Source organism: Bubalus kerabau, chromosome 4 (assembly GCF_029407905.1).
Source record: "Bubalus kerabau isolate K-KA32 ecotype Philippines breed swamp buffalo chromosome 4, PCC_UOA_SB_1v2, whole genome shotgun sequence".
Classification (NCBI taxonomy): Eukaryota; Metazoa; Chordata; class Mammalia; order Artiodactyla; family Bovidae; genus Bubalus; species Bubalus kerabau.
In genome coordinates, this window is record NC_073627.1 from 44845022 (window position 1) to 44916819 (window position 71798).

Here is a 71798-nt window from a genome sequence, read left to right on the forward strand (position 1 = left end):
ATAGATGTTTTTCTGGAACTCTCTTGCTTTTTCCATGATCCAGCAGATGTTCGCAATTTGATCTCTGGTTCCTCTGCCTTTTCTAAAAACAGCTTGAACATCCGGAAGTTCACAGTTCACGTACTGCTGAAGCCTGGCTTGGAGAATTTTGAGCATCACTTTACTAGCGTGTGAGTAAGTCCTTGAAATCCACTGTATATTCTGCACTAAGCACACAGCTCAGTCTGTACCAGCTACAGTTCAAGTGACCAGAAGTCCCACGCGGCTAGTGGCTAGTAGCTGCTGCATTGGAAAGGCAGTTCCAGAACGTAATTTTTTCAACAGCTTCATTCCTCAGATACGAGCACCTTCAAGGTAGGTGCCTACCTGGTCTGAGACCTTGTATAATTTACATTTTAGAGTGGATGATGTAGTAAACAAGCATACAAACAAACAAGACAATTATTGATTGTGATGAGCAGCTTCCTCATAGTGAGTTGGGAGGGCATTTGAGTGCGGTAGGTGGGGATAAGGTGGTGGGGAGCCTTCTCTCCAGAAGGGATATCTGAACCTGAAGGACAGAAGGAACCACAGTGAAGACGGAGGCAGAGACTTCCAGGTGAGGTGGAGGCAAGAGCAGGGAAGTCCTTGGCTCAGGAGCTGCCGACAGAGCAGCTATGTGTCTGGGCACAAGTGGCTGAACAGCTGAGTTGAGGCAAGGACCAGAGTGCTCTTCAGGGTTTGGGATTTTGTTCTAGAAGAGAGGAGAAACCCCTGACCTGCTTTAAACTGGGGATTGGTGGAGTCTGATCTCAGTTTTAAAAAGATGGTTCTGACGACTTCCCTGATGGTCCAGTGGTTAAGACGCGTGTTTCCAATGCAGGGCATGTGGGTTTGATCCCTGGTCAGGGAACTAAGATCCCACATGCCAAGTGATGTGGTCGGGAAAAAAAAAGACTGGCTAGGATCAAGATAAGTTGGGCCATTAGAGACCCACTTTACTCCCCATACCTAGAAATGCCTTTCATGAAAAACAAACAAACAAAAAAACTATAGTCAATATCCTATAATAACCTATAATGGAAAATAATTTCAAAAATAATATATGTGTGTACGTATAACTGAATCACCTTGCTGTGCACCTGAAACATTGTAAGTCAACTATATTTCAATAAAATATATATTAAGAAAAAAATGACAACAAAATTAAACTGAACTATATATCTGAGTTTGATAGAAAGAGACAAATAACCTTGGATCAGAGACTAAAAGGGAAGTTAAACACAGAACAGGAAGATTTCAAGTGGACTCTGGCTGCTGGGGGTGGGGGATATGGGAGAGGGGCCAAGAGAAAGTTCCAGAATACAAACCCTACTGGATGGTGGCTGGAGTTTTCATGCATGTGCTGGGCAGGAGACAAGCCTTGAGCCCTTTTGAAAAGGGAACTCAGAATGAAACCCCTTCATAAATGCAGGCCTCTGAAAGAGGTTTCCTGGTAGCTTAGCAGTCAAAGAATCCACCTGCAATGCAGGGGATACAGGTTTGATCTCTGAAGATCCCCTGGAAAAGGAAATGGCAACCTGCTCCAGTGTTCTTGCCTGGGAAATCCCATGGACAGAGGAGCTTGGTGGGCCCCAGTCCATGGGGTCACAAAAGAGTCGGACACGACTTAGTGACCAAACAACAACAAAAAGCCTCCACTGAAATGGCTCAAGATACTTTCCCTCATTAGCTCAGGGAAGGAACAAGAATTCGTGTCTTTGTCTTGTGGAAAAAATAATGTCTAAGAAATTAGAACTGCAATCCTGTGCCATGTGACAGGGTAGATTAAAAAAAAAATTACACCATCTGAGTGGTATGTGCTTAGTCTCTCAGTCGTGTCTTACTCTTTGCGACCCTTTGGATTGCAGCCTGCCAAGCCCCTCTGTCCGTGGATTCTTCAGACAAGAATACTGGTGTGGGTTGCCATATCCGTCTCTAGGGGACCTTCCTAACTCAGGGATGGAACTGGTGTCTCCTGCACTGCAGGTGGATTCTTTACCAGCTGAGCCATCAGGGAAGCCCCGGAGTGTTGCTCTTGTTGTTCAGTCGCTCAGTTGTGTCCAACTCTTTGCCACCTTAGTGGTGTGGGAATTGACAAATTGGCCCCAGACCAATGGGTTAGGATGAGGAAAGGGAGACCACGTTAGGAGGCTCTTGTATTATTTTTCTGGGGTTCTTGATCTTTAAAGTACAAATGTGGGACTTATCTGGTGCTCCAGAGGTTGATTCTGAGCTTCCAATTCAGGAGGCTTGGGTTCAATCCCTGGTTGGGGATTTTATTAAAATGTAGATTCTGATTCCCTGGGTCTAGGTGGGGTGTGAGACTCTGCATCTCTAACAAGCTCCTAAGTCATGCTGCTGCCGTGTGTGTATGTGTGTGCTCAGTCATGTTTGACTCTTTGCAACCCTATGGACTGCAGCCCACCAGGCTCCTCTGTCCATGGGATTTTCTAGACAAGAATACTGGAGTGGGTTGCCATTTCCTTCTCCAGGGGATTGAAGCCATGTCTCTTGTATCTCCTGTAATGACAGGTGGATTCTTTATCACTGCACCACCTGGAAAGCCTACTGTAGATGCTGCTGCTCTCCAAACCACTCTCTGAATGGCAAGTCTCTATGTAACAGACAATGGGGGCTTGGACTAGGCTGGTGATGAGAGAGACAGAGGAAGATGGATTCAAAAGATAGGTTGGGGGAGAATTGCTACTGAAGGATAGATGTGAAAGGGAGAGAATTGATACTGAAGGACAGATGTGGACGGAGGGGAAAGGGAATCAGGGGAACCCAGGGCTGGGTTTCTGGCTTTGGTAACTGAGTGATGGTGGTGCCATTTATTGATATAGGGAAGACCAGGGCAAGAACAGGCTTTTTTTTTTTTTTTTTTTTTTTTTTGCGGGGGGAAGGGTACTGTGTTTGGGAGGATCAAAAACTCAAGGCCAGACAACTGCAAATACCATGCCTTATCTGCTTTCTCCGAAAAATGTTACTAGGAGGCATCCAGGATATGAATGATCTGTTTTCCCAGCTTGGGTTGCTGACAACAATCTTTGCTTTGTAGGTCCAATCTGGCAAGTCTTAAAAGCTTAATAAATAGCCAGCTTTGTAAACAAGGTCCAGAAATGACCAGCAAACTCCTCCTATCTGCCCCTCACACCTTCAATACACGCTTCCCTTGCTTAATACTGGCTATGACCAGAACACAAATCAATTGAATTTAGGCTATATCCATGAGGATCTTCCAAACTGCTCCACATGCAGTCAATTTGAATGAGCAGACTGCTTGTGCATTGCACTTTCTAATCAGTGATATAACATGTGCAGGGTTAAGGATTCTTTTTTGGACAAATATTTCTTTAAAAAGGAAAAGAAGTTATCCTTGTGTCAGGCTGTCTGTTAGGTACTTTTACACACATGATCCACTTCAGTTGCTTCAACAGTTTTTCCAGGTAGGTACTGTTATTTCTCTTCTCACAGATGAGGAAAGTTGGAAAAGACCCTGATGCTGGGAAAGATCTGGGGCAAGAGTGGGCAACAGAGGATGACATGGTTGGATGGCACCACTGATTCAATGGACATGAGTTTGAGCAAACTCTGGGACATAGTGAAGGACAGGGAAGCCTGGTGTTCTGCAGTTCATGGGATCACAAAGAGACAGACACGACCGAGCGGCAGAACAACAACTGTTATTCTCCTTTGCACAGATGAGGAAACTGGGCTCAGAGGGACAAGTAACTTGTTCAAGGTCCTACACAGTCAGCGAATGGAAGGGCTGAAGCTCTGCCAGCCTTGGTCCAAAGTCCAAGTTCTTTTTACACTGCTCTGGGCTCCCCAGTTTCCAGGGGAAACTAGTTTAGTTTTCTAGTTGCTAGTTAAATCCCAATTATATAATTAGGCCACCCAAGATGGCTATTCTCTTGCTCTTCCTGCTCGACCAATGCCTGGCTCACCTACACCCTGACTGACTTTCCCTCTTAATCATAGAGCCTAACCAGTAAATGCCTATGTACTTGCCCCCAGCCCCAGCTAGTGATTGTTCTAATCTTTAGATCAGAGCCATCTCCACTATAATAGTTTATCAAAGGGGCAATGAGAGGTGTGCCCCTCTGCTGGTTTCTCTGGCAACCGATGAGCCAATCTGATATTAATTAACCCTATAACTGGTTACCTCCTTTTCCCTCTGGTAGCAAAGACTACTGCCACGTTCTGCCGGCTGTCTGCTGCACACATTGGGGCGTTGCTCCAGGACCTTGCTTCAGTCATGTAAGATCCTCCCTCCATTAAACTATCGATGTCTCTGTTACTGACTCGAGGCTTTAGTCTTGAGGCTGGGCAAGCACAGGGCTTGCAGGCCTGGGAGGTGCAGCCCAACACCAGTGTCTTTGGAGATATTCTTTCAGAGTCAGGGGAGGGAGGCTCAGAAGAGTGTTCTAGAGAAGGCAGCACTTTACACCATGCTTTCAAGAATGGCGAGGACATGGAAAGACAGGGGACCCTCCCAGGTAGCAATTCCAGGTCGTGAGACTAAACGCAAGCCAGGCAAGCTGGCAGCCTCTGCTCACAGGCCTTCTTCCACTCCCATCTTCCCTACCAACATCCATCCAGGTTTTTCCTGGCCCAGGTTAAATGCCTGACACCTTCAGGCTGAAAGAGGTGTCCATTTCCTATTCACTCATGACACCCTGTGATTATTTCTATCACTGCTACTTCCTTATTAAATGATTCTGCATTCAACTATATATAAAATAAGTAAAGAATAAAGACCTACTGTGTAGCACAGGGAACTCTACTCCATACTCTGTAATGGTGCATATGGGAAAAGAATCTAAAAAAGAGTGAGTATATTTATATATATAGCTGATTCACTTTCTGTACACCTGAAATTTACACAAATTATAAAATCAGCTATACTCCAATAAAATTTTTTAAAAAATTAAAAATGATTGTGTTTTGTGTTCCCTTCTTGAGTTCAAGGATTTCATATATTTTTGAAGCCCCAGAGACAAAACAATGCCTAGTACATAATAAGCTCTTGATAAGAAAAAAGTTTTTTGGAAGAATTGAATGTTTTTTCATGATGATTTTCCTTCCCTCTGCACTGTTATGTTAGTTGGTTTGTTCCACTCCACGTTGGTTGGGATACATCAGTGATTTAAACAAGATAATGTACTGCTTCCATGTAAGAGTCAGAGTAGCAGCAGGCCATACTGATAAGGTCCCTTTGTGGTGGGGGGCCGGGGAGGGGTACCCAGGATCCTGCTGGTCAGTAGCTCTGTCATCCCTCAGATGTCGCCTTCATTTATTTGCATGATTGGAGGTGGCTCACCACCCCATCTGGAGAAGGCAATGGCACTCCACTCCAGTACTCTTGCCTGGAAAATCCCATGGATGGAGGACCCTGGTAGGCTGCAGTCCATGGGGTTGCGAAGAGTCAGTCGGACACGACTGAGCGACTTCACTTTTCACTTTCATGCATTGGAGAAGGAAATGGCAACCCACTCCAGTGTTCTTGCCTGGAGAATCCCAGGGACAGAGAAGCCTGATGAGCTGCCTTCTATGGGGTCGCAGAGAGTCAGACACAACTGACATGACTTAGCAGCAGCAGCAGCAGGACTTAGTTGTGGCACTAGAGATTTTTAGTTGCGGCATTCGGGATCTGGGCTTCCCTGGTGGCTCAGAGGTAAAGAATCTGCCTGCCAATGCAGGAGACTCAGGTTTGATCCCTGGGTCGGGAAGATCCCCTGGAGAAGGAAATGGCAACCCACTCCAATATTCTTCCCTGGGAAATCCCGTGGACAGAAGAGCCTGGCAGGCTACTCTACAGCAAGAATCAGACACAACTTAGTGACTAAACCACCACCACGTGGGATATAGTTCCCTGACCAGGCATGGAACTCAGACCCTCTGCATTGGGAGTGTGGAGTCTTAGCCACTGGACCACCGGGAAGTCCTGCTGCTTCCTTTCCAAAGGTGCACCTCTCCCATCTCTTCACATCCCATTTTCAGGACCTGGTCATATGACTGGAGATGGCTACACAGGAGACTGGAAAAGTAGTTTTCATCTGGGCAACCATCTAAGGCTAAAATTTCCATTACCAGAGAAGGAAAGAATAGATATGGGAGTGTGGGGAGGGCAGGAAGAAGTAGCAGTGTCTGTCTGCCACACTTTCTTTTCTTTTTTTAAAAATTTTATTTTATTGAAGTATTATTGATTTACAATGTCGTGTTAGTTTCTGGTGTACACCCAAGTGATTCTCTTATACATATATACAGATTCTTTTTCATTATGGTTTATTACAGGATATTGAATATAGGTCCTTGTGCTATAGAATAGGACCTTGTTGTTTATACTCCATTCTTATACTGCTGCTAAGTCGCTTCAGTCGTGTCCGACTCTGTGCGATCCCATAGATGGCAGGCCGTCAGGCTCCCCCATCCCTGGGATACTCCAGGCAAGAATACTGGAGTGGGTTGCCATTTCCTTCTCCAATGCATGAAAGTGAAAAGTCAAAGTGAAGTCGCTCAGTTGTGTCTGACTCTTAGAGACCCCATGGACCGCAGCCCACCAGGCTCCTCTGTCCATGGGATTCTCCGGGCAAGAGTACTGGAGTGGGGTGCCATTGCCTTCTCCATTCTTATACTGGTGTATTGTAAATATTCAGACAGTTCCATATGATACGCTTGACCTATTTTTTTCTTTCCAGGGTGCATTTTTGATTGAATTACTCACCAATCATGCATAGTCATCTTATGTGTCCTCTGAGAGCATGAAATCTTTCATCTGTATCTTGCACAACCTTGATCTTATAGCATGCCTGGTACCTAGTTACTTAATCAGTAGTTGCTAAATGAATACATGGGTGAAGAAGAGAAGAGCTTTGTCATTCCGCCATAACCTGTTTCTGTGGAGCTGGATTTATCAATCACATTAGGTAAACAGTACAAATAAATCAGTATTATCTGTGTTGAGTTATTACAAAATGTGGAAGCATTGAGGGACATCAATATCGTCTTCCCTGCCCTCTCTGGTGGTGCTCTTGAGCCACAAGAGTCAGACTGGGGACCAGTGACTTTACTCCCAGGACACATGTCATGAGGTCAACTGTACCACTACCATCTTCTCCCCCTTTCCTCTAGCTCTCCTTCAGAAGAAGGACCCCGTCTCCACTCCAGTTCTAGAAACACTTCTTTTAAGTTACAGTGCAAATACCAAGGAGTTGTGTGTGCGTGCTTCGTTGCTCAGTCCAGGGTAAATAAATAATCCTGAGGATTTCCATTTTCTAAAGAGTCCTGATACCGCCCTCTCTGCACGTTTTGATCAGTGGCTTTGGCTTTTTGCCAGGCTTCTCTGTCCATTGACTTCTCCAGGCAAGGATACTGGAGTGGGTAGCCATTCCCTTCTCTAGGCAATCTTTCCAACCCAGGGATGGAACCTGGGTCTCCTGCATTGCAGGCAGATTCTTGACCATCTGAGCCACGAGGGAAACCCCAGCTTTACGAAACCAGATAACATTTTGGCAATGTCAGAGCCAGCTGGCCCCCAAGAGTCTGTTACCATGGCAAACAGTAAGGTCACATAAGGATTACCCACTTGACCCGAGCTTGTTATGTCTAGACACTTATGCTGAGGGCAACATCACCCAGGAAATCAGGGACTTATAGGCCTGCCCTCGTTTCTGGTTTGTCACATTTTCTTCCAGCCTCCTGGAAACTCCAAACAGGATTTCCAGCTCCTTTCAGATTCCTGTCTGGCATTTCCTCGCTCTCTGCTCTCCTGGGGACAGGACTGCTTTTGGCAGACAGACGCTACCCCTCCCTCCCCCAATCCAGGAAGGGCCCTGGCCTCTATGACAGCAAATCCATTGCACCACTTAGGTTTAATTAGAGCACAATGACGGATGATTAGTTTACACATCAAAGCACTGAAACAACTTGACAAATTGGCCCCATCCCAAAGCCCAGCGCGGGAGCTGGCCTTGAACTCAGAGGCTCTGCCCATGGGGGCCGCGGAGGTGGTGATGAAAGCTCGGGAGCCCCAGGCAGGGGCGCACAGAAGGAGTTCTGTTTCTCAAGAGAAGAAATGCATCCCAGCTGTTGCCAGCCCTTATTGTGCCTCTGCATCTCCCTCACCTTGACTTTCCGCCTCCTGGCTCTCCCCCGGCTGCTGCTCAAAGCTCATGTGTGGTAGGCTCTCAGTACTTTGGAGACAGATAATCATGAGTTACCCAAGCCCTTTGCTAGTTCTCTTTTTTTACCCTGTTTACCCTCCAAGTGGGATTTGGACTGTTCAATTAAGAAACCTACCAAGGAAGGAGAGAGAAACAAAATTCATCTTCAAACCAGCCACTTGGTTACCAAGTGATGATTTTTTTGTTGGCAAACTAATGGAGGAAAGAGATAGAAACTATAGACTGCAATGAAGTAAAGGAATTATTTCTAGGTCTCCTTTCTGTACACTCTCTGTGTATGACCTGAAGTCAGGTGAACCCAGGAGAGCACGTGGCATTAGACTGTTTCCGGGGTTTATCACATATTTCAGATCTCTGATTGTCATGCTGGGTCCCAGAGAGGCTGATGGTGTGTTGGAAGCCGCTCAGGTTCTTCTGGCTCAAAAGACCAGTCTGTTCATACTAACAATCACTTAATTCAGCGATTAAACCAACAAAAAAACCCTAAACGTCCACCCAGTAGTTGAACTGAATTCACCCTCTCACTTGGTCTACACTCATAGCCTCATGGAAGAACAATTGGTGTGTCCTGCTTCAGAGTCATCTCATCAAAGCCAATGGCAGAGCCGAGACTTGAATCAAGGTCTTCCTCCGTAGCCCTTATCCCCTCAGGACGACGTGATCTTTCCAGTGGTCGGAAGGATACAGGGCGGAGGTCACATAAACATCTCACGGAGCGCGAAGGCTCAGGCCTCTCTCCTGAACAATTGATGGAGACGCAGTGCATGGTGGGATTCTTGTTTCCTCGCTGTGGGCCTCGGGGGTGAGCGGACATCAGCCTCAGCCCCGTGATGTGGGCAGACAGATGAATGCTGACTGCCTGTAGCACGGGACAGTCAGTGGGCGGGAGCTGGGTTCAGACTGCTGTAAGCGGAGCACTGCAGAAGGAGGATGACACGGCATTATTACCATAAACCAGGAGCCTATTGATCGGGCTGATTAGAAAACCTTCCAAGGCACGGGGGTAATTAGCACAATTTACAGCGTAGCAGTTATCAGCTTCATTGCTTAATTAACAATGTAAATATCTTCCTAAATGACATTTTATAATCATGATCAGACCCTCTAGCGTTTGCCCTGTTCACTGCTTAATTCCTTCCCAGATGTACAGATAGCCAGCCGCCTAACATACCGTTGCTGCATCTTATAAGATAAAACAATTGTTCGCGCCCCGCGTCTCCTCTTTTGGATTTTACTGGGGGGTCTGTTCTGCCTTCCTCTCCCCAGCCTGAAATCTACAGTCTGCCAATTGAATTGCCAATTAAAAGTACTTAATTAGACGTGAAAGGGGAGTTCTGTCATGTTCTGGATTCTGAACTATTTTTTATTTGTGTGCTTAGCAGGATAAGTCATCTTAAATTAGCATCACATTTTTCCCTCTGAAGAGCATGTGAGAAATGAGGCTATTAGGAGGAGAGGTTTAACACAATATTTGTGTACACTAGTCATGGGTGCAGGGAATCATCCCAAGCGCATATGGCGTTTTGGCAAGCAGGGTTACTCTTCATCTTTATTTTATTTCCTTATCATGTCTTGTTGAATTAATGTTTGCAATAGAAATTTTGGCCTTCCTTATCAAACATATGTGCAGACAACTTATTGTTTGATTTTTTTTAAACTTTCAATTCATCTCTTCTTTTGAGTATCAGGGCCATACTGAAAGATTACTGTTCCACGTTTAAGTTCCCAATGCATACAAACAAATTCAAATCTTAATGCAGCCCTGGGGGTGGAAAGTTCAGAGGCTCATAATCCTCCCTGGAAAGAATGCCCCCTAAGCTTTCCATTCCTGGAGGCTTGATGATTTCACCTGGTGAATGATCCACTTCTGATCTTTCTGCTCCTACTCACTCGGTGGTGACCAATACAGTTACATATCTACACAATGTGCAGAAAGGGGGTTTAATACAAACCAGTGCGTAGTATATTGGAAAAATGGTAGGGAAGGCAAAATGTGAATTTTGGAGGAATTTGCTGTGGGTTTTAATTAACCATCTTGCCCTTGTTCCCCATTATCATTGATTTGTGTGATAAGTGCCAATTATACGTGTCATAAGTATACTGCTTTTCGCTGAAGACAAGAGATCTCATGTGTGATGCAAATCAGGACTCTCAGAATGCTAATTTTGTAATGAGCCAATGCATTCTTCAAGGAGTTTATAGTCTAGAGGGGGAATAAAACATGTGCATAAATAATTATAATGCAAAGTAGAGAACTGGTGGGTTATGAGACAGCGAAGAAAGAATTATGGCCAAAAAAGAGGGTGGAGGAATAAATTATAGTTGAGGGATTTAGGAAGGCCTGCTTGAAGGTCGGGGCAAACTGGCTTAAAAGCAGACTGAGAGTATAAGGTGTGGTTTCCAGATGAGGGGGACAGCAGGAAGAAAATACAGAGGTGGGACAGCATGAAATTTAAATGAGGAACAAGATGTTTACTATGGCCTTTACAGGAGGGATGTGAAGGGAAGCAGTGGCGGGAACACTGCAAAGGTAGGTCGGGGCTCCCTGGTGCAGAATCTAGCATCCAAAGCCAAAACATCTGCATTGATTTTTTAAAATACATCTTTATTTATTTGGCTGCGTCGGGTCTTAGGCACCGCACACAGGATTTTCCTTGCGTCGTGGCTCCGTAGGTGCAGTGCCCTGGCTTACTTGCCACTGGAACATGAAATCAGTCAGAGGCAACATGTACATGAATGGGCATCATGATGTTTCAATAAAACTTTACTTATGGACACTGAAATGTGCATTTTCATGTGTTACAATACATTCCTCTTATGATTTGATCAATACTACTCTCCTGTGCTATCGGGGTAGGCAGAGGCATGAAGTTGTGTGTCATGCTAAGTCACTACAGTCGCGTCAGACTCTTTGTGACCCCGTGGACTGTAGCCTGCCAGGCTCCTCTGTCCATGGGCTTCTCCAGGCAAGAATACTGAAGTGGGTTGCCATTTCCTTCTCCAGGGGATCGTCCCAACCCAGGCATCGAACCCGCATCGTTTATGTCTCCTGCACTGGCAGGTTTTTTTTTTTTTTTTTTTTTTTGCCACTAGCAACACCTGGAGAGTCCACTGGGGTAAGGGGTATGAAGCCGTAACCATCTCCTAAGCTCTGAGTTTTTCTTTACTTTTGAATATATTCCCATAATCACAGAGAACCAAGTGCTGATGAGTTTGGATCCAGGGCGGCAGAGAACCACGAGTCAGGGCCTCACGTGATGGTGATGGTACACGCGTGCACCGGGGGCTGCGGTTCTATCGCCCTGTTGGCCGGGACCAAGCTTCAGCATGTAGCACTAGGGCAGCACTCCCAGTGGGCTTAATGGTATTTGGTAGTTAAAAAAGAAATACCTAGGTCAAGAGTTTTGACAATCCCTGTGTGGTAAATGTAATACACAGACCGTCCTCTACTTTTATGAACCCACATGCTGGTACACTATACGCTGACATTCCTAAACCAATTTCCCTGTATTGAATTAGGTCTTTCTGTACATGAGCAGGCTAATAACTTCCATCCATCTCCTGGGTAAGATTCTGTGTGTGTGTCTGTGCTCAGTCCTGTCTGACTCTTAGTGACCCCATGGACTGTAGCCTGCCAGGCTCCTCTGTCCATGGGCTTCTCCTGACCAAGAATGCTGGAGTGGGTTGCCATTTCTTCTTCCAGGGGATCTTCCTGACTCAGAGATGGAAACTGCATCTCCTGCATCTCTTGTATTGGCAGGAGGATTCTTTACCTCTGAGCTACCTGGGAAGCCCCATGATTCTGTAACTTCCAGAAAATAGTTTTCCTCCTCCCCAGTCCCCCTGCCCCAGACTGCACCAACCTGCCCTCCAGGACTGGGATGGGAATTTAGACTGTGGGAAGCCTCCTAGCCCCCTCCAGCTTTCCTTCTCGCCCAGATTCCCTGAGGGTTAACGTAGGGCTCACAGAGGCAGGTACAGAAGGAATGCTGAACCAGGCTTTTCTTTTGTGATCTGGATCAAAGTAGTTGTCTCTCATTTCCGATTACAACTGACATGACATAGAATTTTCTAAAACCATAAAATGTATTTTTTTCTGATTTGCAATTTCATGTTTATGCTTGAATAGAATGTATCTTGTTTATCTCTTTTATCTTATCTGCCCTCTATAACTCAGAAATGTCTTTTTTTTCTAACAAGAACTAATGTTGAACAATATACAGCAAAGAAAAGGTTTATTGTTGCTGCTGCTGCTAAGTTGCTTCAATCGTGTCCGACTCTGTGTGACCCCATAGACGGCAGCCCACCAGGCTCCCCCATCCCTGGGATTCTCCAGGCAAGAACACTGGAGTGGGTTGCCATTTCTTTCTCCAATGCATGAAAGTGAAAAGTGAAAGTAAAGTCACTCAGTCGTGTCCAACTCCTAGCAACCCCATGGACTACAGCCTACCAGGCTCCTCTGTCCATGGGATTTTCCAGGCAAGAGTACTGGAGTGGGTTGCCATTGCCTTCTCCAAAAGGTTAATTAGGTAACTAGCAATGTTTCAAGAAGGAGGGTATGGTCGGCTGACCCAAAGGCTGCCAGGAGCAGAGGAAGGAAGCTAAGGACAGAGTGGAAGGAAGCTTATCATAACGTGGAAGCCACTGAAAACCTTGTTAAGAGCAATTTTGGTGGCATGACGATGGAAGCCACCTATATCCCCGTAAGGGTGAACGGGGGAATGAGTGAAGAAGTGAGATAGCCTGTGTAGACAATTAATGATGGCTTCGTCACTTAGATCTCAGTTTAAATGTCACCTCTTTGGAGTGATCTGAAGTAGCCATTTGATGACTGTCTGTGCTTAGTCACTCAGTCGTGTCTAACTCTTTGCAACCCCATGGACTGTAGCCCACCAGACTCCTCTGTATTCTGAGGATTACAAGATTCTGAGATTACAAGATAAACAAGTCCATGGGATTCTCCAGGCAAGGATACTGGAGTGGGTTGCCATTTCCTTCTCCAAGGGATCGAACCCAGGTCTCCTGCATTGCAGGTGGATTCTTTACGGTCTGGTGACTGTCACAAGGCTATATTTCTCACCAAAGCACTTATCTATGACCCGATAGTGTCTTCTTTCTTTCTTTGCTGTTCTCTGCCACCAGGACACCACGTATGCACAATAATCATATCATGTTTTATTTTTGTATATCTCCAGAACCTAGAAGATTGCTTGGTTCCTGTAGGTATTCTGTAAACATTTGTTGAATGAATGGATACAAGTTTGGCTGTGGTAGAGGGTGGAGCAATATAGCCCAGAGCTTCTCACACTCTAGTGTGCCTGGGGATCTTGTTAAAAGGCAGACTCTGATTCTGTAGGTATGGGTAGGAGATTCTACATTTCTAACAAGCTCCCAAGTGAGGCCAGTGCTTCTGGTCTGTGAATCCCATTTTGAGTAGCGAGTACCCTGGGTTACTTTGGTACATCGCTCAGAGTGAACAGGTGGAGAATAGAAGGGGAAGGCAGAGGGGACAGAATACAGAGACCCAGCTGGAGGAGGGGTTGGTTTTTCAAAGGCAAAAGGAAACTTTTCCCTGTTTAATAGGAAAAAAGCAGAAGAGGTGAGGAGAGGAGGAAATTCTTGACTGAGGGTGCCTAACTTTTCAATGAGGTCATCATCGGAGAAAGAGGGTGGAGGTGGGCTATGGGTGTTCCAGAAACAGTCATTTTTTTCCCAGGTATCTTCCAGTATGACTGAGTTTGCATCAGAAATTTAAAGTGAAATATCAGCTCTCTTGTGTCATTTTCCCAACATTAATCTGTTCGGGTGCAGGCTGGAGAAAGAGAATGGGAGGGTCATCCAGAGAGAGCGTGACAGAGGGCAAGAGGAACCAAGGAGTTGTGGGTGTTGGTAAGGGAGAGTGATTTTAATGATGGAACACAGGAAGTGGGGCAGAGACACTGGGACCCTGAGACACTGCTACTCAGTCCTGCTCTCATGGGGCTCTAGTGGGGAAGACAGCATACATATCTATTGTTGTTGCTATTCAGTCACTAAGTCATGTCTGACTCTTTGTGACCCCATGGACTGCAGCATGCCCGTCTCCTCTGTACTCTCCACTGTCTCCTGGAGTTTGCTTAAATTCATGTCCTCTGAGTTGATGATGCTATCTAACCATCTCATCCTCTGCTGCCCTTCTCCTTTTGCCTTCAATCTTTCCCAGTTTCAAGATCTTTTCCAGTGAGTTGTCTCTTCGCATCAGGTGGTCAAAGTATTGAAGCTTTAGCTTCAGCGTCCATCTTTCGAATGAATATTCAGGGTTGATTTCCTTTAGGTTTGACTGGTTTGATCTCCTTGCAGTCCAAGGGACTCTCAAGAGTCTTCTCCAGCACCACAGTTCGAAAGCATCAATTCTTTGGTATGTATGTATGTAACCAGCAGACCTGTCAATGCCTCACCCATAATTCCTTGAGCCTTCCATCACGTATATCTGGCTGACTTGCAGCTGCCAGCATCTGCATCTCTGCCTGAGAGCATTGCAAGCCAGAAGTAGTACCAGGGGATCAGTGCTGTTGAGAGCATCAGGCAAACAGTAACTAACAGGAACTGATGTATAAATACCCTGGCTCCCACAACCCTCCAGTGGGATAACTGATGTGTGTGTTCTATTTCGGTTCCTCAGCAAGATGAAACTTAGTGCCCTTGGTGATAACTTGCTGAGCAAGATTCTCTTTATGGGTTACCTTCCCTGTCTCACTGCCCATAATGGATATTTTCTAGGCTTATCTCCTTAATAGATTACTTGCTCTTGAATCCTTGTTTCAAAGTTGTCTTCTTCTGGGGGAAGATGAACTAAGGTGTATATAATTATAAACTGTGATGCATACCTGAAGGAAATGGCAACCCACTCCAGTGTTCTTGCCTGGAGAATCCCAGGGACGGCAGAGCCTGGTGGGCTGCCGTCTCTGGGGTCGCAGAGTCGGACACGACTGAAGCGACTTAGCAGCAGTAGCAGCACAGGCTACTATTTGGGAGGAGAAGGGTATCTGCCCCAATGTCTAGTGGGAGTGGGGGCATCAGGGAAGTTGATCTAAAGGAGGTACAGGATGGAAGGAACATGGGGCTTTTGAGGGTCTGAAAGGCCATGATGGGCTCAGCAGGGAACTAGGGACACTAGGTAAAGCCTAAGAAGGAAGATCATGCAGGGTCTTGCTGAATGTGGTAAAGCATCCAGCATATCTATTCAGAGAACGTTGAGAAGCTGTTACAGGAGCTAAAGAGGACAGTGTCAAGATCAGATGTGCTTCTAACAAAAAGAGAAGGATAGGAGAACAGGACTGGGAGAGATGGAGCTCAGAGGCTTCTTCTAAGACCCTGGGCTTTGCATGGAGGAGTCTCAACAAATGTTTGCTGAAGTGGAATTCTCCAGGCAAGAATGCTGGAGTGGATAGCCATTCCCTTCTCCAGGGGATCTTCCTAACTAAGGGATGGAACCCAGGTCTCCTGCCTTGTATGCAGATTTTTCACTGTCTGAGCCCCCAAGGAAGCCCAGCTAATGCTAACCCTATTTGATTGATCAGAATGCCTTACTTCTGGGCCAGAATGAGTGAGTAATGGTTTCCCTTAATTGATGATGCCCTTTTGTTCAGGGCTACTTCACTTAACTTTATCAGGCTTTGGGGGGAGGAAAAGATAAATTCCTTTAATTTTTTCTCATTCTCTACTTCCTTCCTTTTTTTTTTTTTTTTTTAGCCCTTCTCTTCTCTCTCCCACCTTCCTCTCTACACTTTGTCTCTTATCTCCCTCCAAATTATACTTTTAAATAAAGTGGATCATTTCATACAGTCTCCACTTCTATTAACCATGGCATTTAATTCTTCTTTGTGGCCAGCTTAATGCTCTGCAGATGTAGTCAATGGAAACAGGATTACACTTTGTGAACAAGGTGATTTTAAAGCAGATCTTGAGTAAAATGCCATCAACATGATCCTTTGTGAATATCTCCATATACACACCCAGCAGGCACTTACACTTTTTATGGGAAAAATTCCATTCCAAAACTGATGAATACAAAAAATTGCCTGCCTGTGTGCATGTTATTTATAATCTGAAATCATGAGACATTGAGCATATTTTCAAATAGAAAAAGTAAAGACTCCGTATTCAGAGATGACACGCATCTGACCATCAGTGTGGTCTCACGTGTGGCCACTGTAGATATATGACTACAGAACATGCTGAGAATATAGAGTGATTCATACTGGTCAGCAAGTTTAGATTTACAGAGCTGCAGAGAGAAACACAAGACAGAGAGAGGTCCAGAAAGGCTAAAACCCAGGCGGTCAATTACTCTCCTAGTGTAAACAGTCACAGTTGTACCCTTTTTCCTCTTTTACTCTTTTTATGTGTTTTAAATCCTTGCTCATCCCCTTGTGCAACCCAGCAATGAAAGAAAAAAGACACTAGTCCTCTGAGATTTCACATAACCTTTTATACCCAATATTTTCATTGTCTTTAACAAAATCTTTAGTAGTCAGTGAGGGTTGTTTTGCAGCACCCCAGGGTGGAGAAGATCTGTTCCTAGGGCTTTCCGTTGTCACCCTGGTGTCCTCTTTTGGCACATTCACCAGTCACCCCAGGCCCCTCACCCTGTGTTTTGGCAGGATTTGAGACATGCAAATGGAAAACTGGTAAACAGCAACTTTGCATATTTTGAATAGAAGAGAACCTCGGAGTACTACTTTCTGTTCACAGGGAAATCTGAGATAATGGGGAATGAGAACAAGGGCAGACCAAGGGTCCTGAGTGTTTTCTTCAAAGTGTTTATTATGCTTATTAAATCTATTGTACAGTGATGAATGAATTTGAATTATTTACATGGTCAGCTTTTGAGACAATAACCTGATTTCATCAGACGATGCAAATGTATCATGTCTCTTTGAAATCTAAAAACAGGTTTAAACTAGAAGAAGCTTCAGGACTTGTAACTTCTCCCACAAATATGGTTATAAACCTGCAGTTGTCAGGTTAAATGACATATTGTCAGAAGTCGAGAGAATAGAATGATGTATTTCTTAGGAAAGTCGATAAATGCCCCTGGGAGAACATGTCCCCTGGACTGCCAACTCTTAGGTGACAAAGTTCTTAAGTAAAAAGACTTTCAATTCTGTTTGTCTCTAAATATCACTCACGCACTGTCTGACATGAGGATGTTCATCTGCTAAAATGCCAGTGTAATGGAAGATGACATGATAAGAATGGTTGGATTTTCATTAGATTGTGTGCCTCGTATCATTTTAGTGACTGTTTGGACTGTAAGAATTCTTCAGTTTTACTACTGAAGTTGTAAGAACCTAAAGGTTGCTGTCACATTAAAAGTACTATAATCCAATTAGTTCAAAATCTAGGTTTCCATCACCGTTTGGAAAACACTGGACATTATTATCCAAGCCTACTCTACTTTGGATTTTTTTTTTTTTTCTGGATGCTTATAAGGAAATTTTTGTGAAAGGTTAAAATTATTTGTAAAGACAGAAGAGGCACCAATGATTCTGAAGGTGGAGTCTTTCTGAGGTAAAGTGAACAGCTTGCATCTTGAATATTTTATAAGATCTAGGTATTAGAACAATGTTTGTGATGCAGGAACACAGAGATCTAGGAACAAAAGGGAGATAGGGCCAAAGAACAGACTGTAATGTTTCATCAAAATATTAGGCAATCTTAAGACTGAAAACAGGAATGGATGGATGGTGATACTGCAGATTGTTCCTAATAAGAGCTTTAAAAGCTTCATGATGTATCAATTGGATCCACACTGATGTGCCCTTGACTCTGTGTATGTAAATAAAGGACTGATTTAGGAGGGTATAATTGTATCTTTCATATATATTTCAGATATATTTGGTCCAAGTCTACATATTGAAAATAAGTTAAAGGATTGAGGTCATTATCTGACTATTTCAGGGGAGCAACCCCCACCTGATTTGGAGGGAGGCTAGTATATTAGGTGGGATTCGCTGGTGGCTCAGTATATTGGGTGGGCTTCCCTGGTGGCTCAGTATATTAGGTGTAGAGGAACAAAAAAGAAAGAAAAGAAAGGAGGGAAGGAGGGAGGGAGGGAAAAAAAGGAAGGGAAGGAGGAAGGAAGGTAATTTTTCCTAATTACCTCTAAAGGTAATTAGGAAAAAAGAAAAAACTTTAAAACAACACTTCTTTTAAGAAATATCTCCTACTTTTCTCATCCTAAAAGAAGAAAAAGAGATCCCCAGGTGCCATCATGGAGCAATGTTTCCCTTCAAAAATAAAGAAACAAGGAGAAAGAAAAAGAAAAAAAGTTAAAATAAAAGTTGTCTTGTTAAATCAGCTATACATGGAGTCTGCCTGTGTAAGGAAATCAGCCTTTTCATTACAAATAGGTTTAAAAAGCCCTAGAGAAGGGAGATGTGAACAGAAGCAATATTACCCACTAACAACCTAACTCCCTTTTCGGCATCAGCTGAGAGAAGATCAGCAGCATCATTGAACAGCGGGTTTGTCTTAAGATAAAGACTCATCTTTACTTCTTTCAGGATATAAAACTTGTATTTAAATCAATTCAGAGAAGCACTTTAGCTCTAAACATTAGAGAGCAGGGAGAGCCTATTTAATAAAACAGCATTATTTCATTTTCAAAGAAAGATACTGGCAGTCGCTATGAGTTTAAATTCTGTATTCTTTTCCTCAGTTATAATTATAGATGGGACTGTAATTTGATGAAATGACTCAATACGCAGCTTCCCGTCCAAATATAATTCCATCATCAACACGAGTGGCTTAGGAAAAGTCCTCCTGCAAGCCTTTTCGCAGATCTTGAACACTCATATTTTAGCAGTAATTCATATTCAGGAAAATGGGGGGAGCCTTGTCTCTGAGGTGGCAAAAGCCAAAAGGAAGAGTGGGTGTTTCAAGAAGGCTGTTGCTCAGTCAACTCGGTCCTGTCCAACTCTTTGGGACCCCATGGACGGTAGCCCGCCAGGCCCCTCTGTCCATGGGCTCTCCCAGACAAGAATCCTGGAGTGGGTTCCTATTTCCTTCTCCGAGAAGAAGGCTGTTAATTGGACAGTTTTCTTTTTTCACAGGGTGGGCTCGGATCAGGGAAAAGGGCACCCAATACAGTTGCCTCCTTAACAGACGCCAAGTCCCACGCGCGGCCGGAAGAGGGCGCTCGGCGCACAGTCGCCTTGCGGGGGCGGTGCTTCGGCGGCCGGGGGGAGCAGGCGCACTCGTGGCCGCCGCAGCCGAGACGGATGTTCCCCAGCGGAGGCGGGTGAGCCGCTCGGCGCAGGCGGAGGGCGGGAGCGTGGGCGGGCGCGCGGGGACCGGAGACACCTGGGGCGGCAGGGACTGACTGCAGTTGGGAGGCCTCGGGGCGTCCTCGACCTGGCGCGGCCTGTGGAAGACTCAGCGCCGCTCTCTCGACCCTCTGGCCTCCAGAGAGCCGTGTCGTCCGGAGTGCGGGTCCCTGTACACGCCGCAGGCCTCGCGGCAGGGGCTGGCTGAGGGCCGGGGGTCGGGGGAGAAGGCCCCGGACTTCGGGGAGGGGGCTTGGGGGCGCCACGAGGAGCCCAGGGGTCTGCGGGCGCCGGACCTGCTGGTGAAATGTACCTGTCGGGCCTCGGTTTGCCAATTTTTAAAAGCAGTCACGGCCCCTGCGCGGCCCGAGTGCTCGCAGCACCCTGAGCGCGCTTACCTCGAGTCACCTTCATCTACTCTTCTGCCTAACGGAGCGAGTCCGTGGCCGGAACTCCTGAGCCTTTAGGACTTAATCTTTCCTTTTGTTTGTTTTTACACGGCATACAGTTCACCCTCTTAAAGTGCACAGCTCAGTGTCTTTTTAGTTCAGTCACAGGACACAGGCCTCTCTCCCTGCCTTCACCCAGCCACACTCTCCTTGTCCCTCAGATTTAATGTCCCTTTCTCAAGAAACCTTCTCTGACCCTTGACTGGGTGAGGGACCCCGTGTGCCAGTCTCTCGGGACCTGAATTCCACTTTGTGGTCTGCGTGTGTGCGTGCTCAGTCGTGCCCCACTCTTTGCGACCCCATGGACTGTAGCCCACCAGGCAACTCTGTCCATGGAATTCTCCAGGCAAGAGTACTGGAGTGGGTTGCCACTTCCTTCTCCAGGCGGGTCTTCCCATCGCGGAGATCTAAGCCACATCTCTTGAGTCTCCAGCATTGGCAGGGGGATTCTTGACCACTGCACCACCTGAACATGCTCAGCTTCATTCAGTGTTTCCAGTTCTTTGTGACCCTGTGGACTATATCCTGCCAGGCTCCTCTGTCCATGGGATTCTCCAGGCAAGAATAGTGGAGTGGGTTGCCATGCTGTCCTCCAGGGTGTCTTCCCAATCCAGGGATCGAACCTGGATGTCCTGCATTACTGGTAGATTCTTTACTGTCTGAGCCACTGGGGAAGCCTGCACCATCTGTAGTATTTACTAATACTTGGGTTTTTTTTTTTTTTTTTTAATCCTGTTAATATGTAAATTTCTTGGGAGTGAAGGGTCACCTTGATTGTTTCTGTAACTCCAGCATCTAGCACTTTATGAGTGCTTGATGACTGTTTCAACACACACATGTGCCTTCTGTGTGTCAGACACTGTGCTAAGGATACAGCCATGAACAAAATTAACTCCCTGCTCTTGTGGAACTTACGTTCCAGAGGGGGAGTGAATACAAAGAGAAATAAATATATACAGTGGTGAAAAATGCTGTGAAGCAAAGTAGGCGGGACTGTGGTCAGAGAAGGTCTCGAGTGAGACTTGGATACACAGGTGGGTGAGCCACGTGGGTGCCCTGAAAAGTGGTTAGGTATGTGAAGGCCAGCAAGGAGGCCAGAAGGAGGAGGAGCAGGAGAGGAAAATGGTAAACTAGGAGCCTTTGGCTCAAGGGCCCTAGGAGACAAGCCCTGGTGTGTGTAGAAAGAGCTTGGGTTAAGAAGAGAGAGGCCCAGCTGTGGCTCTTACCAGGTTCTTCTGTGTGACCTTGCGCCTCAGTTTAAGTAGCCCCTTTGAAATACCCAGCCCAGTATCTGACATCTGGTGGCTGTGCCAGTTCCCTTCTTTGACCCTCGAACAGACTGTGGTAGCCTGTGTGGGCAAAGCCACTGGCACAAAGCAGTCTGATATCACTAGATTGAGCTCAGGTTGCTGGTTGCTCTGCTCTGCAGCCAGCGTGTGTACCTTTTGGATGATGTTTCTGGTTTGCTTTTGGGGGATGACCTCACCAGGTTCACCTCTAACAGGTGAAGGCCCAGGGTGGTTTGGGCCTACAAATGCGATGTTTGAGATCCTTTGAGATAGCACATGTGATAGAGCTGTGGATTCAGAGCCCGAGGACCTGAGTTTGAGACCTGGCTCTGCCACCTGCTGGCTTCATGTCTTCAGGACAGTCCCCTCCTCCTGCCTTTAGTTCCGCTCTGCTAAGTGAGACACCATTGCTGCTGCTGCTGCTAAGTTGCTGAAGTCGTGTCCGACTCTGTGCGACCCCATAAACGGCAGCCCACCAGGCTCCCGTGTCCCTGGGATTCTCCAGACAAGAACACTGGAGTGGGTTGCCATTTCCTTTTCCAGGGCATGAAAGTGAAAAGTGAAAGTGAAGTCGCTCAGTCGTGTCCGACTCTTAGTGACCCCATGGACTGCAGCCTACCATGCTCCTCCGTCCATGAGATTTTCCAGGCAAGAGTACTGGAGTGGAGTGCCATTGCCTTCTACACATTTATTGAGATTTTGTTTTGTTCCCTGGGCACTGTTGACTATGGAGGGGTAACTAATACAGTAGAGTCTCTGTCCCCCGGAAGCTCACAGACATCTAGGATCACAGGTAGCCGGGTAGAGTAGGAAAGGGTAAGACGTCCAAGTACCCAATGGTGCCAGACCCTGGCCTAGGCACCGTACTGATGTGAGTTTGTGTGATCTTTGCAAACACCTCCCCCACCCCAGCCCCGTGAGATCCATATTCCATTGTCCAAGTTACAGAGGAGGAAGCAGAAGGCCAGAGAAGGTGAGTTTCATGAGAGAAGATGGAAACAGACTTCATCCAACCAGACTTGGATAAAGAACATTCCACAGAGGCCGGTATGTTTTTTGTAGGATGTGTCTGTGGGCGGCACTGTCAGGCCGGACTGGAAGGAGAGAGTCTGATTAGGAGGCATTGTTAAAAAGCTGGAAACAGGTATCTAGGGAGGCTGCAAGGCTCAAGGGTGGGACATGGGGCTGGAGCCTTGACCATGTCAAGAGAGACTGGAGGAGCAAGCGTTGTTCAGTTTCTAACTTAAGAGAATGTGCATGCAAGCGGGAGCCCTGGAGTTGGGGGAGCAGAAGCATTCTGTTCCTGTATTGCGACTTTCCTCACCCCGAAGAATAATTGCATATTTAAACAATGGGCTGTTCAGGCTTAATTTAGCTTCTATCAGTGCTCAGTGGGGTAGAATTTCTGATTATTTTCTGTAGTTCCATTCTTTTTTAATGTATGACTTTTTCCCCCATTTATTTTTAGGTGTCTTTTTGTCAGGGCACAGGTTAGGGAAAGAGACAGTGGGGTTAAATGGGGCCAAAGCCCTATTTCTCAGCATCTCCGATGGTGATACCATGCGGCTCCCAGGAAATTCCCTTTGTGACTTTGTTTTCCTTCTTTTTCTTTATTCTGTCTCATTCTCCTGTATTCTGTCATCCCCTTTTGAAGAGTCCATAAACTCTTCAGAGTTTCCTAGGAGCTTTTTTGTTTGTTTTGTTTTGGTATTTCTCTGGTTACTCCTTTGGTTGTGTAAGTGACATTAGTCTTAGGACTTGTGTTTTCATCTGGATGCAGGGGGAAGCCATAAATGAGGTTCTTGGGTTTCTGAAAAGCATGGAACAAGGGTTTATGGAGAAGATCGAAAAACAGGAACTGGACATAGTATAGTCAAGCACTTCCATGGATGCTGGGACCTGGTCTTGACGAGCCCTGGGGAGAGTTCTCAGTTGGGGTCCTTAGCACTGATCTGGACATTTGTGCATGTCTCAGATATGGACATAGGTGGTGTTAGGAGCAGGTAAGGGCATGGACTTTGGAATAAAATAGGCCTAGGTTTGATTCCTCACCTGACTGTGTACTAGCTGTGTGGCCTCTGGCAAGTTGCTTACCTCTAGAGTTGTAGTTTCCTTGTCTGTAAAATGGGGCTAATGATACCCAGTCCGTAAGACCATTCTGAGGATACATGAGATAACACATGAAGAGCTCTCAGCACCTCCCTGGCACATGCCAATCACTCCCTGAATGGTAGGTGGTAAGACACACCATCAGCTGTGCAGAGGCTTGGGGTAGGAGAGCCAGGTAACCCATCAGGTGCTCACCTCTGTGCTCCTAGGGCTGAGTCCAGCGTCGCACACGGGCTAGATGCTCTGAATGGCCTTGCAGGAGTGGCTGGCAGAGCTTGCTGAAGTTACTGTCTCTTTGTGCCTCGTATGTGATTGCTTCTGTGCTTTTGTTGTGGTGAATTGAACTGAATAACAGACAGGATCTGGTACCCCAGAGATTGGGGCAGATTGTGACTCCGGACTGAATTAATAAAATACAAGACGGGGAAACAGACTTAAGCATAGTTCACGGGAAAAAAGTTCCTTTGAGTTAAACGCCAGGGCCAGATGAGGGCTGGAGCAGAGAAGGCAGTCTGGGTTGCGCTCCTTGGATTCCCAGGTAGAGGAGCTGGGAATTGCCCCATGAGCTCCAGTGCCCACGGAGCTGGTCAGAACACAAGCAAACTGTGGTTTTTCCCTCTGGAGTATGTTTACGAGTGAGATGGATAGTGAGGGGGTGTGTCCAGAGAGAGGAGGGTGGGTGAGATGGGGGTTACAGCACTTTCAGCGTGCTTATCTCAGAAAAGATAAGGCTGGGGGTCGGGGATGACTAACCTTGAATACTGACAGTCCGGACTCAGCAGTAGGTTAGGGAGACTTAGCTCCAAAAGGCAGAGCTCAGAACAGTGAGTAAAATTTTCCAGAGCAGGTCTTAGCTCCGAAGTGAAAGGACTTCAGTGCACTGCTGAGAGGGAAGGAGTTGAGGGAGAAAAACTGGGTGACTCCTCACCAATAAGAAGAGATTTTTTGACACCTGGTGTGCTGAGGTCGCTTTCAGGGCTTTGGCATCCTGGTTTTGAAGGGTGACCTACTTTGCACTATTTCTATTCATTCAAGTTAACACCTTTCCCCATGAGCCTGCAACTTTGGGTGTTTCTGTAAGTTTCTAATTCATTAAAGGCTGCAGGATGAGTAACCAGAACTCACTTCTGATTTGGGAAAAAGCTAAATAAATTTCACCTGATCTGTACTTTGATTTCAAAGGAAAAAAAGGTCTATTTTTTTCTTCCTCTTACTGAGTCGATGAAACCCACAAACGTCTCTTGATCTCAGTTTGCACCAAAGGCTTCCTTTAGCAGGCCATTCCTACTGTGGACATGTGTGCTCAGTCGTGTCCAACTCTTGGCGACCTCATGGACTGTGGCCCACCAGGCTCCTCTTATCCATGGAATTTTTCAGACAAGAAGACTGGAGTGGGTTGCCGTTTCGTCCTCTAGGGGATCTTCCCAGTCCAGGGATTGAACCTGCATCTCTCGTGTCTCCTGTATTGGCAGGCGGGTTCTTTCAGACAGAAGCGTGAAAAGGGCATCTTGACTTACTATTTTTTCTTTTGCTGCTCCTCCAGGGTCAGAGCAGGACCCGGGAGAGGGAGGTCATATCCGTGTGCTGCTGCCGTAAACCAGGCACGCGTGTCTCTTACTTATCCTCACATCAGCCTTGCCATGGTGTCGGGCCCGCATGCTTCACAGTTCTACTCAGTCAGTACTCAGGGGCAGAAAAATGGCCTAACTGTTGTTGGGGAGAGGGAGGATTCAATCTTGAGACCCCTCTGTTGAGTGGCCACTGCATGCCAGGCACTGTGGGAGGGACAGAGGAGGCAGAGCTGGGAAGAGTGGGGAGTGTGGGGATTTGGTTGCAGATGGGGTAGAGATTGGGGGTTGATTGGGGAATGTCTTCAACACCCCGCTCCACCACAAATACACACATACTCGAGACCCTTGGCTTGGTTCTGTGGATGCCATGTAAGGATACCAAGCAATTGGCTCAAAGATGAGAGAGTTTTGTTCTCAGAGGCTCAGTCTGGCTGAGCATAGGGAGGGACTGAAGAGGCAATGGTTGAGAAGGGTGTTGGGTTAATCCAGGGCTAAGGAGTCCTTGGAAAAGGAAAGGCCCCCTTTTCTCCAAGAACTTAGGGAGGTTGGGGCACTGGAATTGGAGCCAGAGCCCACAACCCAGCTCCACCACTCATTGGTTGTGTGTTCGTGGGCACATCAGCCCACTTTTCAGCCTCAGTTTCCACATCTGCCAAGTGGGATAATAATGCTTTTCATCAGAGGGTTATTGTAATACAGCCTGCACTGTGCTTAGCGTCTTGGTTGGCTCTCAGGTGAAGATGGATTTTGTGGTGGAGGGGAGTTAAGGATACTCTGGTCTGAGGGCTTCTCTAGACTCAGTGAAGTAGGAGGCGTTGGTGACCTGCGAGAATTCCTGCAGATGAGCTGGAAGCTGGAAGAAGCCTGGAGTATCTGGGTGGGAAAGTAGGGTGTTTTTGCCAGAGGTGATGCCCAGAAGTACCCAGGCATGGAGGATCGTGTGGAAGGCGGCGGTCCTCACTTTATAGTGGGCAGGAGCACAGGACCGTCTGTTACCTTTGGACCGAGAAGGCAGGGAGGAGGCTGAGCTTTTGTTCTCTCAAGCTTGGGGAGTGCTTGGATTTTGAGGTTCTTCACTCAGCAAGCACTGATGGAGGAGTCCACTGGGTGCCCAGGGCTGTCCTGGGCACCGAGGTGCCAAGGTGGAGGGCCTGACACAGTCCTTGCCCTCATGGGGTTTTGCTGGGCAGGGAGATGGACGAGAAAGCAGAGGGTGATTCCTGCACGTACAGCAGGCTGTGGGGAAACAGATAAGGAGATGAGTGTCATTCCATGTGAGGGTAAGAGGGGTAGGAGGAAGTAACCAAAAGGAAATTATCGAAAGAGTGTTAGAAGCTCAGAGAATCAAGGGAAATCCCTGGAGAACTGGGCAAGGATCTAGACATTTCTGGAAGGCCAGGCAACAGGATCTTCCAGAAAAGTTCAAAGCAGGAAGAGGCTGATTCAGACCCACGTAGGGATGCATGAACTCATTATCTGGCTCTTTGTAACTTTCCTCAAGAGCCTGTTTCCGAGGTGGCAGATACCCACGTGACCTGTGCCCAGGAGGCCTGTGCTCAGTGTGCCCGGTCGCTCAGTCCTGTCCGACTCTTTGTGACAGGCTGTCTGGAGTGTGCCATCAGCTCAAGTTTGCCTGGACTCAGTAGCAAGTAGTGGGTGATGTGTTGAGGGGTGGTGGGAAGGGGCCAGATCAAGAGGGGGTCTTGGAGGAAGGCAGTGTGGGATTTATTCTATAGACCAGTGCTTTTCCACAGTTCAGTACCGCTTTCATGACTCTTGAGGGTGCAATTTCAACTGCATCCTCACTTGCTTGATACATTTTTAAAAATCACTTTTCTGCCTGTTCATTTTTTAAACTGTTTTAAGCTGTGATACCTATGAGATTATGGAATTTTTTTCTCATTACACATGAAAATAAATATCAATGCATGACAATAAAAAGATGTTGGTCCATATACTGCTTAAAATATTTTCATCTTTGTCCCATGTTTTGGGAAAAGTTGTTGTGAGTGATGGGGCTGGAGTGGACATCAGGGGCTTTAAGCAGGAGCATGACTTGCTGTGATGTGTGTTTTGGAAAGATTCAACCTGGCTGTTGATTGCAGAATAAATTGGCAGACAGTCGATTGCTGGGAACTCTTGCAGGTGTCTGCCTGGGCTGTGATGAGTCTGAGCCAAGCATATGCAGCAGAAATAGGAGGGGACAGATTTGAGGGGGTGTCCAGAGGTAGAATTTGTTAGGATTCAGAGACCAGTGGTGGGCTTCCCTGGTGGCTCAGTAGTAGAGAATCTTCCTGCAATGCAGGAGACCCGGGTTCGATCCCTAGGTCAAGAAGATCCCCTGGAGAAGGGAATGGCTACCCACTTCAGTATTCCTGCCCGGAGAATTCCATGGACAGGGGAGCCTGGCTGGCTACAGTCCATGGGGTCACAAAGAGTCGGACCCGACTAAGCGACTAACATGCACACACACACACAGACCGGTGGCGTGGGGGTTGAGGAGAAGGCGGGCTGTCTCTGTGACGGCTTTGGGAAGTCAGGGGTGTCTCTGATGAGGCAGGGAGCCAAGGTAGAGGCTAAGGTCAAATTCAAAGAGCAGGATATAAGAAGTAAGCGTTCCTAGCCACAGGGTTTGACTACCGGTTTAGCAACAGTGATATGAAGTTCTTCGTGCCTTAAATAATAGCAAACCCATGCTTTAAATTAAATTAAAGCATTTTAAATTCTTCTGAGTGGACCCACACAGGCATTCTCTGCTTGTTATTACTGAGAATGACTAAGTATTATAATTGAGCTGAAAATAATCTCCCGCCCATACTTGCTGGGTTGGTTTCTAAGTATTGAGTTTTTAAGTAATGTAACAAAGTTGCATTCTCTCCAAGTGTTAATTTTAAAAACTGCAGATGGTAACCATCTGTTACACGACTAGCATTTTACAATGTTTGATTAGCACTTTATATAGTTTGGGGAAGCCTGCCCAGGGAGTCTGCCCTGCCCATCAGGTTGGGGATTTCGGGCATGTCTTCTGTGGGTGGCCCTTGAGAGTCTTTGTCCCCACCATATGTGGTTCCCCTCTCTGCTGTGCTGAAGTGTGGCTAGTTGGACTGGCAGGTTGCACCCTGCCCTGTTGGCACTCTTCCTTAGAGCTGGAGCCACCGGAGCTCACTGGGGACACAGGATGTGGGAGGGCTGGATCTCTCCCTCAGTCAGGACTCCCTTGGTTGCAAGTGACAAAACAACGAACCCAAATCTAGGGGTGGGACTACCTTCAGGTGCATGGTGTTTGGGCTCAGGTGACTTCTTCAGACTTGGTGTCACTCAGGGTCTCAGCTCCGCCATCTGCCATGTGGCTTCAGTCTCAGGCTTCAAGAGGAGGCAAGATGGCTTCTTTGGGAGTGAAGTCCTCTCAGCATCAAGTCTAGAGTGGAGCCTTTTCATTCACCCCTGCAGAGGCGGTGAGATCTGCTCTGATTGGACCAGCTTGTCACGTGCCCATCTGTGAGCCAATCCCAGCGACCATGTAGATGAAGGGCTCTGAATGGTCAGGCCTGGAGTGGAGTCCCATCCAGACCTTGGGGGCAGAGACCTGGAAGGGTAGATCCCCAGTGGCTCATCCAGGATGTTACCAGGTGGGAGGATGGGTGGTGGGGGCCAGCGGCCACTAGCCCACCCCAGTGTGAGAGTGAGAGGCCAAAATACAAGGAGCACTTGGCAAATTTAGCTGTGGAGATGGACAGACATTGTTACCAGGAAGATAATACGCTGGAAATGAAAGAGCCTCTGAAACTAGCTCCTTAGTAAGTTTCCTCTCCTAGTTTAGCTCCTTAGTAAGTTTCCTTTCCTAGTTTCCATAGATTAGATTCAGTATTATAGTTCTTTATTTTTTAGAGTGGGTGCAGGTTGTCTGACTTCTTTTTATGTTACTTTTAAACCAAGGCCAGCCACTTAATCTTGGTCTTTTAGCTCCTCCATTTGGAACACAGTGAGCCTGTCTCTAAGAGGGGAAATCTGTGCAGAGGAGATAACAGGAGATAACAGATTCTATTCAGTCCAGTTCAACAAACGGCACGAAGTGAAGTGTTGGGGCCCGGGCCAGGCTCTGGAAGCCTGGCAGCAGGTGAGTCCCCGGCAGTGTGGGAAGTGCTATAATAGCTTCAGAAACAGGGCACTGCAGCCCCCCGCCCCCCCCCACCCCCCACACACCAAGCAAGGGACAGTCACAAAGGGCTTCCCGGAGGAAGCGACACTGAGCTGGCCCTGGAAGGACAGGCACGGGTTCCTCAGGTGGAGGAGATGGGGAAGGGAGCTCCAGGCTAAGGGGGCTGTGTGTGCATAGGCATAAGAGGTGACCTGCTTGCTGGCTCGCGATCTGGGAGAAGATCCTTGCATCTGATAGTGGGGTGAGCCCAGCACACTGGTTCCAGAGCTCATGCTGGCATCAGTATGGTGGCGGCAGCTGGGGAGTGACAGGCTTCAGGCAAGGACATCAGGCAAGATGCTGTGGTCGAGGTCCAGGCAGGATCCTGTGCACATCTTGTTAAATTGCAGGCCTGGTTGTTTTGGGGTGAGAAGTGTTTCTAATTAGCTGCTGGTGATGTCAGTGCTGCCGGACCACACTTTGAATAGCGAGGCTCAGACCTCTGGACATCTTCTCCACTCTCCGCTCCATCCTCCTGAAGTCAGCTGGTTTCTCCGTGATTGCGATGCAGGGTCTTCTCACTTGTTGTCAGTCTCCAGAAGAAAGACCACAGGATGCAGCCGTGCCTTCCACCTTTGTCCTTGTGGGCCTGCTCGGTGATGAGCCTTCTGCAGGGCTGATGCCCAGCCTCAGCTCAGGGGCTCGGTTCCGTGGGGATCTGGCCTCCATCCACACTGGGTCAAATACACCTGCTTCCCAGAGTGCTGGGAGCTGGGGGCCAGAGCAAAGTATTGGCTGGATGCCTAGAAGTGATGCTGTGTGTTTTCCAGGGACTGAGGTCTGGCGGATGGCCCCACTACGGGGGGCAGAGCTGGTCCAGACGCCGCTGCAGCTCTACCGATACCTGCTGCGCTGTTGCCGGCAGCTGCCCACCAAGGGCATCCAGGAGCATTACAAGCATGCCGTCAGGCAGGTGTGAGCAGGGTACACTGGGCTTGGGGTGGGGGTGGGGCTTCCTGCGATAGGGGGCCTGTCACAGAGTTGGGGGCCAGCGGCAGTGGGCAGGGCTGGTCTTTCAGGTGGTGATGGTGTGGGGTGGTGGCATTTGAGTTCGAGCTACCGGAAAGCAGTGCTGGCCAGCCCAGCTCCTCTCTGGTTTCTGTTTAGGAAACAGCATGCATCATCTGGGCATACCAACTCTGTGCCAAGGCTTGAATAAGACAGCTGAATGGATGATTAAAACTGAGTGTGAGACATAACATCATTTTGACAGGCATTTCTGCCAATAATGCACAACCTGAATTTAATCATGAGGAAACATTAGGTAAACCCAGACTAAGTGACCATCTACTGCTTAACCGGACTGTGCACACCACATACGGCAATGTCATGAAATACAAAGGCAGACGGCTACTCTGATTTAAAGGGGACTAAAGAGACATGACAACTAAGTGTCAGGAGTGATCCCAGATTGGATCCCAGACCAGAAAAAATGATGATAAAGAAGATTACTGGGAAATTCATGAAATTCGAATATGGACTGTAGATTAGATAATAGTATTATGTCAGTGTTTCAGATTTTGATTACTGTGGTCAAGTAAGAGAAGGCCCGTGTTTACACGTCTGGAGTATTTAAGGATGAAGGGCATGATACCTGCAACTTTAAATGCTTTCTCAGATATCTATACAAACCTGTATAGAGAATGATAAAGCAAATGTAGCAAAATGTTAACAGTTTGTGTTTCCAGTAGGGGATTCTTTCGTATTATTCTTATAGTTTTTCTGTAGATTAGAAATTATTTCCAAATAAAAAGTTAAAAACTAAAATGTATAGAAATATGATGTGGAAAGTAAAAAAAAAAAAAAAAGTAGCAACAGAGAGCTGTGGAAATATGGAGAAGGAGCAATTAACTGTCTGAGGGAATCAGAGAGGACTTCCTGGAGGTGAGCATTTGAGGTGCTCCTAAAGATAAGTAGGAGGACAGGTAGGGTCAAGAGTGGCAGGTCCGAGGAAGGAAGGAACCAGTTCTTTTGAAGGGCCATGAGTGCCACACCAGTGAACCTGAGTCTCATGTTGTTCCTCAAAGGTGAACATCTGGCCAAAGCAAACAGCAGACCCACATTGTGCCACTTTGGGCCTGGCTGGATTTTCCAAAGCCCCCCTCCCCACTCCCCTTCCATCCCTGCCTGGCTTTCCAGCAGGGGCCCAGAGAAACTCTGTTCTTCCCCGGGGAGAAGGCATGCGGTGAGCTCAGCCCGCTGACAGCAGGCTTCTTGGGAGCAGCAGAGAGATGGAAGCGTTCCTTAGGCCCCTGCTGCCTGATAACCTTTGGGCCTAGCTTGATTAGGGGGTAACTCAGGGCCAGTCTTCCCTTTCACGGCTGTCCTGCTGGTAGGAGCACAGGCTGTGTAGTCAGTCTTGGATTCAGATGCTGCTGCTGTTGCCTAGTGGCGAGTTAGGGTTTGGAGCCTGTTTGCTCACCTCAGGGCAGGATCATCGTAACTGTGTGTGGAGGGGTAAGAGCAATGTTGAGTACCCCGTGCCCACCGCATGCCTGGCTCTCGACTGCAGCTCTGAAGCTGCCAGTCCTGATTTTTGCCAAGTCATTGTGTCTTATACTTAAACCCCCAGAGTTTCCGGGTTCATTCGGATGAGGACAACCCTGAGAGGATCCAGCAGATTATTAAGAGAGCCATTGAAGATGCTGACTGGATCCTGAACAAAGTAAGCCCTTGGCTCCTGTTTCCACCCTGAAGTTGGGAGTTGAGGGCTATAATCCCCGTGACCACTAGGGGTCGCCCCAGCCCCACAGTTGAGACTAATGAGTGCTTCCCTGCCCGCCCCTGACCAGCAGCTCCCCTCCTCCAGAAGACCAAAGGGGATGGCAGATGCCCTTCCCCTTGCAGTTTCTGCAAAGGGTTGCACATCCTCAGTCCCTAAAGGCAAACTTCTGCCTAATAATGCTGAATAAGTTAAGATGGGGCTACAGGAAGACAGAAGAGAGGAGTCTCCGGGCAACAACAGTGCCAAAGCCGACAGCAGCCTTGTGACGGCTCAGAGAGGAAAGCTGGGTGGGTGAGGCCGGGTTACAGAGGAAACATTCAAGTGTCTGTTTTGGTGGAGGCAGGAAGGGAGTCAGAATATAGACAGGCTTGCTGGTCCTCACACTTTGGTATTAGAACAGCCTGAGAGCTGGAGCATACCCCACCTTCCGGTCCTTCTGAATCAGATCCTCCAGCTGTTCGCTCTAGGATTCGTTTTTCAAACTCAGGGATCAGACCAGATGGTTTCTGAATGTTGTCTTCTAGAACCTGAGATTCTTTTTTTTTCCCTTTGAATAAGACTCAGCTTGAGGAGAAGGCCGGACCCACCACAGTTTTCAGTTCCAGTGTTCCCGGTGTCATTCTTGTCCTCTCTCCCCAACTCCATCAGCTTCCTTTTCCACTGGTACCAAGTAGAGACTTGACCATCTGGTGCCTGCTGACAGGGTCCTGCCGCCTCCATGAAGCCCCTGCAGGAGGCGGCTGAGGCCTAGTGACCACAATTCTCAGGATTTCCCAGGTCCTCCCTTCCCTGCCAGTTTCCCTCACCCACTCCTAATGATGTCTCTGTCTTACAGTATAAAAAACAAAACTGAGACTCCAGGGCGTAAAGAGTGCAGCTGCCTTGGAGACGCTGACATGGAGAGCCCTCGCTTCGCCCGGCCCTAGCAGCAGCAGCAGCCATGCTGGGATATCCACTGGCCTGGTTGGCTGGGAGCAGGAAATCAGCGAAAGGAGAAGCTGTCATTTGCTCAGACTGCGCTTCCTGCCATATTTGTGTCCCCAGCGTCCTTCACATTTGCTTTTCCAGCTGGTGATGAGGTGAGCTTTGGGGAGAAGGTGTTTTCTTACTTGGCTCTGAAAGTGATTCATTTACTCTGGACGTCGTCGTTTGAGAGGCAGAGCTGGCGTCCCCTCACACAGCAGCCTGTGCAGAGGGCAGGGCGTGGGCCTTACAATCAGGCTGATCTGGATTTGGAGCTCAGCTCGCTGGCTTTTCAAGAGTGTTGGCTTCAAGTCCACTTCTTCCTTCGTTAGGATTAGATAAGATGAAATCAAAGAGCCTGACCCAGGACATGGTATGCGGTGAGGCCAGTAAAGGTCCCTCTGAGGAAGCCGGCCTCTGACGCTCGCGCGGTGCTCACGTGTCTCTCTGGCTCCCTCCACATCAGCTCTTGGTTCTCTGTGGGCGTCTTCTGTCCCTGCTTGTCACCCCAGGCCCCGAGCCCTCACAGTTGCACTGTGCCCGGCGGTCCGCCCAGCAGCTGCTCTTCCTGACCCCGACCCTCCCAGCCCAGAGAGACTGAAGCCCTGGTCCTTGTCTTCGTGGGATCTGTCGTGTCTCAGAGTGCTGAAACAAAAAATGCCAGGGCAGCTGCAGTAGACACCGATGGGTTCAGGCTGCGTGTGACCAGCCCTTGCCTACTTTGGCTCCATCTTAGAAGACGAGGGAGGAGGAGCAAGCAAGCAGTCGTGAGGGTCGTCGTGAGCCTGAAGTCCGTGGAGAAGGCAGACCTGGGTTGTGTCCCAGCTCCACACAAAGTGCTCTCGGGTAACTCACCTCGCCTCTTTCAGTCCTGGTTTCCCCATCTATCCCGGCAGTAATGACCGTACCTACCTCACGGGGCCACAGTGAGGAGTCATAAACCCTAATGTATGCCAGGTGCTTCACCCAGGATCTGGCCTGGGGAGCCAAGGAGAAGGGAGCGCCTTTTCAAGAGATTGAGCCCCTTTTCAAGGTCACAAAATGACTAAGTTGGGTCTATGAATGTACCAAACCCTCTAGATTTAAGAGGGGAAGGACAGCAGCAGGGTGAGAGGGAGGAAGCGGGGAGGGCGAGCAAGGAACATTAGGGTGACCGGCTGGAGCGGGCGGAGCAGCGAGAAGATGCAAGGAGAGACCACACCAGTGGTGAGTGTCCCTGGAGGACTCCCAGCCAGAGGATGAGCTTGCGATCACGTGACTTACAGTGACTCAGATCCGCCCATGTGCGCTCAGCTGATCAGCAGATCATGAGGTAAATACATCAGAGCTCTGGTGTATGTTCCCTGCTGTGTGCTGTCAGGTTCGATGTTGAGGGTTAGAGGCAGACAGACAGCTGCCAGGAGGGATTATTCTTTCATGTTTTAATTCATTAATTGAAATGTCCAGTCCTAGGTAAAGATAAAATTTCAGAACTTGCATGAAGGTTAAGGCATCTCTCTTCCAGGTGGGATCTGCCCCAGTGGGAAACCTGCTGTCAGAGGAGGGGATCACGGGCCGCCTTTGCTGGCTTGGGGTGGGGGAGTGGCAGGGGGTGCCTGGCAGACGGGTAGTTTCACCAAAGGCTCGGAATAGCACCACTTGCTCAGGAAGCCCCGTGCTGTTCTGTGTGGTTGAGACATCGTGGACAGAAGAGATGGTTCTGCAGCCATCTCTTTATGTAATTGTCTCCTGTCTGAGAGTGAACCCCTTGAGGGCAGGGACCATATGCTGGTCAGTGCAAAATCTTCTGGGCCGGCTGTGTGCCTGCTGCCAACGTGGCGAACTTGAAGCATTTGTTGAATGGAAGAACCATAATCCAGGCAGACTGATGTGCTGCTTTTGTGGTCATGTTTATTGCTTTCTAATAATGGGGGATGCTGGGAGGTGGTGATTGTTTCTTGGCCAACCACTGATATATGTGTGTGTGTTCTTATCACGGATGCTCAAATAAAGTCTTATTACTACTATGGAAGTAGTTTTGACTTCGAGAATCTCCTGAAAGGATTTTGGGGTTTCCTTGGACTGCACATGGGGTCCATGGACTGCACTTGAAGATCACTGTCTCTCTGTGTAATCTGAATAAAGCAGAATACTAAGAGGATTTTTACCTCCTTTCTTGATACTATGGCTTTGTTACTTTGCCTAAGATTGTATTTATTTATTTATTTTTTTTGAAGAACCAGTGTCATCTGATTGCTTTGCATTCAGCATTTAACATGAAGAAAATCTTGGAAGACATGATGTGAGGGGAAGCAAAAAACACCTTCCTCATACTTAAGCTCAGTCTTCATAGAGGAAAAAATTTTTTTTTTCAGGTGAATAAGAGAGGCAAGAAGAGCATGCCAGATAGGAGATGTATGAGCAAGGACAGGTTAGGGTGCTGAGGAGGGTGAGGAATCTAATTGCAAGGGACAAGGGTACCAGATACCAGCATGAACGGGGCAGGAGGGAGGTCAGCAGTGGGGGTAAGAAAACCCACATTTGTTTGGAAATGGGAGCAGGTGAGACTGGTGATTCAGGAGGCCTGCTTTGGTCCAGTGGCTGAAATGAACAGGCATAGGGGTCTCAGGCTCAGCCAACCTCAAGGTTATGAGCCCTAGTCAGTTTCAGAGGTCTAATGAAGCTTCTCTTCTGCATTCATTGCTCAAAGCTGAACGAGAACAGCATACCTCCCCAGATGCCAGTGAGAAGGGATCCACTCTCTCCACAGATGCTGTGTCTCCATGGTATTGACAGCCACTGATAGCAGTTAGGAGGTAGAAATAGAGAGATTCTGATGGTTTGGAGAACCTGGACCTTAATGGCACTAGTGGTAAAGACCCTGCCTGCCAACGCAGGAGATGTAAGAGATGTGGGTTCTAGTCATAGGTTGCGAAGATCTCCTAGAGGAGGGCATGCCAACCCACTCCAGTATTGTTGCCTGGAGAGTCCCGATAGACAGGGAAGCCTGGTGGGCTATAGTCCATAGGGTCGCAAAGAGTTGGGCACAACTGAAACGACTGAGCACGACCTTGAATGAAGCTAAGTGCCTTCTCAAGGGCATGCCCCTCCTTTGGGACCCACTGCTCTCCATGTAGACCCCTGGACTCAGACTGGGTGTTCATGGAGTTAAAGGCCTCACTACTCGACCAGTGAGTTCCAGAGGCAAGGCTCATGACTTCAGAGCACACTGCAAGGCATTGTGCTAGCTGTTGGTGAAAGTGAAAGGTGCTCAGTTGTCCAGCTCTGAGCAAACCCCAACCCCCAACCATGGCGTTTGCGACCCCATGGACTGTAGCCTGACAGGCTCCTCTGTCCATGGAATTCTCCAGGCCAGAATACTGGAGTGGTAGCCGTTCCCTTCTCCAAGGGATCTTCCCAACCCAGGGATCCAAGCCAGGGCTTCCGCATTGCAGGCGGATTCTTTACCATCTGAGTCACCAGAGAAGCTATAATTTCCTTGCTGGGTGTTGGTGGGTACCTTCATTTAGGGCCTTAATCTGGATCCCAATCACATTTTCTTACTTACTTAATTCATTGGTTCAACAAACATTAAGCACCTTTTATATATCAAAAATTCCATCTGTAATTCCGTCAAGGTTGGGTTCAGTTCAGTTCAGTCACTCAGTCTTGTCTGACTCTTTGTGATCCCGTGAACCGCAGCACGCCAGGCCTCCCTGTCCATCACCAACTCCTGGGGTTCACCCAAACTCACGTGCATCAAGTCAGTGATGCCATCCAGCCATCTCATCCTCTGATGAGTCCCCTTCTCCTCCTGCCCCCAATCCCTCCCATCATCAGGGTCTTTTCCGATGAGTCAACTCTTCACATGATGTGGCCAAAGTACTGGAGTTGCAGCCTCAGCATCAGTCCTTCCAATGAACACCCAGGACTGATCTCCTTTAGGATGGACTGGTTGGATCTCCTTGCAGTCCAAGGGACTCTCAAGAGTCTTCTCCAGCACCACAGTTCAAAGGCATAAATTCTTCAGTGCTCAGCTTTCTTCACAGTCCAACTCACATCCAAACATGGCCACTGGAAAAACCATAGCCTTGACTAAATGGACATTTGTTGTGTAATATCTCTGCTTTTGAATATGCTATCTAGGTTGGTCATAACTTTCCTTCCAAGGAGTAAGCGTCTTTTGATTTCATGGCTGCAGTAACCATCTGCAGTGATTTTGGAGCCCCCCCAAAAAAAGTCTGACACTGTTTCCACTGTTTCCCCATCTATTTCTAATGAAGTGATGGGACCGGATGCCATGATCTTCGTTTTCTGAATGTTGAGCTTTAAGCCAACTTTTTCACTCTCCTCTTTCACTTTCATCGAGGCTTTTTAGTTCCTCTTCACTTTCTGCCATAAGGGTGGTGTCATCTGCATATCTGAGGTTATTGATATTTCTCCCAGCAATCTTGATTCCAGCTTGTGCTTCTTCCAGCCCAGCGTTTCTCATGATGTACTCTGCATATAAGTTAAATAAGCAGGGTGATAATATACAACCTTGATGTACTCCTTTTCCTATTTGGAACCAGTCTGTTGTTCCATGTCCAGTTCTAACTGTTGCTTCCTGACCTGCATATAGGTTTCTCAAGAGGCAGATCAGGTGGTCTGGTATTCCCATCTCTTTCAGAATTCTCCACAGTTTATTGTGATCCACATAGTCAAAGGCTTTGACATAGTCAAAAAGGTTGGGTTATGGATGGTTTAATTTCCTCTCTTTATTGATCTGTATGGTTTCTGGAGATATGGAGAGATTTCATTTTGGGCACCTGTGACTATCCACAGCAATCTAGTTTTTAATCAAACTAAATAAGTGTTTTTTTCCCTATTAAGTTTCCTGTTTATAGACATTAACCCACATGTATAAACACACGTAACATTTGCTGGCTGAGAAATGGTTAACCGCCAACTTTTTCACTCTCCTCTTTCACTTTCATCGAGAGGCTCTTTAGTTCCTCTTCGCTTTTTGCCATAAGAATGGTGTCATCTGCATATCTGAGGTGACTGCTATTTCTCCCTCCCACAAACTGGACATTCTTGAATCCTGGTCCAGTTTGTGCTTCAACACTTTGAAAATATGTTTTTCTGATGTTTGCACCTTCCTGTTACCCTGAATCTTTAAAATTCTTGAATTGGAGTGATAAGATTTGCCCAGGGGGCCAACCTGTCTTCTAGGCTCAACCTCCAACCTCTAGGCGTGTACGTAGATAAACATTCTTACCTGATTCTTCATCTTGGCTATGCTGTTGATTTCATCTCTCTGGTCCGGGGCCCCTGTACATAATTGGCTGTGTTAGAAACCACTGCTTGAGGAGATTGGAACTTTGATATACTGCTGGTGGGAATGTCAAACATTGCAGCTGCTTTGGAAAACAGTTCAGAAGTTTTCCAAAATGTTAAACGTAGAGTTCCATGTGACTCGGTGATTCTACTCCTGTGTATATACCCAAGGGAAATGACACACGTCCACACAAAACACTTGTACATGAATGTTCATGATTTTATTCATAATAGCAAAAAGGAAAGCAAACAACCCAAATATCCATCAACTGATGAATAGATAAATAAATGTAGTGTAGTCATACAATAGCAATAAACAGGAACGAAGCCTGGATACACCCTGTGACATGGGTGAACCTTGCTATGATAAATAAAAGAAGCTAGTCACAAAGTGCAAAATTGTATGATTCCATTTATGTGAAATGTCTATAATAGGCAAATCTATGGAGACATAAAGTAGATTAACTTAGAGGCTTGGGACATAGGTGCTGGGAGGAGCAAGAGTGACTGCTAATTGGTACGGGGTTTCTTTATGGAGTGATGATAGTATTTTAAAATTAGATCATGATTGTACAACTCTGTATGTCAGAAACCACTGAATTGTGTACTTTAAATGAGTGAATTGTCTGGTATGTGAATTACATCTCAATAAAACTCCTAAAAAGAAAATGAAATTAGATGCCAGGAGAAAACTGAGCAAATCCCAGTGCATCTGAAAGGTACCACCCAGTCTATCATTAATTTCTAGAAGATACCCTCCTTGATACCTTATGCTAGTAAAGTAATGCTTAAAATTCTCCAAGCCAGGCTTCAGCAATACATGAACCGTGAACTTCCAGATGTTCAAGTTGGCTTTAGAAAAGGCAGAGGAACCAGAGATCAAATTGCCAACATCTGCTGGATCATCAAAAAACCAAGAGAGTTCCAGAAAAACACCTATTTCTGCTTTATTGTCTATGCCAAAGCCTTTGACTGTGTGGATCACAATAAACTGTGGAAAATTTTGAAAGAGATGGGGATACCAGACCACCTGATCTGCCTCTTGAGAAATCTATATGCAGGTCAGGAAGCAACAGTTAGAACTGGACATGGAACAACAGACTGGTTCCAAATAGGAAAAGGAGTACATCAAGGCTGTATATTATCACCCTGCTTATTTAACTTACATGCAGAGTACATCATGAGAAACGCTAGGTTGTAGGAAGCACAAGCTGGAAATCAAGATTGCCGGGAGAAATATCAATAACCTCAGATATGCAGATGGCACCACCCTTATGGCAGAAAGTGAAGAAGAACTAAAGAGCCTCTTGATGAAAGTGAAAGAGGAGAGTGAAAAAGTTGGCTTAAAGCTCAACATTCAGAAAACGAAGATCATGGCATCCGGTCCCATCACTTCATGGGAAATAGAGGGGAAACAGTGGAAACAGTGTCAGACTTTATTTTCTGGGGCTCCAAAGTCACTTCAGATGATGATTGCAGCCATGAAATTAAAAGACGCTTACTCCTTGGAAGGAAAGTTATGACCAACCTAAACAGCATATTAAAAAGCAGAGACATTACTTTGCCAACAAAGGTCTACTCAAGGCTATGGTTTTTCCAGCAGTCATGTATGGATGTGACAGTTGGATTGTGAAGAAAGCTGAGCGCCAAAGAATTGATGCTTTTGAACTGTGGTGTTGGAAAAGACTCTTGAGAGTCCCTTGGACTGCAAGGAGATCAGTCCTGGGTGTTCATTGAAAGGACTGATGCTAAAGCTGAAACTCCAGTACTTTGGCCACCTCATGCGAAGAGCTGACTCATTGGAAAAGACCCTGAGGCTAGGAAAGATTGAGGGCAGGAGGAGAAGGGATGACAGAGGTTGAGATGGTTGGATGGCATCACCGACTCAATGGACATGGGTTTGGATGGACTCTGGGAGTTGGTGATGGATAGGAAGGCCTGGTGTGCTGCGGTTCATGGGGTTGTAGACAGTCGGACATGACTGAGCGACTGAACTGAACTGACCCTCCTTGATGAGTTTCTGTTGAAGGAAACAATTGTCTTCTCTTTCCAGTGGTGTCCAAAGTTGAAGTTTTCTACTGGGAACGAGGGCCAGTCCTCGTGCCTTCTGCACTCAACTGTGCTCAGTTTATAATCCTGTGAGATGGTTCTCCCCTTTCTTCAGAGAGAAACAAGCTTACAGAGGCTAACATTTGTCGAGGGTCACATCTCAAGAATTCACATTTCCCAGGTTGGGCCCTTTTAGAGACTGAAGGCTGCTCTTCCAAAGGCTCTGAGGTGATAACCTATCTACATTGTTATGTTAAAAAACTTTATAAAAAATTCTCATCCCCTCTTAGAAGTCTAAGAGATACAAAAAGACTTGAGGAAATGAAGTGACTTTGAATTACAAAAAGTTTAACTGAGTTTCCCAGCTGGAGTGCCCTAGGCTTGTCACCTCCACTTGAAGCAACCTCAACCCATTATCCCAGCGTGCCATACTTACAGTGTCCCTTTTTACATGTGCCAGGGAATGGAAAGGACCGGGGAGTGCTGAGGTCTTGTCCTTGGCACTTTCTGTGCCTGAAAGCACTGAACTGAGGTGTCTCTGTGATGTGTACATGGCTACTGCAGCCCAGAAGAAGACGTCTGATCTTGTTAAAAGATGGACTAATAGCTATGTGACTTTGGGAAAGTTACTCAGTGTTACTAAGCCACACTTTTCTCATTTGTATAATGGAGACAAAAATAATAGCTGTCTCCCAGTGTGTTCTGAGGATTCAGTGAGATACTGCGTGTAACATACTTAACCTGGAGCCTGGTACATGGCTAACACTAAATAAATGTAGCTGCTATGACTGTTAGTTGCATGGGGTCTCCTTGCTCTGGAGGTTGTCTGCAGCCAATTTGATTTCTCTCTGTACATTATTTCCTGGGCTTCCCAGGTGGCAATAGTGGTAAAGAACCTGCCCACCAATGCAGAAGATGTAAGAGACACGGGTTCGATTCCCGGGTGGAGAAGATCCCCTGGAGAAGGGCATGGCAACCCACTCCAGTATTCTTGCCTGGAGAATCCCATGGACAGAGGACCCTGGTGAGCTATAATCCACAGGGTCACACAGAGTCAGACCCGACTGAAGCAACTTAGCATGCACATACATTATTTCACTGATTAGGGAAAGCAAACTCATTTTAACTTCCTAAAATCTTCTATCATAACAGAAAAGGAATGTGAGGAGAGAGGAGTGATCTTTTCATGTCACATGTGGGGGCTGGCATGTCAGGGCACATTTCAGAAGTGACCAGGGCTTCTGTTTGCACAAAGATCTTCAAGCCCTTCTGGGAAGCATGAAGACAAGTTGAAACACCAGTCTGGCTGTGCGCTGAGATGCTGAAGCAAGGAAAAGGGCGAAAGCCACCTCTTGAAAACCTGAAGGATTATCTTTCCATGTTTTTCTTATCTATTGCTGGGTAACAAGTTACCTCAAAATTCAGTGGCTCAGAATGGCAGTGACTTCTTATTTCTCATTACTCTGTCTTTCAGGAATCCAGGCAGGGCTTGGTTGGGTGGTGGCAAGTAATGACAGCTGGGCCACTCTGTGCTGTGTTCAGATGGTGGCTGGGCTGAGCTGAGAGGTTTGGGAAGATTTCACTTACATGTGTGGCACCCTGGTCTTCCTCTGTGTGGCTTCTCTCCACATGGTCTGTCATTCAGAAGACCATGCATTTCTTTACTGTGTGGTGGCTGCCTTCCTCAAAGAACATGAGAGTTTCACCTTTTGCATGTCCTCAAAGTCTGGACTGGAGTGACACTTCTGCCTCATTCTGATGGTTAGAGCAAGTCACAGGGCTAGCCCTGATTCAAGGAAAGAGGAACTAGACGCTTTTTTTTTTTTTTTTTTGGCGGCACCATGTGCAGCATGTGGGATCTTATTCCCCAGCCAGGGATCTGCTGCAATGTCTGCTGCAATGGAGGTACTGAGACAGTGGAATCTTAAGCACTGGGCCACCAGCGTAGTTCTTAGACTTAACGTCTTGATGGGAGGAGTAGCATGTGCATACAATAGAGAGAGACGTTGATGGTGGCCACCTTCGGAGACCATCCACCACACCCAGTGAGCTGAAAATTTACATTTTGGGAAGATATAGAAACAAAACGCTTTAGGGCAGACCCTGGTTGAAGGAAGGACAATTTTGGAAGCAACACTGAGGTGCAACACTATAAATGTTCCCCTGACTCAACTCGAGCTATTCTCATCAGTCTTAGAGACTGAGAGAGAGTAAAAATCAAAGACTTGATAATTAGAGTGCACTATGACATTGCAAGAGCCAGGCCATCTTGTTCAGGATTCTGATACAAGAATTACAACTCTGGTCAGAGGAGCTAAGTGTTAGCAAGGATTGATAGGAATGTAAACTGGTACAGCCACCATGGAGAACAGCGTGGAGATTCCTTTTAAAAAATTAAAAATAGAGCTAGCACGTGGCCCCGCAACCCCGCTTCTGGGTATGTATCCAAAGGAATTGAAATCAGGATATGGCAGAGGTACCTGTAGTCCCTTGTTCACTGCAGCACTATTCGCAATAGGCAAGATGTGGAATTGACTTAAGTGTCTTATCAATGGATGAATAGATAAAGAACATGTGACATATATAAATATACAATGGAATATTATTCAGCCATGGGAAAGAAAGAAATCCTGCCGTTTGCAACAGCATGTGTGGACCCTGAGGGCATTATGCTAAGTGAAATAAGTCAGACAGAGAAGGACAAATAACTATATATGATATCAGAGTCCCTTGGACTGCAAGGAGATCCAACCAGTCCATTCTGAAGGAGATCGGCCCTGGGATTTCTTTGGAAGGAATGATGCTAAAGCTGAAACTCCAGTACTTTGGCCACTTCATGCGAAGAGTTGACTCATTGGAAAAGACTCTGATGCTGGGAGGGATTGGGGGCAGGAGGAGAAGGGGATGACAGAGGATGAGATGGCTGGATGACATCACTGACTCAATGGACGTGAGTCTGGGTGAACTCCGGGAGATGGTGAGGCACAGGGAGGCCTGGCATGCTGTGATTCATGGTGTCGCAACGAGTCGGACACGACTGAGTGAACTGAACTGAACTGAACTGAGAAATCTAAAAAAGCTGAATTCATAGAGATAGTAGAGTGGTGGTTACCAGGGGCTGGAGTGTGGGATGAAAGGGGGAATAAAGGGTACAAAGTTTCAATTATAAGATAAATATGTCCTGTGGGGTCTAGTGTACAGCATGGTGATTACAGCTAGTAATATTTTATTATAAACTTGAAAGTTTCAAGGAGAATATATCTTAAATGTTCTCAAAATTTAAAAAATGGTAATTTTATGAGGTGATGGAGTTTTTAATCATTAATGGCGGTAATCATTTTGCAACATATAAGTGCATCAAGTCCACACATTGTACACCTATTACACACGGTCGTCACATGTCAGTTATATCTCAATAAAGCTGGGGAAAAAAAAACCCTCTGGTCAGGAGAGGGCCTTTGATGGGAGGAAGAAATGAGTGGCTGCAGATGTGAATGGGCTCACAGGAGTGAAGTGAAGGAGAGTGATGTGAGCATGGCAGCAAAAAACCCCAGAGACATGGCTGGTCCTCTTGTTGGGGAGCAGTGGTGGGGCATCAGACAGCTGAAACCGAGGCCACTTGAGGTAGGCATGGAGTGGCTTTGGAAGCTGTCACAGAAGATCCATGTTACGGTTGCCTGTGAGACCATGTGGGCAGCCTGGAACCTGGCTGGAGGCAGGAGGACCATGTGAGGTGGGATGCCAGTGATGCCTACGTATAGCCCTCTCTCAGTGATTATCTCCCAACAAGGGAAGCACATACATTAGGTTATATGGTGGTATTTTTCTGGAGGGCATCGCTTTCTCATAGGGAAAAATTAGTTAAGAACTGAGTGCATGGCTGAAGACATTAAAAATACATCATTTGTTACTTGGAATCAATTGCTTTGAATTTCACTAAGGCAACCTTCACAAAAGAAATAGCACCAAGGATGCTTGTGTATTCTCTTCAAAGGGTCCAAACATGGAATCAGATCAGATCAGATCAGATCAGTCGCTCAGTCGTGTCCAACTCTTTGCAACCCCATGAATCACAGCACGCCAGGCCGCCTCGTCCATCACGAACTCCCGGAGTTCACCCAGACTCATGTCCATTGAGTCAGTGATGCCATCCAGCCATCTCATCTTCTGTCATCCCCTTCTGCTTCTGCCCCCAATCCCTCCCAGCATCAGAGTCTTTTCCAATGAGTCAACTCTTCGCATGAGGTGGCCAAAGTACTGGAGTTTCAGCTTTAGCATCATTCCTTCCAAAGAAATCCCAGGGCCGATCTACTTCAGAATGGACTGGTTGGATCTCCTTGCAGTCCAAGGGACTCTCAAGAGTCTTCTCCAACACCACAGTTCAAAAGCATCAATTCTTCGGTGCTCAGCCTTCTTCACAGTCCAACTCTCACATCCATACATGACCACAGGAAAAACCATAGCCTTGACTAGACGAATCTTTGTTGGCAAAGTAATGTCTCTGCTTTTGAATATGCTATCTAGGTTGGTCATAACTTTCCTTCCAAGGAGTAAGCGTTTTTTAATTTCATGGCTGCAGTCACCATCTGCAGTGATTTTGGAGCCCAGAAAAATAAAGTCTGACACTGTTTCCACTGTTTCCCCATCTATTTCCCATGAAGTGGTGGGACCGGATGCCAACTCAGCAATCAAAAGGAACTAACTAGAGATACATAAACCAACTTGAATAAATCTCAATGGCATTATGACGATAAGAGAAGCATAGTTTACATGTAGCCAAGCTTACATAGTATGATTCCACTTATATGACAGTCTCAGACAAAACCACGATAACTGACGACCGATCAGTGGTTATCAGAGGTTGGGGTGGTGGGAGCATGTATCTATCAAGAGGTAGTGTGAGGAAGATGTGGGGGTGAAAAGGCGGTTCTGCGTCCTATTGTAGTAGTGGTCACATGAATGTGTACATGTGTTGAAATGCATAGACCTGTGCTTGCCCCCAGAAGTCAATTTCACTGCATGTTTTTTCTTTAAATGGCCCAACCATCATTAATAGGATTTGGAGTCCTTTATGTCATAGCTTCCTCCATGATCAAGGGAGGGTGACCTCCCAACTTATTCTCTGGCCTCAGGAACAAAACGAAGAAAGGCAAAACATTGCTGAAGACAGGGATTCTTGAAAATACCATCCTTTTAGGTTTTGCAAGGAAAACAAAAGAAGACAGCGGGCAAGATGGTAGATGGGGAGAAAACAGAGGGAAAGAGGGTATTCTGGAATCACTTTTATGGATTATTATATCTTTAATACTTATTACCTGCTAGGCAGTCAAGTTATAAGTGCCTTGCTTCAATTTTCTCTGAGAGGTACGTACTATTATTAGCCTCACTTTGCAGATGAAAGAATTAAGGCCCAGAGAAGTAAAACAATTTGCCCAGGGTCACACAGCCGGTGGACCGTAGGGCTGGGATTGAATTCAAAGCCAGTGCTCTCAATTCACATGTCTTTCATCCTACCTCCCAGGTCACATCATTTCAGCCCTGTATCTTTGAGTTCCTTGATCCCTGGGCTTAAGATTTATATTTTGTTTCCTCTTCTCTTGACCCTCAAGGATTTGGTCTTGGATGTTCTCTCCTTGTTCTCTTCCATCTCCCGCTTTTGCCGAGATATGCCTCCTGCACCAGCCTCTCAGTAGACCCTGGTGTGACTTGGAAGGGTTACAAAGGTTTCCATCAGCTCAGAGACCCTTATATTTTGGAGGGTTATAATATATGACATTCAATTCTCATTATCCAGTTGCTAGTGTAATTAATGTATTCTGACATGGCCATTGCTGCAAAAATCTTACTATATTGTGGGCCAAACCATGTGCCCTACAACTTAACAATGACCCTAAAAGGCCCTTCTGATCTAGCTTCTTCCTGGCTCTGGCCGCCTCTCCCAAGCCTCCCTCCCCACTCCTACTCTGCTGCAGCTGCATCCTGTTACCTGCCCTATTGGGCCCAGGGGTTTGGGCTCCAGTCCCAGCTTTGTTTCTGTTCCCCTGCCTGGTGTGCCCTCCCCTCAGTCCATCTGCCAGGCTCCTTACCCTTCTTGCAAAGCTCCTCTACAAAGTCTTGACCTCTGTCCACAGGCAACTCCTATCTCTCCCTAAGAATTCTACCATCTCTAGAACATTTCTCATAGTTACTCAATATCTACCCTTTCTGCATGTTTCGTGGGTACTTGATACGGAGGTAGGTGCTTGGTGTATGTTATCTTGAATTCTGGCAGGCACCACGAGAGGAAGCATCCGTGTTTCCATTGACAGACGAGGACACAAGCTCAGGGGAGAGAAGGACTGGCCCAGGCTCTCACAGACATTAATGGTAGAACCAGGATTGATGCTGGGTTTGTATGACTCCAACACTCAGTCAAGTTTTGCCGATTGAATGGGATTACTCAGCCAGGTGGTGGCTGCTACAGGGGGTGGTGGCTGTGTGTTCTCAACATTCGCGTGATGGAAGGAGCTTGGCATAGCAGTCTGATTGGAAGGGGAGCAGCTAAAAGATAGTCTGATGTTGCCCAAGGGCAGCAATCATACTGCTTTTTATGGGTTGTGTGTTTATGGAAGGTATCTTTAGAATGACTTAATAGAAATTAAGGGGGGACTGAAACCCCTTCATAAGCACGGTGGATGGAATCAAGGAAAAGTTGAGGGTAGAGGACTGGGTCAGAGAAACAGAAGGCAGAAATGCAGCTGTGGGGAGGCATGTGTTTGTATCAGGATGATCAACCCTCCTACTTCATCATTTACACTGAGTCAGACCCAAGGGGCATTTCACAGAAAGTGGATGGTGCCATCCATTCCCTAGAGGACTCTCCATTCCAAAAGAGATGTGTAAAAGAAGAAATTCGGTGGGTGTTAATAATAAACAGCCATTTAGAAAGCTCTCATTGAACAGCATTCCCATGCTCCTGAGAAGGCTGTAGCAATTATTACTTTCTTTTTTTTTTCTAAGAACAGGAAAAAAAAAAATTCGCTGGGAAAAGCAAGAAACAATTGCTGTTGTTAACAATAAAATCATGGCATTTGAATATCAAATTTTCAACTTTTTCAAAGAGCTATATCATTATCTCATTTAGTTCTCACTTCCATTAAGTGAGATGACAGGACAGCCTCTTATTCCTAATCCATAGGAAAAAACAAAAGCTCTCAATGCTGGATCAGAACCTGATGGGGCCCTCCATTGCTCATCATCAAATTAGAACTTACTCGGTGAGCTGTTGTGGGCACAGAGAGAGAGAAATTAGCCAGGTCCTTGCTATTTGGAAGTGAATTGAACCTTGGGTCCTGGTAGACAGAAACCATCACGGTGAAAAGGCAGGTAAGGTGTTGTGCCCTTTACTTTCCTTGTTGGTCATTTTGGATTTGTTCAGGTTGACGAAGACATACATTTTCAATGATCTTCAAATTACATCACCAATAGTACTAGGCAACGTCCTTGGGGCAAGGCAAGGCTCAGCATCTTCTGGACTGACCACTCGGAGACGAATAATTTGCTCGTTGATCTTTGATCCCTGATACCTGCCAATCCAGGAGACACAGGAGACTCTTGTTCGATCCCTACGTCGGGAAGATTCCCTGGAGGAAGAAATAGTAACCCACTCCAGTATTCTTGCCAGGATAATCCCATAGACAGAGGAGCCTGGCAGTCTACAGTCCCTGGGATCGCAGAGTCAGACACAACTGAGCGACTGAGCACACACACTCATGCACACCTGTCGCCTTCATCTCTCCCTTTCAGCTTGAATTAGTGTTCCTTTCAGGGTAGCAATAGTTATGGACGCACAAGAAGCATTGATTTTATTAATATTATGTTTCTTGCCTTCTTTTATCATACATTAAGAAGTTTTTCTTAGGTCTAACACAAGTCCACACTGCTAACATAAGATTGTATCTCCCAGTTTTGTCTTCAGAAAAGTCAAAAGCCACAGTTTATGGAAAGTGAACACCCAAGTAACCGGAGCAGCCAGATCCTACCTCCAGTCAGGGGCTCTGGCTGTCCTGGGACCCCTGGGAATTTTCTCTTTGTCTTCTTACTGATAAAACAATTTGAGGATCCCTCATTCAGCTCATATGCATGAACCCAAGGTGAGAAGGAAAGAAAAAGGAAGAATTCATCTTCCTTGTGTTAGAAATAATGTACAGATGTCAAATAGCACATTGAGATGCAATATTAGAAAAATGGCACAAGTTCTTAGAAGCTAAATGATTGTTTCTGACTTAAAAAGTGAACAGGGACTTCCCTGGCAGTCCAGTGGTTAAGACGCCATGCTTCCACTGCAGGAGGCACAGATTCCATCCCTGGTTGGGGAGTTAAGATCCCTCACAGCACACACACACACACACACACACACACAAGTAGCAAAAAATCTTGGCAAGGAACGCTGTCTGACTTAATCAGATAGAAGGTTAAAAAAAATTCTAGTCTTCCTTCCTAAAACAAATTCTGATAAAAATCCTAAAGTGAATGAACTCTGGCAGTAGAGAGCCCTGGGCTCTTTTCCTGAGCTGGACACGTGTTAGTTGTAAAGATTTTAGACAAGTTACTGCACTTTTCTGAGCCTGTTTCCTCATCTGTAGAGTGGGGTGGGCAGGGGGCAGTAATACTTTCTCCATAAGGTTGCTATAGAAATGATCACATTATAGTACAAAAGGAGATGGGGGGAGAGGGTGTTAAGGCCCCCACTCCTCCCTTTCTTTTCCCCTCCGTTTGTTATTGGCCTGCAGGCCTGTAGGATGGGACTCTCCTTCATTGGCACCTGGAGCACCTGGAGCCTCCTCCCAGGAAGTTGTCAGTCTCCTTTTCATCCTCCTTATCAAGCCCAAGTGATGACACCCGAGCTGCCCAAAACACATACCAGTGCGGTTCACTACCCTTTCCCCTGGAATTTAATCAGCACTCACAGACCAGCTCTTTGGGTTGTTGCAATTCTGGAAGCTTTGGTATTATTCACTTTGCTTTTCTCAACATTATAAATAATTTTTAGATGCTGGTTTGTATGCAGGAAGGCATTAACTATCAGACTTTTTAAAGAAGAGTTCCCTGTGGAGAAGTGATTGCATCTTTTGGGGCAGTTGCTACCTCAGAGACCAATGGCTCAATTTTTCAGCAAGGAGTCTAATTAAACAGGCTTGGCAAAGTCCTCCAACTGACTTCTCTGTGGGGCCACATGAAAGCATGGTTTCAGGATGAAAAAGGGAGGCCTTTCCAGGAAATTATGCCAGCTGACCGGAATAAATATTTTCTTCCCACATGCCTTTCTGAAGGCCCAGAGAGCACCTCTGTTGGTCATTCCCTGTGGGGACTCTGCCAGGAATTAGGGAAGGGGCAGAGGCTAGGAGTCTCTAAAACCTTTTCCTCTAAAGAGCAGAGAGGAGTACTGACTGGAAGCCCTTTATTTAATAAATCAGTTTTATAGTTCATTAGTTCCTTTAGCCAATGAGTACTTGCCACGTGAATTTTTTTAGTTTTAGAATTGGTAAGATGTTCGCATAGTTCAAAATTCAGAAGGGACACTGTAAAAGTCTCCCTTCAACCCACTCCCCAGGCTTCCCTGGTGGCTCAGAGGTAAAAGAATCCACCTGCAATCCAGGAGACGCAGGTTCGATCCCTAGGTGGGGAAGATCCCCTGGAGAAGGAAATGGCAACCCACTCTGGTATTCTTGCCTGGGAAATCCCATGGACAGAAGAGCCTGGAGGGTTGAAAAAGAGTCGGTCATCACTTAGCGACTAAACGACAACAACAATCCACCCCCCCAGCAGTCCGGTTTCCCTTTCCAGAGGCAGCAAAGTTACCAGTTTCTTGGGTCTCCTTTTCTAAGTACAGAAAAGCTGTACATATTTTTTTTTTTTTAAAGCTGTACATATTTTCCCCTTTGCCTGTTTTTTTTTTTTTTGTTGTTGTTATTTTTGATTTGGGTTTTTCTAACCCACACAAATGGTAGTCATTTACAAACTGCTCTGACCTTGATTTTCTTTAAGACTTAATAATATATCTTGGGATTCTTTTTTTTTTTTTTTTAATGCACAAGAGGCTTCATTTATCCTTTTTTATGGTTCATTTTTGGAGAAGGCAATGGCACCCCACTCCAGTACTCTTGCCTGGAAAATCCCATGGATGGAGGAGTCTGGTAGGTTGCGGTCCATGGGGTCCCTAAGAGTTGGACACGACTGAGCGACTACACTTTCACTTTTCACTTTCATGCATTGGAGAAGGAAATGGCAACCCACTCCAGTGTTCTTGCCTGGAGAATCCCAGGGATGGGGGAGCCTGGTAGGCTGCCGTCTATGGGGTCGCACAGAGTTGGACACGACTGAAGTGACTTAGCATGGTTCATTTTAGTCCACTGTGATGCATGGAGGCATCACAACATTTTCAGTCATCTCCTATTGAGAGACACATTCTGCTGCTATTATAAACAACACTGCAGTGAATAATGCTGAGCAAATGTCATTTCATACAAGGCAAGTATACTGGTAGAGTAAGTTCCTAGAATGGAATTGCTGGGTGAAAAGGTACATATCGATATACTTGTAAGTTTGAATGAGGTGGTGAAGTTGGCATGCATAGAAGTTGAATCAATTTTCACTTCCACCAGTAACTGTTTTCAAGGGACTTCCCTGGTGGTCTAGTGGCTAAGACTGTGTTGCCAATGCAGGTGGCCTGGATTGGATTCCTGGTCAGGGAACTGGGTCCCACATGCTGCAACTAAAGACCCTGCAAGCCACAACAACTAAGACTTGGTGTAGCTAAATAAATACCTAAAAATAAATATTAAAAATTCCACCCTCTTAAAAAACAAAATACTCTGCTAGATATAAATTAAAAATAAATTTTATGAATAAATAGGTTTATATTTTTAAGATTAGAATTTACAAAATGTTGAAATGCACTTGATTTAGTCTACTGTCTTATTTATGAGGTTACAAGAATCTTGGAATAATTTAAGAATGACTAGAAAAAAGAATTTGATAGTGAATTTAATCCTGAGACTACAGGCAAAAAATAAAACCATGATCTTCTTTCTAAAAATTTCCTATCCTTTGTGTAATTGAGGTCAACTACCTCACTTCAGAATACTATAATTCACTTCATTCTTCTCAGCAATACATAGAAATATTGGAACAAATAAAATTTCCTGAAAATCTAACCATGTAAAATTATGCCAAAGATTGTTTATTTAATACTTATAAAACTCTTCTATTAATATATAATATAAACATACACTTATGTATTATAATAATTTTTTCTGAAGAGAATTTTCAAGGAAGGAGCTTATCTCTACCTTCTAATCTATTTCATATTATTGTCAACATTCTATTTAGTTGAAAATAATAATTTTGGTCATCCTGCTTTCACAAGTGCCAGTCAAAATAGGTGTAAAGTCAAAATAATTGTTTCTACTGAAAGAATCCAACATATAAATTCGGTTTCCTGAGAATCAGGCAGGGTTCATCAAGTCACGTTCAGTGTGATTACTTCCTCAGAAGGCATACTGCAAAGCATTCTGAAGGTGCTTGCCAGTACAATAAGTAAAACACCGTACCACCTGCCATGTCAAAATGGGGCCCACCGATAGGACATGTCACAGCGGTGTGCTGGGGCCAGCTCCACTGCCCACTGCTGATGGTTGAATATTCAGCAACTTTGTTAGCAGGATGTTCAACCGTGGTAGCTTGAAATCATCCGTAGTGAGAGTGTTTGACCATGAAAATCAGGACACCCCTAAGAGCCAGTTTACCAGCACGTGCTGTCCAGGACTACCGTACTTTGAAAATCTGTTCCCCTCCCACCCCCAGTGCTTTGGCTGGATACACGCCCAGCTATGATGCTGTGGCCATGACACTGAGCCTACTGCAGGGCCACAGGACAGAGAGGGCCAAACGTCCCTCTTCTTCTTAGAGCTGTGTTGTGCCAACTCCCCCTCCTAGAAGGACACCCTGAATTAACGTGCATGCCTGTTTACTTCAAGCCTGGTTATTTAACATGTATTTATACATGTTAGCATATTTTTCCTCACCATGAGTAACAGAAGATAGAGTACTTACCACCAGACATAGTTTTGAGTAGGGAAAAGAAACAGGAACAGAGAAACTGCCTTATAAGAAAGTTTAGTAAGGCTCACAAAGGCAGAGAGTCCCATATTTTCAATTGCAAAGTGAGAAAAGTCTATGTTCCATTGGTAATTATTGTTGGGAATAAGAGCACTCTTTTGCCTGAGATCCTTATTTGAATGGTGTCTTCAGTGAACAGCTTTGTGATCTTGCCAAGTTACTCAGCTACTCAAGTTTCCTCCATGGCTATGTTGCAGACTGGGTCCATAATGAAACAGAGCTGTGATTCTCAAACCAGAGAGCACATGCAATCACAGATTACTGGGCCCCATCCGCAGAGGTTCTGAGACAGTAGGTGTTGGTGGGGCCCGAGAATTAGCATCTTAAAAGTTCCCAAGTGATGCTACGGGTTACAGTAGCACTCTGAGAACCATTGAAACAAAGCAGAGAAATAATAACAGTTACATAGTTCTGTCTCCCTGCTCCCTTGACTGTTAGGTTGAGGAAAGGAGGAATAGCATTTATTGTGTATCTACAATTATGCAAGTTGTCTCATGTAATACAACATCCTCAAAGTAATTATTATTACCTCATTTTATGGATAAGGAAATCGAAGCTCAAAAAAGTTAAATGACTTGCCCAGAGCTTTATAATGAGCACCTGGGGACTCTGGGATTCAAATATAAGTTTGTCCAACTCCAAAACCTATATTCAGTTTGTTGCATGTTGCTGCTGTCCATGACCAACTCCTGGAGCTTGCTCAGACTCATGTTCATCGAGTCGGTGATGCCATCCAACTATCTCATCCTCTGTCATCCCGTTCTCCTCCTGCCTTCAATCTTTCCCAGCATCAGGGTCTTTTTCAAGGAGTCAGTTCTTTGCATCAGGTGGCCAAAGTGTTGGAGTTTCAGTTTCAGCATTAGTCCTTCCAATGAATATTCAGAACTGATTTCCTTTAGGATTGACTGGTTAGATCTCCTTGCTGTCCAAGGGACTCTCAAGAGTCTTCTCCAACACCACAGTTCAAAAGCATCAATTCTTTTTTTTTTTTTTACATAAATAGGTATTTTTATTGAGATCATCAAAACCCTCAGTGCCTAAATGATTCTGCTAATTAACTGGAAAACACATGAAGGCATGTCAACCTGTCAAGCAAAAGAAAATGCTCTCTGTCCCTAATGTAAATGGATTACATAAAGGCCTGATCTCCCATTGCAGCAAGTTCTGATGTTTCATGCCCTAAAGGTCAGATAGGTTTTATTCTCAAAAGCATCAATTCTTGAAGAGTATTGTGACTATATTGAAGAGTATTGTGAATATTAAATGAGATAACATGTAAGAAACATAGCAATCAGCCAATCAACAAGCAACCCTTGTTAAGTATCTACCCTGTTCCAGGCACGGTGTGTGACTGTGAAGCAGAGTCCCTGCCCTAAAGGAACTGAATGACTATTCTAATCACTTCTGTTTGGAGGTAGAAGGGTTTAGATCTCAGATAGTTTTATAATGCTACTGCTGCTGCCTTTTCAATACTGCTTTGCTTCTGAGTTGGTTAGTTGCTTGGTTTATCAGTATGTTACAGGAGCCAGTGGATTGGCTGGGAACTTGGAATCCTACTTTCGAACTCCCAGCAGCTCCCTGTCTGATTTCACACAAATGGACTTGCTTGTATCAATAATGCGGCTCTCTCTGGGCTTAGGGTCTGTGGTGTTGCAGGTCTAGGTGTGACTTGCTGCTATGACTGCCAAGACAGCTGCAGAATTTGGAGTTAAGAGCGCGTTTTTCTTCCAGCATCTTCCACATCACAGAACCTGAATTTCCATGCTTGGTGCGGTGCCTGAAAACTTCAGTGATTAGTGGTGCACTTGTCGAAGTCCCCTGGGCTTCCCTGTGGCTCAGCTGGTAAAGAATCTGCCTGCAATGCGGGAGACCTGAGTTCAATCTCTGGGTTGGGAAGATGCCCTGGAGAAGAGAAAAGCTATCCACTCCAGTATTCCGGCCTGGATAATTCCATGGACTATACAGTTCATGTCGCAAAGAGTCAGACACGACTGAGCGACTTTCTCTTACATGTAAAGGTCCCCAGTGGCTGTCAGCTTGCTAAATCCATCGCTCAGCTCTCAGTCCCCATCTCAGCGATCTCATCAGCAGCATTTGCAGAGTTATCCCTCCTCCCTTCTCCCTCAGGCACATTCTTCACTTGTCTTCAAGGACACCACACATTCCTGGTTTGTAGTTTCCTTCTCATCTCTAGGGAGGTGTCCAAATACGACTTCCATTCCTGCCTGCCATCTGCTTCTTCTCAGATAAAGTGCTTTTGCCCTTCCACTTGCTCAAGGAAAACCCTTGCAGTCACCATTTACTCTCCTTTTCTCCCACCACACTATCTAATCCATTAGCAAATCTTGTTAGCTCTATACCTATAATCTGACCGCTTCACCCCACCTCTCCTGCCACCATCCTTGTCCAAGTGATCATCATTTCTTGCCTGGCTTATTTTAATAGCCTCTGAACTAGTCTCCCCACTTTGATCCCTGTTCCCCTTAGTAAATTGTTCTTGACCATGATGGTCAGGTTCATTCTTCTTCTCTCTGTCTCTTTTTTATTTGGCTGCGAGGGATCTTCATTGCAACGCAAGGGGCTAGTTCACAGGCTTCTCCAGTTGTGGCAGATGGGCTCAGTAGTTGTGGCCCAGGGGCTTACTTAATTGCTCCCCTTGAAGAGGAAAAGTTAAAATTTTACATCACCTCCTTCTCCTTCTGCCTCTGTAACTCAGCTTGCCCCTTGCAAAATCTAGATCACGTAGGTCACGTAGTCTCAGAAAGTGGGGACTTGCAATACTAGGAACTGGAGTTTATCTCACTCACCCTTGTCCTGCTCTTTGCAATTGCCCAGCCCCTGCAAATCTGCTTAATCATGCCTGTCCAGGCCAGGCATCCTCCTCCCCATCCCCTTAGTTTAAACCAGCCTATTGACAGCTAGTGTTGCCCACTACAGTCTGTCTGTAAAAACTCTGTAATCCCTTTGTTCCGGGCTCAGAGCTTGGAGTGTTAACTCCTCTGGGCCCGCCAGCATAATAAACCTGTGTTCTCCAGCTCTCCGAGTGTGGTGCTTGGTTTCTCGAGTACTGGTTTCTGTAACACCCTTACTTCCTTAAGGAATTGACTCGAAGCTGTCAGGTCACACGGGGTGGGAGTGGGATTTTTTAATGTCTCAAGGAGAAGCATCTTGGCAAAACTTGCTTCTCTAGGGTACTTATGGAAGAGACTGCTATGATATCTTGCTCTTCCTGATTTACTTGAACAGAAATTCACTCTATCTTGATTGATACACTTTTGTGTCCTTAATAAAAATTATAGGGATTTCCCTGGCGATCCAGTGGTTTAGACTTCACCTTCCAATGCAGCAAGTGTAGGTTCCATCCCTGGTTGGATAGCTAAGATCCCACATGCCTCAGGACCAAAAAACCAATACAACAGAATTAATATTATAACAAATTCAATAAAGACTCTGAAAAATGGTCCACATCAAAAAAATCTTAAAAAAAATTATATTGAGAGACAATGCTTTTGCCTTCAGTAGCCAAGGATGATATAGTGTCTATGGGCTGAGTACAGCAAGGCTTCTTCCAATTTGGGTACATACAGCCAAAAACTTGAGCTAAATCAAGGTCATTTTTTGGATATTAGTACTTTTATTATCTCTCAGACATACACTTAACTTCTTATAACTTGGCCTTTTATGTTAAAAGCTGAGAATCTACATTTAGGAATGAGATGGATAGATAAAATTCCAGTTAACTGAGGGCTGTAATTAATGAATTGTGGTTGATTGATTTTGTAAATAAAGGAACCCTAAGGCAAATTTGAGTCCTGCGTTTACTCAACCTGTAAACCAGAAACAGTCACACCTCACTGTAGCCAACCTTGAGCTCAGTCCAAATGTAGCTGTTCTTGTAATATACTAGTTGACAATTGTTCTAACAAGTGGACCGCTTCTGTTTCCCAAGGCTTAGGAGTCTTTTGTTCTATTGAGAATGTTGCAGGGCGGCTCCTTGTTGTAGCAAGGTTTAGCTCAAAGATAAGAACATGGATGTGTGTAGTTGTGCAAAGCGTTTGGCGAGAGGAGAAAAAGCTGTTTTGCTTCACTGCACCTGTCTCCCTGGGCTGTGATGCAAAACACAATCCTTTCCAACAAAGGACTGTAGGAAGTGACAGTCCTTCAGCCTTACCAGTGAATTCAAATTGGCTCCAAGAAAACAGATTCAAATCAGTAACCCAAACCCCACCCAGAGCCAATTCTTTGTGAACAATAGCTGTAACTAATGCCTCACTGAACATTAGGTGATCAACTATTTTAAGGAGCGTGGGCATTTAACCCCAAAGTCAGATTTAATTGTGTGTGCTCAGTCGTGTCCCATTTATTGCGATGCTGTGGACTGTAGCCAGCCAGGCTCCTTTGTCCATGGGACTTTTCAGGCAAGAATACTGGAGCAGGTTGCCATTTCCTCCTTCAGGGGATCTTCCCAACTCAGGTTTAATTAGTTAATTAATTTTAGTCTGCCTCTTTATTTAAAAAAACAAAGGACAGAAAGGGTTTTTTTAAATTTTAAATACAGTGAAAATGGAAAATTTAAAAACGGACTGGAAGCTGGTTATGGAAAAATAGGAAGTACTTTCAGAAATGTGGATAAAATAGTTTGAGCATGAAATTTAACCCCGAGCTTCCTAACCCCAAGGCAAAAGTAGAAATGGTGGGCCATGTGAGTTTCATCGTCATTATCTGAAGGAGATGGAGAAAGGAGGGGAGGAGATGGAGAAGCAAAGCAGCTGGGCTGCATTTAGTTTTGTTTGAAGAATGCCAGCATTCACTGGCATTATATTATTGGAAAATTAAATTTTGTAGATCCTCATGTAAGGGACTTGAGATAACTTGCTCAGAGATGTCTTCAGCTGTAGTTTTGCAGGAGGAAAAGTGGCCCCCACCTTACCATGAAATCATGAAAGCATAAATCGGTGATGGTCCTTCCAAGGAAAGCCGTCTACTCATAATTATGCTCCAAATATAAGCCTAATTCCATGTCACATTTATTTTTAACTCTGGTTCAGGGATGTGAAGTGGTTGGTCATCATGAACTGACTTCGAGAAAGATGGATGCTAGAGACACAGCTGGTACAGGTACTACAAACAAATCAGCTTGAGCAAACCACCAGAAAAACCCCATTTCTTCTTTTTCCAATGGTTGCTCAATACAGTATTTACCCCTGTGTGATGCCGTCAAGAGAGAAAATGAAACAACCAGGACAGCCTTTGGCCAAAGGAGACGTGAAGAACAGCACTGACTTCATGGGCTGAGCAGGAGCCTCAACTGTAGGAAATTCCCAGTGGGCACATTTTGGCTTTTCCACCTGGAGCAGGGACTTCCTGGGATGGTAGAACAAAGCCCCGCCTGCTATCTATAGTAAGAGTGGGTCCCTGCCCAAGGGCAAATACTGGTTTTACCAAACTGGCCCAGTTCCAATGTTTGACTGTGTATATACAATAACAGCTTTTCTGATACACAGTTGCAGGAGATCAATTAACTTGTTTCCTTGGTCTCTAATCTGGTTCTTTGGAGCCCTCTGCAAACCTCCATGTTGCAAGTGCATTTGGGACCAAGGAGACCCTTATCATTCCTATGAGGCATTCTGGAGGGAAGCTCACAACTCTGGATCGAGAGAAATTGCCTCACGAGGAAGTAGATACAGAATTGAATGCGGCCATTCCGTCTCTTGATTAGAAGCCTCTAAATGAGACAGTTTCCACTTCGGGACAGCCTAGGGGTGGATTCTTTTTGGCTGTGCGCCCTTTGGAAGACACAAGATGCCAAGTGAATGGCAGGGGTGATGAGTAACAGTCTTCTTTCCGGAACACTGAGCTGTTTTATGGACAACAGAGGGGATGAGTTGGCATTGAGAAGCAAGGGGCTGTCCACTCATGGGAGGGACATTAAGCCAAAGTCAAATCAAAGGACAGGAAGAGAGCTCCCTAACTTCCCCATTTTATTAAGCTGGTGCATTCTGAGGCACCCAGTTTTTTTCTGAGCATGGCAACTGTGGGGTTTTCCCTGTCTGGGTGAGACATGTGATTCAGCTCTTTGGCTGATATCCCTTCTCGGCTCTTGGCTCTGTCTTGACTTTGCTTTGAAAAAAATACTTTAGAAACAGACATCACTTAACTGAGCCACTTGCTAGGGAGACTGACATTCATGCAGAAATTCTGGCTTCCCAAGAGGAATAGAAAGTAAAAGTAGTAAAAAAATAATAATAGCCATTGCTTCTATTTGCTGTTGTTTAGTTGCTATGTTGTGTCTGACTCTTTTGCAACCCCATGGACTGTAGCCTGCCAGGCTGCTCTATCCATGGGATTTCCCAGGCAAGAATACTGGAGTGGGTTGCCATTTCTTCCTCCAGGGAATCTTCCCTAACCAGGAATCTAACTGGGGTCTCCTGCATTGCAGGCAGCTTCTTTACCACTGAACCACTGTGCTTTATATATATACACACATATATAAATATATAAGTGCAGCTTCCATTTTAAGCACTTCCCTTACATTTACTCATTTGATGCTCTTAACAGCCCTATGAAGTTGGTGGTGTTATTCTCATTTACAGGTGATGAACTTTGGGAACAGAGAGGGTTAGTAAATTGTCCATGGTCACACAGAGGTGAGACAATGTCTGCTGAACACAGTATACTAAGAAAGTGTCATCAGGTAATGGACTGGGTTGTCTGTAGGCCTGATGCTCTTGAATCTTCTTTGAATCCAGGAGCCCTTTGAGAATAGGTGAAAAGCATATACTGTCTTCCCAGAAAAATGTACCTATGCGTTATCATAGGAAAAACCCCCAATATAGCTGCTTTGCTTGAGGAATTGCACCTCACTGACTGTTTAACAAGGAATAATATCATTTTTCTGATATTGATCAATAGTATCATTTATCTGAGAGTGGTGCTCTCAGCCCTCGTTTCTGCAGGCAAGCTTCTGTTGATTAGCAACCAACAGGACTTCTCAGGCTGTCCCCATAACGCTAGTCATTTGCATTTATTAAAGTCTTTTGTATACTTCACACATGTATACAATTTTATTTGTCAGTTACAGCTCCATAAAGCTGGGGCAGTGGGAAGGGAACAGTCTCGTTTAAATTATTAAACCTTTATATTAACAATGTTATGTACATTCTTTCCATTTAAAAACTTCAATCCTGTTTCAATTCCAAACATGCCTCCTCTCCCAGGCCTCCCAGCACAGGAGGCTCCTTTCCTTCTGAGATGTGTGTGTGTGTGCTGGGCGAGGTACGTCTGCTGTCAGTCAACCCCTCTGTCCTCTGTGGTTACTTCCTGTTTCAGGTCAGACAAGGTACCTGCTAAGAGCCCACCTGCAAGAGACTCAGTGTCGACATCAATATCAAGTGGCATGTTGAGGGGCGTGTGTGTTGGGGGCACTGTCCATACAGAATTGAAAAGCGATCATAAAACTGACAAAACTCAGTCTGTGTTTGTCCCCATTATGCCCAGAAAATACCAAACAATGTCAGTGATGAAATACTCCTTCCCACTTACGCAGACCATACCCTCTTGGTACACTATGGTGTCAAGCAACTCTGCCAGGCCGTGGGAGTCCCTTGAGACTGGACATCTTCAGGCTGACTGCCAGCAGGAAGCCCCTGCCACTCCTTCCTCTGTGCCTGGTGGAGCTTGCTTCCTCATTTCCAGCAAACCAGCAGCCTCCCAGCTCATCTTGCTCTCCAGCACCCCAAGTCTGGCACCCGCAGGTCCTGGTTGCTGGCAGGGTTGAGGGGAGAGTTCTTGCCCTCTCTTGACACTGCCACTCCAGTAGCGTCAGGGCGGCTTGGTGGACATCAAATAGGCAATGAAGTGTCCATCTCCCCATCGTGCAGACACTGCCAGGTTTTTATTGAGTCTCATCCCCATTTGAACTAGTCGAAGGCCCACTCCTCCCTCTCCATCCCCAGGGGAGTAAGGATAGAAGAACTTCTTTTCACAAACACTGTCCTCCCCCAAGAAGCATCTCCCCACTCACCCAAAACCACCAGCTTTATATAGACCCAGGTGGTGGAGAGAAGGGGGTCTGTCTCTGACTCCTACAAGTGTTAATCTCTTGGCAGGCCTTTGCTTTTTTGTTTTTAGATTATTTATTTGGCTGTTCCAGGTCTTAGCTGTGGCATGTGGGATCTTTAGTTGTGGCGTGTGAACTCTGAGTTGCAGCATATGAGTTCCTAGTTGTGGCATATGTGAGATCTAGTTCCCTGACCAGGGATCGAACCCAGGCCCCCAGCATTGGGAGCCAGAAGCCTTAGCCATTGGACCACCAGGGAAGTCCCTGGTGGCTCATGGACTTTGCTGCATGGTAGATCCCGTTCCTTTGGTTCTCAGTTCCTATCATAATTTTGGGAAGTCAGAAACAATTTTTCTTAGCATCTCAGGCCTCTAGACTGTAGTTGTATAACATTTCATGGGACTCTCAGACCAGTGCCAAGATGAAACAGATGCTAGACCTACCTGGCAAGGATTTTAAAGCAGGCATCATGAAAATATTTTAACAAGCAATGACAAACATCTTTGAAACAAATAAAAAACAGAAAAATCTCATCAGAGGAATAAAAGATACCAAAAAGAATCAAGCAGAAATTTTAGAACTGAAAAATGCAGTAACCAAACATCTAAAACTCAGTTGATGGGCTTAAGGGAATAACAGAGAGAGGACAGAAGAAAGAATTAATGAATTTGATGATAAAAAATAGAAATTCTCAAATCTGAACAGTAAAAAGAAATATATGGGAAAAAACAGAGCTGTAGGGACCTATGAGACTATAACAAAAGAATAGTTGTGTCATTGGAGCCCTAGGAAAAGAGAGTGAAGCTTAAAATGTATTTTAAGCAAAGATGGATGAAAACTTCCCAAACTTGGCAACAGACACAGATTAAAGAAGCTGGAAAAATCCTATATAGGATAATCCTAAAAAAAAAAAAAAATTCGTGCCAAGACACATAATCAAGCTTCTAAAAATTAAAGAAAAAATTCTTGTAAGTGGCAAGAGAAATGATCCATTATCTATCTAACTTCTTCCATTTAACATAGTATCTGTGAGATTCTTTTATCTCACTTTGTAAACTCAACTTTGTTCTTTTTTATGCTGAATAGTATTCCATTTTATGACTACCCCATAATTAATTAATTAATTTTTCTGTTGATGGGCATTTGACTTGTACCTAGTGTTTGACTATTATGGATAAAGTGCCCTATAAACATTCTCGTGTGTGTATTCTTGTTTGCACATGAACTCTCTTCTTTGGGTTAATATATAGAAATAGAATTGCTGGGTCGCAGTTTTGGCTTTTACATTCCCACCAGCGATGTATGGGAGTTTGTTGTTCCATGCTCTTGCTGACACTTGGTTCTTAGTCTTTTGTTTTAGCTATCCTGGTGGGTATGATCCTCCTTTTATGTATTCTCAACCATCACCACAGTCCATCTACTGAACTTTTCATTTTTCCAAACTGAAGTTCTGTGCCCATTAAACAATTAATTAAACCACTTGTCTCTCCCTCCCTTGAGACCCAGTGACCATTATTCCACTGTCTGATGGTGAATTTGACTACTTCTAGGTGCCTCGTATGGGCTTCCCAGCTGGCACTGTTGATAAAATCAAGACTCAGCCTGCCAGTGCAGGAGATGCAGTTTCTATCCCTGGGTCAGAAAGATCCCCTTGAGTATGAAATGGCAACCACTCTGGTATTCTGGAAAATTCCGTGGACAGAGGAGCCTGGCGGGCTACAGTCCATGGGGTCGCAGAGTTGGACACACAAAGAGTTGGAGTACACACACACATACAGGTGCCTCATACAAGTGAATCATATGATACTTGTCCTTTTGGACACGCTTATTTCACTTAGCATCATGTCTTCAAGATTCATCCATGTCAGAATTCATCTTAAAGGTTGAATAATATTCCATTGAAAGTATATACTACATTTGTTTATCCATTCAGCTGTCAGTGGATACTTGTGAATAATGATGCTATGAACATAAGGTACAATATCTGTTTAACAACTTGCTTTTAAAAAATATGTATTTATTTGGCTGCGTCAGATCCCCGTTGCGGCATGAAGCTTCCTCTGTCTTTGTTGCGGCACGTGGGATCTTTAGTTGCAGCATGAGAACTTCTTGGTTGCAGCATGTGGGCTCTAGTTCCCTGACCAGGGATTGAATCCAGGCCCCCTGCATCAGGAGCACAGAGTCCTAGCCACTGGACCACCAGGGAAGTCCTGACACCCTGCTTTCAATTCTTTTAGGCATCTACTCAGAAGTAGAACTGCTATATCGTATGATAATTCTATGTTTAACTTTTTGAGGAACTGTCATACTTTTCCCCACAGTGACTGCACCATTTTACCTTTCCCCCAGCCATATACAAGTGTTCTGATTTTCTCACATCTTTACCAACCCTTGTTATTATCTGTTTATTATATTCTATTTTACTTTTTCAATAATAGCCATCATTTTAATGTGTGTGAAGTGGTGTTTCATTGGGGTTTTGCTTTGCATTTCTCTGATAAGTATTGATATTGAGGATCCTTTCATGTATTTATTGGTACTGTAAATCATTTTTGGAGAAATGTATATAAAGTCCTTTGCCCATTTTTTAATTGGGCTGTGTGTTTTGGTTGTTAAGTTATTGGAGATTTATTAATCCTTATCATAAAAGATTAGAGTTGCAGGTAGAAATATATACACACACCGAGTCAGATGGTCTCCAAACTGTGTTGGTTTGACTTAACAATTTTTTGACCTGCGACAGTGTGAAATCGATAAACATTTAGTAGAAACTACACCTTGAATTTTGATTTTTCCCAGGCCAGCGATATGAGGGAAAATACTCTCTCCTGATGCTGGGCACCAGCAGCGAGCCACAGGTCCAGGTCAGCCAAGCAATCATGAAGGTAAACAGCTGATATGATTACAATCGTTCTGCACCCAGCCAACCATGCTGATCACTTTCCATACAGCATTCAATCAGTTATAAGAGATATTCAACATATTATTATAAAATAGGCTTAGTGTTAAATGATTTTGCTCAACTGTAGGCTAATGTAAGTGGCTTGGGCCCATTTAAGGAGGGCTAAGCTATGATGTTCAGTAGTTTGGGTGTATTAAATGCATTTTCAACTTGTGATATTTTCAACTTCCAGTGGGTGTATCAGGATATAAGTCGAGGACATAGATATCCCATAAGGGATCAGAAATAGGATTTGCTGCAATTATTTTCTCCCATTTGGGGGATTTCCTTTCACTCTGTTGATAGTGTCCTTTGACATAGAAACTTTTTTTTTTAATTTTTATCAGAGTATAATTGCTTTACAATGCTGTTAGTTTCTACTGCACAGCAAAGTGAATCAGCTATATGTATGCATAGTGAAAGAGAAAGTGGTAGTCACTCAGTTGTATGTGACTCTTTGTGACTCCATGGACTGTAGCCTGCCAGGCTCCTCTGTCCAGAGCAGGTAGCCATTTCCTTCTCCAGGGGATCTTACCAACCCAGGGATCCAACCCAGTTCTCATGCATTGCGGGCAGATTCTTTACTATCTGACCCACCGGGGAAGCCCATATCTATATATACATATAGCCCCTCTTTTTTGGGTTTCCTTTCCATTTAAATTTTAATGAATTCCAATGTATTTACTTTTTCTTTCATTGCTTGTTCTTTAGCTATCTTATCTAAGAAATTATTGCTGATTGCAATGCCATGATGTTTTTGCCTAAGACTTTGGTAGATTTAGCTCTTACATTTAAGTCTTTGATCTATTTTGAGTTACTTTTAAAAATGAGGAGTAAGAGGAGGACCCAACTTTGTCCTTTGCATGGGGATATTCATCACACCAACACCATTTGATGAAGACTGTCCTTTAACCATTGAATGGTCTTGGCATCCTTGTAGAAAATTATTTGACCATGTATGCCTCCAGGCACTGTCTTGAAGCTTTATATGCCCCCGGTCCATTTGCCATATGATAGACCTTAAAATATTGTAGACAGCTATTGTGCCCCCAACTTATATGCATCAACCATCCTTTGATACAATTCTCCCATTTCACCTACAGTGCCTAAGAGGTACTTTTGAGGTTTGAATAGGTGAGTTCATTAATGAGTAAATATGACAGGGTATAAACTTTCCTAATGTCCTTTGTTTCCCTACTTTGGGCATGCCCCAGTGTCCCAATGTCCTTAAAAATGCGGTTTCCTGAACTGGACACAAAGTTTCATATGAGGATGAGCCATCTGTATGCCAAAGGTTGTCACCTCTTATTTTCAGAACACTCTGCTTCTCTTCACGGAGCTGAGAGTTGTTAGTATTTTTGGCAGATGTGTCTGTTCTCTGTTGACTCACGCTGGGCTTATGATCTGTAAAAATACCCAATGATATATTAAAAGAACGTTTATTGCTATTTCCCCCACTTGGTTATGAAAGAGAAGGACTTTGGAAAAATATAGAAAGGTAAAAAAAAAAAAAGAAAGAAATCGATCATGCACATGTTTATCATTCATTCTACCTTCTTTTCCATTTCTGTGTGTTTAAACTTTTTTAAAACAAAATTCAGATGATATATTTCATGTCATTATGTGTTCTTCACAATCTTGCTTCATAATGAGGCTAGGTGACATCATTTTGTTGTTTAGCTGCTAAGTTGTGTCCAACTCTTTTGCGACCCCATGGACTGTAGCTCACCGGGCTCCTCTGTCCATGGGATTTCCCAGGCAAGAATACTGGAGTGGGTTGCCCTTTCCTTCTCCAGGGGATCTTCCTGACCCAGGGATCGAACCTGTGTCTCCTGCATCGCAGACAGTTTCTTTACTGCTGAGCTGCCAGTGAATCCCAAGTAACATCATAATGACTATATAATAATCCCTTCATTTAGTCTGTGTTTTACCTTAATACTCTTTTGTATGATTTACGAACTGTTTTGCTATTGTTGGACTTTTCCGTTGTTTTCCCTATCTGCTATAAATAATGCTACAATGAGCATCTTGGTACACAACTCTTTTAATCTTCTGACTATAAGTTGGACTTCACAATTTATCCATCATAGAGCAGTATACATATAACCAATGCACATTTAATAAAAGATTTCAAGTTCTGCTTAAATAGAAAATTCAAGATTCTGTGTGTTTTGCACAAAACTATATAGTGTTTCCATCATTAGGAGCTGTTATTTTCTGCTGGCTCACATGCCCCCGGCGTATTTATCTATGAAGCCCTCGAGAGAGGTTTTATCAAATGCCCTTTCTGAGAACCAGTCATACTATGGCTGTGACAGTGTTTCTCAAACATTTTTTCGCCCATGCCCTGTGCAATGCTTATTTATTCCACTTTTAAAATAGATCTATCCACCAAGGGAATTTGGTAGAAAAATCCCTCTGGAAATTCTGAGAGCTGTCTAGGGTGCCTGCCTACACAGCTTGAGAATCACTAGTCCCCTGATGGGATAATTTTTTTGAAAAAAATAAAAAGGACTATCTTCCAATGATTTGTTCTTAGTAAATTTGCATTGGTCCCTAGAGATCAAGGCACTAAAAGATCATCTATTCAATACTCAGTTTAGAATTTTTCCAGGGATGGGCATTAAGCTTCCTGACAGTGAGAATTATCACCTACTCTAATTACATCATAAGCCCTGGTAAAACCTTATCTGGACTTTTACTTACTTTGGTAAATTCCCTTTTTTGTTTAAGCCAATTTAAGTTTTTCTGTCCACTGTTTGCAACCGAAAACATTCCAACTGAAGAAAGGAAACTAACTCTGAGATATTACTCACTGAAATTTAAATCGTAAAACAGCCAAATGAAGTAGATGTTATTCTGCCAACTTATAGATGAGGAAACTGAGGTTCTGAGATAGCAAATGACCTATCATTCCAGGGGACGATTCAGATTTGCCTTCAGGGGACTTCCTTGGTGGTCCAGTGGTAAGGACTCCACCTTCCATTACAGGGACCATGGGTTCGATCCCTGGTTGGGGAACTAAGATCCCATATGCTGAGGGGCAACTAAGTTTGTGTGCCACAACTAGAGAAGCCTGTGTGCTGCGATGAAGAGCCACACACTTCAGTGAAGACCTAGCACGCTCCCCCCACCAACAAAAGATCTTAATTTAGATCCCAGTCTTACCTCCGTGCTCATGTACTTTACGTGGCTCATCATCCCTGTCTTAACCACCATGCCCAAATGTGTTCTATACTTTGTGATTGGAAGACTTTCTCTTTGATGGAGACTGACATGAAAACAGATGTTAAATAGCCTTCTTCTAGTTGTGCTTGTTCTTTTCAAAATGTTTAGTTATTTATGGCTGCTCTGGGTCTTTGTTGTGGCACGTGGGCTCTTCGTTGCTGCGAGGGCATTCTCAAGTTGTGGCGAGCAGAGGTTACTTTCTAGTTGCAGCATGTGGGCTTCTCCTTGCGATGGCCTCTCTGATTGTGGAGCTGGGCTCTAGAGCTTGGGCTCAGTAGCTGTGGCTCACAGACTTAATTGGATCTGACGAGGTGTCTCCTGTGTCCCCTGCACTGGCAGGCAGATTCCTAACCACTGGACCACCAGGGAAGTGACGTGCTTGCCCTTTAATGTAGCAAAGCATGTCCAGAGCTATTTTTCATAGAACCCTAATGTTTCTCTGTGTGTTAATATGTATGCCACGGGAAACAAAGTGGTTCAGTGGTTGCATGACTTGGGAAATGTGACTCCATCGTGGAGTCGTGGGTGGATTAGCATTTTAAAGGCTCTGATGAATCTTACAGTAAATAACCTGGCTAATTTCACTTAATCAGTATTTCTCAAACTTATTGGTTACAAAACCTTGTGTTGGAGGAACATTCATTAAGATTTTGGTGATACATCAATTGTTCATTGGAACGGAGTTTGGGAAATGCTGATGTAATGGATGAAACCCTATGCTTGGTATCAGAGACTCATTTGTCTAACCCTTAATGAAGTTTATTTATCTGAACTTTGATGTATCTGGGGAAAATAGACCAATAGTCACACCCTGTCTGACACAGTACTATGAGAATTCAGAGAAGAGGAGCCATAATAGCTAACATCTACTATGTGCTTGTTTTGTACTTAAACACTGCTGCTGCTGCTGCTAAGTCACTTCAGTTGTGTCCGACTCCGTGTGACCCCACAGACGGCAGCCCACCAGGCTCCCCCATCCCTGGGATTCTCCAGGCAAGAACACTGGAATGGGTTGCCATTTCCTTCTCCAACTTAAACACTAACACCTTAATTTATTTAATTCTCACTATTCCCGCATGGTAGATTTTGTCATTGTACATGGGGGAAATGATGTTCGGGAGGGTCTTGCAGTCTCTAAGTGGAAAAGCCAGAATTTGTCCCCAGATAACATGGGTCCAGACCTGTAACCACGGTCCTGTCCTGCCTCTCATCTCTTATGCTCTGACAATGACCAGGAGGCCGTTTGACAGCTCTTTGTGTGTTTTCTAACCCCTGTCCCTTCTGCACTTCTTGCTTCTGCCTTGGAGTTCATTCTCCAAACTCCTACCCTGGGCTGCAAGAGCTGCTGGAAATTCCACATTGGTACAGCATGGTGTTTCCACCCAGGGTGTGGGCACGACCTCAAGACAACACGTTCTTGCCTCAGGCTGTGGAACAAGTGATGGAGGACGGAGTGCCGGGCACGGTGACAGACCTGGCACGCAGCCTGTGGGCACCACGAACTGGCCAGCAGGAACACTCTGGAGTCTGTGCGTGCCTCTCATTCTGGAACAGCTCTGATCTGGCTTTTCAAGAACAAATGCCCACCAAATGCCCTGTTCCCTCCTCCCATCCCTCCCTCTCTTCCTTTCTTAATTTTTATTTTTTTTTAGTAGACAAAATTTATGCAGGGTAAAAAAGTCAAACTGTCTCAAAGAATGTAGGATAAGAAATTAAGTTTTCCTCCCAACCCTGCCTTGTGGCTCAACTGGTAAAGAATCCGCCTGCAATGCGGGAGACCTGGGTTTGATTCCTGGGTTGGGAAGATCCCCTGGAGAAGGGAAAGGCTACCCACCCCAGTATTCTGGCCTGGAAAATTCCATGGGCAGCATAGAGTTGGACACGACTTAGCGGCTTTCACTTTCACTTTCACCCAGCCCTGATTGTCTCCCACACCCGGTCTCCCCTCCCAGAGGCAACCACAGTGTCCATTCGTCTCCAAGACACCTAAAGTGGGAAAGCACTGGTGGAGGTATTGGTCCCCCACTGTTTTTTCACAAGTCGTGTGATGCTACCATGTCTTGTTTTGTTTGCTGTTTGTAACAGCCACTGAAGACTCCATCAGTTTACTTGCTGCTGCTGCTGCTAAGTCGCTTCAGTCGTGTCCGACTCTGTGACCCCATAGGCGGCAGCCCATCAGGCTCCACCATCCCTGGGATTCTCCAGGCAAGAACACTCAGTTTACTTAATGCAACCTATTTCCTGCAGACTCGTCTGGCCACATTGTCTGGCCTATTTGATCTTGCCCATGGTAGTCAGGCAGGGGTCCACACAGGTGTCTCTGTGCACACTTTTCCTATTCTCATTTTGTTTTTTAAAAACTCAAATCTAGTAAAAGTGTTTTGCTTTCCCATGATTCTCCACAGGCCCGAATACTGAGTGTCTGTTTTACTTTTTAACTGTCTGTTCCTTCCCTAGGTCCATAAAATTCCAGAGCTGTACACAGGCAACATGAAACGCATATGGTGGGAAATACCGTATTTTTTCTAATACACCTTGACCTAGTAGGACTGGGAAAGCTATACAATTCCAAATCATGTTCGGTAGGTGCAGGTAGTGTTAAATTTGTTAGTAAGACTACCACTTACAACTTATTTTCTTTTAACTTTCCTTAAATAAAAGGTAAACCTCTCTCTCTTGCAGTGTCTTCATACCTTCCCTGAGGAGAAAATAACCCCATTAGTTGATTTTTGTTCATTCAGAAGCACAAACCACCAGTTCAAAAAGGGTATGGATTCTCTGTAAAACTTCAGTTTACCACAGAAAGAAAAAATCAAAGAACACCACTCAAGTGCTTTCTTCAAAAAAAAAAAAAAAAAAAATTCCTAAATAGAAAAAAAAAAAAAAACCACCTGCCTGAATATGATGGAAGGGGCAGCTTGAACCTGGACTTTATGAAGGGGAATGACTGGCCCCAGGTGCTGAAAAGAGGATGATATGCATTTTCCTGGCTGGTTATCAAATCTCTAAGGACAGGCTCTTTTCTCATCCTGAGCTCACCTCGGAGGTGGGCACGTCATAGTATAGTAATAAGAACTGGGATCTTTACGACACTTGGGTGGAGAGACAGAGAGTAGGTGCTCACCTAGACACCAGCTTAATAAAGACCCCCAACCCCATTTCTGATCAGTACTTATCTCCCTGCTCCCCTCAGTCTCAGCCACAGCCTCTTCCTCTCAGGTTCTTTCTTCCCTTTCTAGAGCAGTTTGTCTCTTTCCCTTGGCACCCTCACACCTCCTGCCTCAGCCTGCACAGCAACGCTTCTCAGAGTGTGGTCTCCAGATCTTCTGGGTCAGATTCACATGCCGGACTACTGACCATGCCACCCAGGACCTGGGGAGGAGGGGCCAGGAATAGGCGTCACTAGCAAACTCTCAGCTCATTTACAGTTGTCCTGAAGTCTGAAGGCTAGATGTGGAGAGTCGCCGTTGACACCATCAGTTGGATCTAGCTCTCTGGAGCCAGGTTGATGGACTCAAGTGGTACAAAGCATGGTGGCCTGTGGCTATAAATGCAAAGATCTTGGCATGCTCGAGTCAGCAAGGGTCCAGGGTCTGGCCACTCTAATACTGAGTTCAGTCTCTGGGATGAAAGAAGAAGCCACCTCCCCCCCCACAATGTGCTTTGCATATGGTAGACCTGAAGTGAGTGAAAGTTGCTCACTTGTGTCCGACTCTTTGCGACCCCATGGACAATATAGCCCACAGGATTCTCCAGGCAGAATACTGGAGTGGGTAGCCTTTCCCTTCACCAGGGGATCTTCCCAACCCAGTGATCAAACCCAGGTCTCTCACATTGTGGGAGGATTCTTTACCAGCTGAGCCACAAAGGAAGCCCAACAATACTGGAGTGGGTGGCCATTCCCTTCTCCAGCAGATCTTCTGGACTCAGGAATCGAACTGGGGTCTCCTGAATTGCAGACGAATTCTTTACCAACTGAGCTACCAGGGAAGCCCTGCCTGAAGACCAGCACTTCTTCCCTTTTAAAATTGAAGAGACGTTATATGCAGTACGGGAAAAGGCAATGGCACCCCACTCCAGTACTCTCGCTTGGAAAATCCCATGGACGGAGGAGCCTGTTAGGCTGCAGGCCATGGGGTTGCTAAGAGTCGGACACGACTGAGCGACTTCACTTTCACTTTTCACTTTCATGCATTGGAGAAGGAAATGGCAGCCCACTCCAGTGTTCTTGCCTGGAGAATCCCAGGGACGGGAAGCCTGGTGGGCTGCCGTCTATGGGGTCGCACAGAGTCGGACACGACTGAAGTGATTTAGCATAGCATATATGCAGTAAAATGCACTAAATTACACTAAGCAGCTTAATGACACACCAGTGGAACCTCCACCCTGACCCCATCAAGAGACAGAGCACAGGCTCCCTCTTGCTTCCTTCCTCGCATCCACCCAGAGGTAATCACTGGCTTGACCTCCATCACCAGAGATTAATTTTGCGTGCTTCTGAACTGTATCTAAATAGAATCATACAGGGTGCACTTGGGTTTGGCATCTTTCACTCAACATTTTGTCTGTGAGACTCACTCAGGCTTTTGCATGTATTAGGGAGTCAGTCTTTGTGAAAAAGACGTGCTGTGTATCAGGGGTCAGCAAACTTTCTGTAAAGGATAAGATAATAAGCATTTTCAGCTACACAGACTATATAAGCCTCTGCTACAGGTACTCAACTCCACCATTTGGGTCAGTATGTTGTGGTATCTCCTTGTGGATTTTGTGTTTCCTCGCTGACTAAGGATATTGAGCACCTTTTAAAATGCTGTTTTGGGCCATGTGAATATTCTCTTTTGTGAAGTAAAAATTTTCTTCTTTTCCTAATAATTGAATCATTTGTCTTTTTCTTGTTGACTTTTAGAAGCTTGTTATATATTTGGGATGTGTGTGCGTGTGTGCTAAGTTGCTCAGTCATGTCCGACTCTTTGTGATCTTGTGGACTATGGCCCGCCAGGCACCTCTGTCCATGGGATGCTCCAGGCAAGAATACTGGAGTGGGTTGCCATGCCCTCCTCTAGGGGATCTTCCCGACTCAGGGATCGAACCTGCATCTCTTATGTCTCCTGCATAGGCAGGTGAATTCTTTATCACTAGTGCCATCTGGGAAGCCCATATTCAGGATACAGAAATATATAAAATATGTTGTTATTTGTAAGTATGGCAAATATCTTTTAGTTTATGGCTAACTTTTTGCCTTCT

The 71798-nt window shown here is 45.4% G+C and overlaps 1 protein-coding gene across 3 annotated transcripts; it reads left to right on the forward strand.

The window, feature by feature from the left end:
• Positions 1 to 262: 262 nt before the first annotated feature.
• Positions 263 to 34958, forward strand: LYRM9 (LYR motif containing 9). 3 transcript variants are annotated; one of them, XM_055577173.1, is made up of 4 exons: positions 263 to 354; positions 29903 to 30045; positions 31705 to 31797; positions 32693 to 34958. In XM_055577173.1, the coding sequence occupies exons 2-4, from the start codon at positions 29920 to 29922 to the stop codon at positions 32708 to 32710; spliced, it is 237 nt and encodes a 78-aa protein (XP_055433148.1). In that variant the 5' UTR covers positions 263 to 354; positions 29903 to 29919; the 3' UTR covers positions 32711 to 34958. The 3 variants fall into 3 exon arrangements, with proteins under 3 accessions (XP_055433148.1, XP_055433146.1, XP_055433147.1); XM_055577171.1 differs by lacking the exon at positions 263 to 354 and adding an exon at positions 18403 to 19491; XM_055577172.1 differs by lacking the exon at positions 263 to 354 and adding an exon at positions 28927 to 29051.
• The last annotated feature ends 36840 nt before the right edge of the window (positions 34959 to 71798 follow it).

What these genes read in the sequence shown, in the direction of transcription:
- LYRM9 (XM_055577173.1), top strand. Translation starts at nt 29,920, where the DNA reads ATGGCCCCACTACGGGGGGCAGAGCTGGTCCAGACGCCGCTGCAGCTC. An exon ending in ACAAGCATGCCGTCAGGCAG is followed by an intron (nt 30,046 to 31,704) that starts GTGTGAGCAGGG and finishes TTAAACCCCCAG; the next exon opens with AGTTTCCGGGTTCATTCGGA.